Raw genomic sequence first — 72,089 nt, 5'->3', positions numbered from 1 at the left:
ACTTCATGTGCCGATTGAAGAACTGAAGATTGATGGTTTAGAGGTTATAGTAAACTCTCGTCGCAAGTATAGTTACTAAACCAATCATTCAACCTTTCTTACAAATGTTTTGGTTGTCACAAGTAACAAACCCCTTTGAAATTGATAACCGAGTATTCAAACCTCGGATCGTCTTCTCAAGGAATTGCAGGGAGGTATGTTCTTATTATTGGTTATGAGTTTGTAAACTGGGGTTTTGGAAGTAAGGAGGAAATATGTTATATGACAAGTAAAATAAAATAATAATAATAAAATCTCTTGGCAAGGTATAAGAATTGGAATTTCTATCCTAGTTATCCTTATCAGGTGTGAAGATAATTGGGTTTTAATCCCACTTGGTCAGCCTTTATTAAACAAAGGAAGGTTAAGTGGACTGATTAGCTTGATTCTCAAGTCCTAGTCAACTCCTGTGGAGAGACTAATGTTAGAGCAATCCTAGCTCAAGCAGAATCTGCCAATTTCAATCACTTGCTGAGTTTGATAACTCAAGTACTACCAATCACTTGACCAAAGCCAAAAGGGAGAAAAATATCTAAATTAAATTAAAAGCATTAATATAAATAAAGCAAAGCAATCTTAAATCTGAAAATACCTCGAATTGCATTAACAAAAGAAATTAAATCTGGCATAGATGTTCATAAATTAAATTGAGAAAATAAATAAAAAGAACATTGAACCTGGGATTGAGAGTCACTCCTAAAACTAAGAGAGGTCCTAAATCCTAAATCCTAAGAGAGAGGAGAGAACCTCTCTCTCTAAAAACTACATCTACTCCTAAAATTGTGAATGTGAAAGCTTGTTTATGAATGAATAGATTCTTCCACTTTATAGCCTCTAATATGTGTTTTCTGGGCCGCAAACTGGGTCGAAAACAGCCCAAAAATCGCTGGAGAAGAATTCAAACACGCTGATTTCCGCCACTGCGATGCGGCCGCATGGAGCACGCAGTCGCATTGCCTAGCATCAGGGAAACTATGGCATATTATATATCAAATCGAAGCCCCGGACGTTAGCTTTCCAACGCAACTAGAACCGCGTCATTTGGACCTCTGTAGCTAAAGTTATAGCCGTTTGAGTGCGAAGAGGTCAGGCTAGACAGCTTAGCAATTTCTCTAACTTCTTGTATTCCTTCCACTTTTGCATGCTTCCTTTCTATCCTCTGAGCCATTCCTGCCCTGTAATCTCTGAAATCACTTAACACACATATCAAGGCATCTAATGGTATTAAGAGAGGATTAAACATAGGGAACTTAAGGCCAAAGAAGCATGTTTTCAATCAAAGCACATAATTAGGAAGACAAATGTAAAACCATGCAAATAATATGAATAAGTGGGTAAAGAGTTGATAAAATCCACTCAATTGAGCACAAGATAAACCATAAAATAGTGGTTTATCACCGATCCAAACACAGTGTCATCCACTTAAACTTGAACAAGTATGAAATGATCATTAGATTCTTTAATGAAAAGAGTAGTATCTGTATTTTTTTAACAAAAAAGAGCTAAGTCTTTCATGCCAAACTCTTGGAACTTGTCTCAAACCATAAAAAGTTTTAGAAAGTTTAAAAATATGGTTTGAGAAATCTTTATTATCAAAACCGGGGGATTGAGCTACGTATACTTCTCTATCAATAAAGCCATTCAGAAAAGACACACATAACATCCATTTGGAAGAGTTTAAATCTTTTATGGGCAGTATAGGCAAGCAATAATTTTATTGCTTCCATTCTAGCTACCGGAATAAATGACTCATTAAAGTCAATTCTCTTCTCTTGATCATACCCTTGAGCTACTAATCGAGCTTTATTTCTAACAACACTACCATCCTAACCCAATTAATTTTTAAAGATCAATTTGGTACATGTTACCTTCTTACCATTCGAATAAGGCACTAGAGTCCAGACCTCATTTTTCTCAAATTGGACCAGCTCTTCCTCCATTGACTTTATCCAAAAGGGATTTTCAAGTATTTCCTTCACATTTTGGGATTTCACTTGTGATATAAGAGCGAAGTTATTGTGATCGGCTCTCTTTCTACTTGAGAATATTGTGGTAACTTCATGAGAGGAATCTCCAATGTTGAATTCATGTGGATAGTTCTTCAAGAACTTCCATTCTCTCGGCTTTGGTGAGGTGATCTCAGGTTAAGTATGAACAGGATCAGTTCCATTGAGATTTTCAGAAATCTCTATATCAAGAGGAGACAAAACAAAATCGCCTCCTAGATTCTGGTCTGCAGAATCGTGAGTAGCATCTTCCATTGTAAGTTCAGGTTTGTCTTTTTCTTGAATTCTATCTAAATTTTGTGCAATCTCAGTTCTTGCATCAATTTTCTCAACAACACTTGAAATAGAGTTAGAATCACAAAAAGTGACATATATGGACTCCTCAATTATTCTATGTTCCTTGATGTAAACTCTATAAACTTTACTAGAGGTTGAATATCCAACAAACACACCTTCAAAAGATTTTGGATCAAATTTTTTAAGATTATCTTTAGTGTTTAACACAAAATATTTGCATCCAAAAATATGAAAGTACTTAAGATTGGGTGGTACTCGTTTCCAAAGCTCATATAATGTTTTCTTTAAAACTTTTCTAATGATGGTTTAGTTCAAAATATAACAAGCTGTGTTCATAGTTTCATCCCAAAGGAATTTTTTCGGAATTTCATTTTCACAAAGCATAGCCCTAGCCATTTCTTGAAGGCTTATATTTCTCCTTTCAACAACCCCATTTTGTTGAGGTGTTGTAGGACATGAAAAATTATGTGAAATGCCAAATTCATCACAAAATAATTCAAAGTCTTGATTTTCAAACTCTTTTCCATGGTCACTTCTTATGGAAACAATTTTCAAATCTTTTTTTATTTTGGATCTTTTTGCATAGAGTTGAAAAAGCAATAAAGCATCATTTTATGAGCCAAGAAAATAACCCATCCAAATCTAGTATGGTCATCAACTACTACTAAACCATAATGTTTACCATCTAGGCTTTGAGTCCTAGTAGGACCAAAAAGATCAATATGTAGCATTTTCAATGGCCTTTTGGTTGAGATGTCATCCTTGGGTTTAAAAGAATTTTTAGTTTGTTTACCCAATTGACAAGTATCACAAGTGATGTCTTTGTCAAATTTTATCTTTGAAAGATCTCTAACCGAATTATTCTTCCTTACAATTTTAGAAATTTGAAACATACTTACATGTCCCAATTTCTTATGCCATAATCATTTTTCAGATTCCATAGAAAGTGAAACAAGCTACATTTTGTTCTTTTCGTTCCACTAAAGTGAGTATATACACATTATTATATTTTTTTAGCTTCAAACAAGATTTCACCGGATTTTTCATACACAACCAAGCATTCCGAATTCTTGAAAATAACCAAATAGCCTAAGTCACACAATTGGCTAATACTTAGAAGATTGTGTTTCAATCCATCAACTAAAAATACATCATTAATGAAAGTTGAGAAACTCTAACCATCCTTACCTACGACCACAATATTTTTTTACCATTGTCACCGAAAGTCACAACACCTCCATCGTATTTATCAAGCTTGATGAAGAATGTGGATTTTTCGGTCATGTGCCTAGAGCATCCACTATCCCAGTATCACATGTCATTCTTCTTCTTGGATGTTAGGCAAAACTGCACAAAATTTTTAAGTGACCTTAGGTATCCAAATCTTTTTGGATCCTTTAATATTAATTCATCTTGGTTGCCCAAGTGCATTAAAATTACAAACAACATCGTATGTTTTATTTTCTACTTCTTTTTTGTTAATAAAGCATTAGAAAAAAAGTGATCAGGTTTATTGCAATAAAATCAGTGATTTGTGTGTACATGTTGTTGAAAACGATTTAAGGTATGATGATGATGGTGATTAAAATATTTGAATTTTTTTGGTATTTGAAAATGGTGCATTTCTTTTGAAAGATCCATATCTAACATTAGTACCTCCTCTTGCAAAAGACCTTAAACCAGAATTTCTTGACACATATGAGTTTTTAGAATGTGAGGCTCTTTTGTGAAAGAAAGGTTTTCTAAAAACGGCCTCATTGTTAGAGGTGTAACCCAGACTAGAGTTATTTGAAGCAGGTTTAGATTTTGAATAAGATGCATTTTTATCAAAATATGACTTTTCAAAGTCAGCATCAATATTAGATGAATATCTAAGACCAGATTTATTAAATGATGATTTTATTTTTGAAGATGATGCTGTGAATTTTACAAGTAATTTTTAAAAAATTGCATAATTTTTTGTTACATACCTTAAACCTATTTTTTTTTTAAACAAAGTTCTTTGATTAGCAAGTAATTTGTCCAAGTTACTTGAACTATGTGTGAATTTTGCTAACTCATTAATCAAACTTTTGATCATTTCATTTAATCTTTTATTTTCAGCAACAAGTTCTTGAGAGGGATCAATAATGTGCTTTCCTTTGAAATTTTTAATTTTAGATTTTAAAAATCTGTTTTCTTCAATGAGATCAAAAGCACATTCGATCTCCTTCACCTTTTCTTTCAAAAACTCATTTTCTGCATTCAAAACTTCATTTTCAGATTTGTATTTGTTGTATTATTCAGCAATTTTTTTGAGTGGTGAGTGAGATCATCAATAGTAACATGCAATCATCAAGAGATAAGTCATAGTAATTTACCTCTTCTTGTTGATCTTCATCAGCTATGAAATAGATTCGTGCTTCATCTTCGGAGTCTTCTTCCTCATCTGAGTCAATCTTGAGATCCTCCCAAGAAGCCATAAGTCCCTTCTTCTTGTCCTTCCGAAACTTGTCTTCTTTTTCTAGTTTCAGACAGTCATATTTGTAGTGTTCAACTTCTCTACAGTTCTGACAAATGACCTTGCTTAAGTCCTTCTTTGGTTCCTTTGAGCTGCCACCTCTGCTTTTTTCTTTAAGTCTCATCATCCTTCTAAGATTTCTAGCAAAAGAATACAAACTTGTCATCTGATAAATAGTCACTATATTCATCATCCAATGATTCAGTGTAAGATTTATGAGCCACTCCTTTCTTTTTTGTATTATTTTTTATGTGAGTGATTTCATATGCTAGTAACTTTCCTCTCAACTCATCATAGGTCATTTGACTTAGGTCTTTCAGAGATGACAGTAGCCTTAGTTTTCCACTCTCTTGTCAAGCTTCTCAAGGCTTTTCTCACTAGCACCTGTTCAGAATGAGTAATTCCCATAGTATCCAAACTATTAATGATGATAAAGAATCTCTCAAACATGTCATCAATTGATTTTTCTTTCTTCATAGAGAACATCTCATATTCTTTGCTCACCATGTCAATCCTGGTTTCTTTACTTGTGTGGTGCCCTCATGTGTGACTTGGAGCTTATCCCAGATTTTCTTTGCTGTTTTGCATCTTGAAACCTTTCAGTATTCCTCTAAGTTGATTGCACAATTCAGCATGTTGACAGTCTTGGCATTTTGTTCCACCTTTTTCTTGTCGTCTTCATTCTATTCTGTTTTAGCTTTAGGAGTGACAACACCATCAGCGCCAGTTTTTGTAAGGATTTGAGGACCATTTATGATTATCTTCCACAGATTGTCATTCACTGACTGAACAAAGATCTTCATTCTTTCTTTTCAATAGTTGTAGTTTTTCCTATTGAAGAATGGAGATCTGTTGTTGGACAGTCCTTCTGTCAGAGTATAAGCCACTGTGTTGAAACCCATGTTGTTCGCCATCAGGATCTTTCCTCCAAGCTATGAAGCTTGATCTCTTTGAGACCAAGTTCTGATACCAATTGATGGTAATTAGTGGCTAAGAAAATGGGGGGTTGAATCTTGACCACCTTTTAACTTTTCTTGTAACTTTGTTTTCTGTTGAGAGAACACAGAAGAAATTTTGATTTTGTCTCCTGACACGGTAGGAGATACTTTAATTTTATCTTCTATATTGCAGAACCAGAAACAGAGAAGAGCGTAGAGAGTGACATACAAATCTATCCTGGTTCGGCTATCCAGTGCAATCTAGCCTACATCCAGTCTCCATCACAATAATGATAGAATTTCACTATCTTTTCAACAGATTACAATCACCAATTCTCCCTAGGATTTACCCAATCCTTTCTGGGACAAGTCCAGATTTCAACCCAACCTGAACTTGACTAAGACTCATCCTAGCATTCAACTGTAAAGTGCTAACCTAACTTGCAAGGGACTAGGACTCACTCCAGCTTTCAACTACAAAGTACTAACCTAACTTGTAAGAAAATTCTCTCAATATCATGACACAAAACAGAAACACCTACAAAGGATTTCTGAAATAACTTAGGCTTTTTCTCCAAGTCTAGCTCACTGCCTTTTTCCATTCATTGGCTTTTTCTTACAAACCTCACCATGTTTGCCTTTTTTCTAATGAAACTCAGACAGACTAAACTAAGAAAAATTACAAAATGAAAACTATGAAGGATAAGAACAAGAATAGCTCAGAGAGCTATGAGAACCTAAATGTGTTCTATTACTCCTTGCTTCAATCGTTGGCCGTTCATCCCTATTATAGAGGAGTGAAGCTTCCAAGGCTTGAAACCTTGCTTCAGAACATGTTGGTTTTCTTCTCCCAATACACAGATGCAGCAGCGACATTCACAGAGGAGAGAGATGGTAGAAGCAGTGACATGCAATCTTACCTTCAAACTTCTCTTTCAACCTTTTTCTTCAAGAATCTTGAATCTGAGCTGTGCGTCCTTGTTTTGGCCCCAAGTTTGATTTTTTATCGTTGATAAGTAGTAGAGTTTCATCATCTTCAACATCTAGAATTTTTTAGTTCGATAATAGCACAGAAAAGATTTCTTCAATAACCTTCAACGAAGCACAAAAGTAGAAACCTCCTTTTTTGTGATTTACTTTTTTATATAATCTTCCCTTTTGCCCTAGCCTCTTTGACCTTCTCTTCTTTTGCTTGGATTTAGAAATTTTCGTTTTGTTCTTCAATTGTGCCCTAGCATAGAGTTTCTTTTTTCTTTCTTTTGCTTCAGAGTTCATGTGGGTGATGTGAAAGAAAAGAGAAGAGAGAGAAGAGAGGATTTGGCTTTCAGTGGGTGAAGTGAATGGTTCAAATGAAATGGAATTAAGTCACTTAGTTAGAAACTAAGTTAGAGGAATGGATTTGAATATGGACCACCGGTTTAGGCTTTATGTTTGTTTTTGGGCCAATTTGTTTTCTTTCTTTCTCATGATTCAACCATTCAATCTTTGGATCAAGATTCTTGGAATGAATAGTTTGTTCAAGCTGAACTTGATATTGGGCCATATTTTTTTTTAAATTTCTTGTTCAGATTGCTTGCTTTCATAGCCATTTATCATATGATATGAGTGCTTTGAATCATATTGGGCCAGATGTAATATGGGCTTATTTTTCATATTTCTTGGACCAATGTCAATTAATTAATTTTCTGCACACAAATACAACAAAATTATACAAGCAAATAATCCAATAATATTTAGTCATCATCTTAATCATAGTTTAGTTCTCTAAACTCAACAGATTTCTTTCAAGTGCATTAAACTTATACTGCTTATTTTTGTGATGCTTGTTGTTAGTTTGATGAAATTAGAATTAGGTTTCAATTAATTGGAATAATGAGGTTTGCTTATTCTTTCACATTAATTTTTGAATTAGTTCCAACTTGTGAATTTAATACGTTGTCCTTTTTATTAGGACAATACTATTTTCTATGTTATCCTTTTTATTAGGACAACACTATTTTCTCTGAGATCAGTTTTAGTTTACTTTTTGAAAAAATTTTACTCTCCTCTTCTGAGAGATGCTAAAATGACACTCTTATCCTCTCTATTTATAAAATGTACATTTTGCTCCCTTATAACTTTTTAAAAACCTCCTATTTAATCCATTTTAATTTTTTTGCGTTAACTAATGTTAACTTTATCCATTTTTCAAGAAAAAATAAATTATTTTTCATAAAAATATTATTTATCAAAAACTTTTTTTTGTCATTAAATTTTGGTAAGATTATTTTTTTGTCATTAAATAAAAAAATCTTGGTAAGATTATTTTTCGATATCAATATATATTAATTGTTATACATATTAACTCTGGTAAAATTTTTTTATTTAATATTAAAATAATATATATTGATATCAAAAAATTAATAATAAAACATAAATATAATTGTTAACAAAAATTTTGATAAAATTATAATTTAATAATTAAAAAATTATTGAAGAGTATCTTAAAAAAATAATTTAATTATTAATTTTTTTAAAAATATTTTGATAAAAATACAATTCAATTAATAAAAAATAATTTATTAAAAGGTATTTTGGTAAGCAAAATTTAATGACAAAAAAATAAATTTTTTGTTAATGGGTACTTTTGTAAAAAATAATTTATTTTTTTCTTGAAAAATGGATAAAGTTAACATTAGTTAACACGAAAAATTTTAAATAAATTAATGAGGAGATTTTTTAAAAGTTATAAGGGAGGAGAATGTATATTTTACAAATAGAGGGGAGGGAAGTGTCATTTTAGCATTTCTTAGGAGAGGGGAGTGGAATTTTCTATTACTTTTTTTGTTATTTGTGCAGTAATATTCTAGGTTAGTTTTTATCTCTGAATATAATATTGTTTAAATTTTATATTGGACTCAGTTTTCCTAAGATAGAGTTTTAGGATAGAAGTAGGAGAAGGTCGCGTAGTGCCACTTTCTCATAACCCTTGTTTGTTGGAAAATTGTGGAGTTATAAGGAGCTGTGCACTAGAACGGTTAGGAGTTGATGTTTTATTGAATGTGTACATGTTATAATTTATGCATGCATGCAGTTGTTTTCTCTGTGAAAACTGTTATATTTATTTGATGGATGTCTCTAAATTAAGGAGAAGTTCTGTCAAATTATTGTTTAAATTGTCTAAAATGTTTTTGGTTTATCAGAAAATGATACTTATATTTGGCGGGAGATTCTAATTATAGAGTACATTCTGCTAATTTTTTTAAAAAAAAAATTAATAATTCGTGTTTTTAGTTGAAGTCTAGGGTGTATTTCAATATGATTTCAAGTCATCGTCTATGGATGTATGAGAGGGATAATGGTGGCCAGGGGGAATTCAAAACCTGAATTCTTTGAGGGGGTTGACGTATTTGTTGCGCATGTCTTCAGCATGAAACTTTTTAGGTCTGAAGGAGTATCTTGGTATCCGTGTCAAAAGTGTTGGTTGATTAAGTGGTTAAGACCTGCGGACATAACATTTCACCTCTACTATAACAGGTTTAAGCAGGCACGGACCCAATAAGGGCAATAAGGGGGCACTTGCCCCCACTGCTTTTTCATTTTTTTTTCAAAATAATATATCTCTACTTTAAATTTTAAATGATCCCACTACAAATAAATTACACTTAATTGGTTAAAGTTTCAAATTAACTTTTTTATTTTCTATTTTTTTACTATTATTTAACTTACTTAAATTTAATTTTGTACCGTTACTCTTTTATTCTCTTAATTTTTTTATTTTTATATTTTTAACATTTTTTCTTGTTTAGTAGTCATCTTCTGTTCATCAAAAAGTAAATTTCAAATTCTCTATTTTTTTTATATAATTTTCTATGATTATATGTATCTTCCAATTTCATTATTTTTCTTTTTGATATTTTCAATAACAAATTTTAATTCAAACAATTAAAGTTTAGGTATTAATCTAATATTTCTCTTCATGACTTTATATATTTTATTTTATTCTCAATTTATTCATCTTTATTACTTATTTTTTATCTTTTGTTCTATTATATGAACCTGTGTTGCATATAAAATTTTAAAATAAATTAATTAATTTATTAATTTAGAATATATTTTTTATTTTTGAAAATAGTAAAGATAAAATATTTTAATTATAATACATAATTAAACAGATGAATAAAATTTTTCATCTAACATTATATTAAAATTAAATTAAAAAATATATAACAAACTTAATTATTTTAAAATGAACGAAAGAAAAAAAATTGTAAATTAAGGTTATATTATTTTATATACAGATTTAATTTTTCTAGTATTTATATATAATTCTAGTTTTGAATTATAAATACTAATGTGTCATTAGTTGTTAATGTGGCAGTTGAGTTAGTCTTTTATTATTAAATGTGTATAAAAAATTAGTTAAGATAACAAGTTATCTATAATTTAATTAAAATATTTTAAGTTTAAGTTTTAGAAATAAAAAATATTTTTTATAAAAATAAAAGTGTTCATTAACTTTTTTTAATTTTTATATCTTTATATAATTAATAATATTCAATAAAATTTATTTTAGTGTACATATTTGCCCCCACTCCTAAAATTTTCTGGGTCCGTCACTGGGTTTAAGGATGGATATCAGATGTGGATAGAACACAGAAAAGTGGACGAGCATGGAATTAACTAATTTGCCTCTAATTTGAATAAATATGATTGTTGATCAACGGGGGTTCAGGTGGTGAGAGAACTAAACATGGAAGAAATGACTTGGGAGGGTAACCAAGAGAGATACAATGAGATGGTGTTTGATGCAACAGGTGTTACAAAATTGGAAAAGGCTGAACAAAAGCCCAATCCAGAGGCAAAGAGATTTTATCATCTATTAGAATTTGCTGTTAAACCTTTATACAAGGGGTGCATTCATTCGGAGTTGTCTGCATGTGTTAGAATGATGAGTATTAAGTCGGAGTCAAATCATACCCAAGATTCTTTTGATAAGTGGGCCACCCTTTGCAACGAACTGGTACTTATCGGGTCTACTTTCATCCCTTAAAACCACTACAAAGCTAAGAAGCTAGTTTCAAAATTGGGTCTAAATTCGGTAAATTTTTATTATTGTTTGAATGGTTGTACACTATATTATAAGAGGGATGGAGATCTAACTGAATACAGATTTTGTAGAACACCGAGGTTCCAAGTCGAAAGAGAACAGATTGGTAAACACTGGTTAAAGAGAACTCCAATGAAACAAGTGCACTACTTGCCCTTAATCTCTAGGCTAAAACGATAGTATGCATCGATGAGTTCGGCCCCTCACATGACTTGGCTTAGTAGCAACAAGAAAGGTGATGGAATCATGACGCATCTGTCACACGGAGAAGCTTGGAAGCATTTTGATCGGGTTCATCCTATATTTGAGAGCAAGCCCATAAATATTAGACTAACTTTGTGCTCTGACGGGTTCACACCAAATTTCAATTTTGGTAATGCGTACTCTTGTTGGCCTATAAACGTGACACCTTATAATCTGAGTCCCAAAATGTGCATGAAGGACCCATATATGTTCCTAACTTGTATCATATACCTGGTCCCAACAATCCAAAGGCCAAAATAGATATCTTCTTGCAGCTCTTGGTGGATGAGTTAAAGGAGTTGTAAATCCATGGTGTGAAAACATATGATATTTCGATGAAGACAAACTTCCAACTGCATGTTACATTGATATGGATCATTAACGACTTTTCTACATATGGAATGTTGTCAGGTTGGTCCACTCATGGCAAAATGGCATGTCCCATTTATATGGAGGATACAAAGGCATTTTGGTTGACGAATGATGGTAAGAATTCGTGGTTTGATTGTCATAAAAAATTTCTCAACATGGATCACCCTTTTTGGTGCAAAAAGGACTCGTTCAAAAAGAATAAAACTGAACAACAAGAGGCACCCATGAGGTTGGATGGTAGGCAAGTTTGGCATCGTATTAGTAGAATTTCAAGGATCGTCGATAACGGAATAGGTTTGAGACTTTCGGGATATGACAGGGAGCATAATTGGATTAAACAGAGTATATTTTGTGAGTTGCCATATTGAAAAGACAACTTGGTTCCACATTGTCTTAATATGATGCACATTAAATAAAAACGTGTTTGATAATATCATGCACACAGTAATGGACGATGAGTGAACAAAGAATAATAATAAGGCTAGGTTAGACTTACTGGACATTTGCAGGTGGCCAGATCTAAACTTAAAGAGACTTGAGAACGGGCAGTGGGCAAAGCCAAAGGCAGTGTTTGCTCTAACAAAGGACCAAAGATAAAATATTTGTAAAAGAATTTTAAAGGATTGAGATTTCTTGATGGTTACGCCTCTAAATTGAGCAGGTGTGCAAACGTATCACATGGTAGGATTGTTGAGTAGAAGAGTCATGATTGCCACGTATTCATGGAGTCTTTGCTTCCTGTTGCATTCAGAGAACTTCCAACCAACATATGGAAACTTCTCATAGAAATAAGTAAGCTCTTTAAGGAGTTATGTGCTATAAAATTTAGCGTTAATGATTTCACATTCATATACAAGAACATTCTCATCATACTTTCTAAGGTACAGAGGATATTTTCCTCATCCTTTTTTGACGTTATAGAACACTTAATAATCTACCTATCGTACGAAGTAATACTATGTAGGCCAGTCCAATTTCGGTGGATGTACTAATTTGAGAGGATTATTGGTTCATTGAAACGCACCGTAAAGAATAGAGCTCAGATTGAGGGCAGCATCTGCAAAGCGTTCCAAGCTAAGAAAACATCCGCATTTTGCTCATTCTATTTTTAGCTTCACGTTGAGTCACGTAGAACAAAGGTTGTAAGGAATGATGAGAGGGGAGAATCCTCGTCAAGGGGATCAACATACTTAATCTTTGCTCCAGAAGGAGCTGCAATGGGTGCGGGTAGTAAGTACTAGTTAGAGTAAAAGGAAATCAATATCGCACATATGCATTTGTTATTTAACTGTGACCAGATTTTATCTTACCTCATGTGAGTTTTTTAAGTCTTCGTAAATATTGCAATCAGTAAGATACTAACTTCTTAATCTAATCAAAACTTCTTTATCCTATTCTATCATATAGGTTATTCCAAGAGGCAAATCCATATACCTCATTGAATAATTTTCCACGTTGGTTCAGAGAATACATCAGCGTGCATCTAACTGACACAACATATTCGAAACTAGTTGCACTTAGTTGGGGCCCAATGAATAAGGGCACTAACTACCCGATATACAATGTTAATGGACATCGATTCTATTTTTTACAGTGGTTGATTGGAAAAAAAATAGATAATACCGGAGTTTGGGTTCGTGGGAATTCAGGCAATAGTCATTCTGATTGGTTTGATTGTTGTACAACAAAAATGAACTAGAGTATTTCTGTTGTACTAAATACAAGGTGTGCATGTTTAAATGTGAACGGTATGATCCAAGTTCGTGACAAGGAACACGAAAGCACAAGGACTACGATATTACTGAAGTTAATGTAATCAAGAAATATAGGCACTACAATCCTTTTATTCTACCTCAAAATGTACGACATGTATACTATTTGTTTTATCCAAGTTCATGCAAGTCTAGTTGGGTGGTTGTGGTTAAGATTAAGTCAAGAAGCTGCATCGAGTCTGATGATGGGACAGAGGGTCAGGAACCTTACCAGATTACTGACTCAACTCCTTTGAAAACAGTGGTTGATACCGGTGAGCTAATCACCATTAAGTCGGTTGTTATGGATGATGACATCATTGGCCTTGGAATAGATGCCGACGCACTACCACTAGAGGACAACGATCTTCAAGAAGAAGACGGGTCGATGGCGACGAAGAAAAGGAAGATGAGTTCGATGATCGGAAAACTATCTTGGAAAAAGAGAATGGTGAAACAGAGGAGGAAGAAGATGACGAATATGAATAGGGTTAATGTAAATATAGTTTTATGATATGTACTTCTTTACCAAACTTTGAGAAGAATGTAATATAATTAGCATTGTTTCAAATATTTCAATTACCATCATTCCGTATTTTTAATTTATATGTTTGATATTTCACATCAGGTGTAAAGTACTGTTTAAATTATTAATTATCAGGGTACATTATAAATGGACGAAAAAGATTATTAAAAAATAGGACTACCGTCGGAATATACCGACAATAACAACACAGTCAATTTTTAAACAAAAACATTTAAAAAAAAAATTTCGTCGGATTAATCCGCTGATATAATGGTGCGGAGACGTATGATATGGCGTCAACGTTATTGTCGCAAAATTTTTGAGAGTAATGTTCAACAGATTCTATTTTTTTATTATCTATATTTCATTGCTAAATCCGACGAAAATTATCATCGGACGTAAAAATTCGCCGATAATATGTTACTAGCGAAGTTTATTTTCTCGGATAGATACCGATGATAATTCTAATAGTATTCAATATTTTTTTTTGTAGTAATTGTTAATATATTATGAGAAGTTATTCCAGTATGCTATTGTATTGAACGAAACGTGATATTTTGTTTCTCTCTACTATATAATATAATTTATGTGAACGGTCAAGATTTTAGAAGCTTTCTCAGAGTGTATATAAAGAGCAATAGCTCATGGTGAACTTCAAACAGACTAAGTAATTGAGAGGTATTTAAGCCCATAAATTGTCTCCTTTTATCCATATGTAATGAAAGCTTGGTGCGTGAAGGGCTCAAAGCTTGCTCTTCAGGAAAGCCTTTTCTTGTTATTGAGATGAGGAGATTATCAATGTCCATCATCAACACTTGCTTGTAATATCATTTGGATTGGACTTAGACCCCAAATAATAATAACAACAATAATAATAATTAGTAGTGATTTCTTTTTCATAAGAAAAAAAATTTTGGATTCTTTTATTAGATTCCTATGTAAGAGACGGTAATAAATTTTACATATTATTTAAATATTTTGTAAAAATTATTTTTTTATATAACTAAATTCGTAAATATAAAATTTGTTACATATGGATGTACATTTTAGAAAAAATAATTTTTTTATTTACTTGTACAATTAAAAAATTGGATAAGTGTGTTTCTTTCTTAATAATTTTATTTTATCTCAAATTATTCTTATATTATTTTGGTTTTAAATTTGTATTTAACTATTTAATTATGTTTTAGATTTTTAGTTACATCTTTGAAAGTTGAGACTTGAGACCATTAATAGAGAGGTTAACTCTTTAATTATGATAATGTGTTAGAATATCTCTAATGTTAGATCTATTTTTAATTAGAAAATATTTGATAGCAAAAAAATTAGTTAAAAATAGTCTGAATTTGTCTAGTATTTATTAATTATTGTAATAATTAATAAATATTAAATAAGACAAGTTCTGACTATTTTTTTTTTTTTTGTATTTGTAGCATTATCATTTTTAATTTTATTTTAGATTTTACAAAATGACATGTAAATATTTATAGGACCATATGTCATAAATAATGATTTGAAATTAAAAGTAAAATTTGTCCTTTTAATACTTAGTCTTAGTTTAGTTATAATTTTATATTTTTTATTATTTTATCAACATAATTATTAGAATGACAAAATTTTATTAGTTTTCTATCAAAGTAATATATACACATTGATCCTAACTATTATTAGCTATATAAACATTTAGATATATTCCCTTTAACACATGTATTATCTACTTAATATACTAAAACTGGGTTTTCTCTCGGCTACTAAAGGTGACGTGTCGATCTCTCACGCTTCCGTTTTTCCTCCAAAATGAGTGAATTTTTTTTTATTCTAAATTATTTTATAAAAAATATCTTTATTGTAATTATATTATAATTAATGTTTAATGAATAATATATAATTATACTACTTTAGGAACATATCTTCATTATAATTATATCAAATCAATATTTAATGCACTATTAAATTACTTATTAATTATCAATTAAAAATACTTTTAATAATAATAATAATAATAATAATAATAATAATAATAATAATAATAATAATAATGTATGATAATGATATTAATAACGAACATTAATTTTAAATATTTTTAGATATTTTAATTATATTAATTTTAAAAATATTGATATAATTCTAATTCTTATTCATTATTCAATAATAATAATAATAATAATAACCCATTATAATTTTTGTTCATATTTTAAAATTATAATTTTTTTATTACTTTAACCCGTTATAATTCTATTTTCTTATGATATTTATTTCAAACATTTTAAGTTATTAAAATCGTGCATGATAATATATCTTTACCCCCTTTCTATTTCAATCTGTGTATATTAGGTATAATATTGTTATTCATTGTCCGAGATTTCTGTGATCATGATAGAAAATAATGATTCTATTCATGATATGGTAAAATTATATAATTTTAACAAAATTAATATATGATGCATAATTACTGTACATAATAAAAAATTACCTTAATAATAAGTAATTTACATATTTATTTTTGTTTTACTACCGTCTATATATATAGTGTTTTCTTATGGTACATGAATCTAAATTTGAGAGTCAACTCATAATTTTATCATTAGTATCTTTTTATACTACTTTATAGAATAAGAATGTATTCTTCGTTTTTTATTGAAGTTGATCCTTTTAAGGTATAATTTATAATTTTTTATAATATTTTCATATACTCATTTTTATTATATTGTGTATCCAAGTTTATAGAATAATTTTGCTGCTAATCTTTGAGCTTTCATGTATATTGTCTTTTTAGATAGTTTATGTTATAATGTGTTTAAAAAGTTGACTTAAAATTATAATATAAAATATAAATTTATAATATGATTTATAGTATGCTAAAATATTAGGACATTATCATATAAATATTTTTTTATTTGTCCGTTAGATTTAACTATATAGAATCTTGAAAATTATGCAATTATGTAATTAGTTATTTTTTTATATAATTATTATATTGATCATTTACATTAGTGAAACTATTTTTAATATTAAATTTATAAATATGCTATTATTTGTATAATTGATTGAATTATCTTATTCGTTTAAATTTAATTCTATTGAATTAATTATTCAAGGTGCCATCGCTATTTCTATTTTTAAAGATTTTTTTAATATTATTTAACAATTCTAATAATAACAATTAAAAAAAGTAAGACGGTACAAAATTGCAATGACGATAAGATTGAAATACCCGTGATAAAATTATGTTGATAATATATACTTGGGTATTACTAACAACTATGTTAGTAATTACTTAAAATAAATAACAAAATAAGTTATAGGGTATTATTTTATTTAAATTATTAATAATTAAAAGAATAAAAGATCAGTAATTATTTTTAAAATAGATATTAAATTTAATTTTATGGTACTAATTTATTTGAGTTGTTAATAAAATTTATAATTTTCATATTTATTTGAGTTGTTAATAAAATTTATATCTACTCAATTTATATATTTTATTTTATTTTACTTTAACAAAAAATTGAGACGTGTATTTTTAATTATTTATTTAGAAAGTATAGAGAAATAAGTTATATCAAATTATAATTAATTATCGATAATTGATATCAATAAATTGATTGTATTAATTTATAAGATGAATAACGTGTAATAAATGTTATGAAATTAATTATAATAAATTAATAATTAATAAATAAATAACTAAAAAGGACTTTTTTTATTGCTTTTTGATGGATATACATTTTTATAATTTTACTTTCTCTTTATCTCTTCCTTTCACATTTATTTCTTTTATTTATTGAACTAAATCAATTATATTAATTATTTGTATTAACTAATTAAGTACTTTTTAATGGATTATTATAAATGTGCCTTTAAATCATAGGTTAAAAATATTATAAAAAAAATTTTTATAAAAATTTTTGCAAAATAAATATTTTTAAAATGTGTCCTTAAGACATAAATTAACTAAATTATTTTTCAATTTAATGTATTTGATTCATTCAATTGTATTAATTATAACTAATAAATTATGTAATTTTATTTGATTAGGATAAATATTTCATCATTTAATATTTTATTTGATTCATTAAATTACATTAATCATAACTTCAAATATTTAATTTAATTAGAGTAAATATCAAATTATTTTAAATTTTGTTTGATTCATTAAATCAAATTAATTATAACTAATTTATTATTTAATATGATCGAGATAAATATTAAATTATTTAATAAATAATATATAAAGCAATGAAATAAATGAACTCAATTAATTCAAATTATTATCTTATTATTTTATATATCCCTTTTTTCTCTCTCTATTTTGTACTTCAGGTAAAATATTTGTAATTTTTTATTTTTTTTATCTTAATTTTGCTAACATTTTTCTATGACTTTGTTTTATATTAATTTTTTTTATTCATTTTGATTAATAATTATTAAGGATATTATTATTTTATTTAAAGATAATTTAAATTTTTTGTAATATTTTTATAAAAGTTGATTAATAAGTTCTTTTTTAAAATATTTTTTTTGAAATTTTTTTAATAAGATCGTATTTTGATTTTTCTCTTTCATCCTTTGTATTAATTAATTATATTAATCTTCTATTGCAATATATTTTTTATCTACTCCACACATTATCTTTTCTATCTTCTTTTACTTTTTTAATTGCTCTTTTTACTTTATTTTTAATTGTTTATTTTACTTTTACTTCTCATATATAGATTTATTATAATTCATCACATGTTTTTTTGAATTTAAGTGATCTTTTAGGTTATATTTTACCATTGATGCTTTTATTTTGTTTAGTGTATTTTTTTAGTCTGTGTTTAATATAATAATTTGTAAATATCTATTCTATTATGTAAAAATTAAATTTCTACACTTAACGATAAAATTGTCGTAACATGTTTCTGATGGTGTTTTTCGATTTATTTCTTTTAACTCATTAAATTCATTTTATTATAATAAATTAATTATATCAACTAATTTATTATAATTCATTTTATTGATTTGGTTAATTTTTTAAATATCATACAATTTATTATAATTTTTATCAATCAATTAATTATAATTTTAATGGAATGATTATTATGTTACGAAATTATTATTTCCTAATTTATGGGTAATACATATATTAAGTATAATCGTAAATTAAGCTATTTTACATTAAATAACTTATATAATGGTCATCTCATTTATTATCATAAATGATGAATTAAATAAGTCATTATTACTTTTGATTTAGAATTAAATGAGAATAAAATCAGAGATATTATTTTATTTGGTCTTTCAGGTTTAATGGGTGTAACACTCAAATATAAATAGTGACTTCCGGATTTTGGTCTCCAACACATCAAAGTCATCTCCGTAACTCTTTTTCCATAAAAAGAATTTCGATTCAACTCTATCAGGGATACAGAAAGTTTCAAAGAACAAAAGAATGGTCTGAATTTGCACGAATTCTAAATGTTCGAACTTACAACGTTGTTTTAGTTCGTTGTCAGTACGAGAATGACTCTAATCTATACGTGTCTAAGGACTAGAATAGATTAAATATTATTTAAGTAATTTATTTCTAATATTGATATTTGATTAAATTAGTTTTAGAGAAATTTAAATTGTTGACTCAATTTATATATTACGACTATTCTTTTTGAATATATTATTTTTATATTTTTTAATATAAAATTTCTTTTTTTTTCTGATTTTTAAGTTTATTTTTTTCTCATTTTATATTTCAGATTAGTAATGTAATTATTAAAAAAATTTTATTTAAAAAAAAAGAAAAAATATTAAAACATCACTATTTAAAAAAAAGATACGTGAAAAAAAAGAAAAACGAAAAATTAAAACATCATTATTAGGAAAAAACTGTTAATATGCGTATGAATAGAATCAGAATTGAAGAATATATATAGATATAAAAAATAAAAAATTATTCCACGATTGTAGAATAAAAAAATCATATATATAAAATGAAATAGTTATAACAAAAAAATAATTAATATATGTAATTTAGATGTTTTTAATAACCGGTAACATAGAGTTTACAAAATATAATTCACATATTTTTTTATTTATGTATATGTTTATATATTAAGAAAAATTACCGTAATATAATTCACATATTTTTTTATTTATGTATATGTATATATATTAAGAAAAACTACCGTAATATATATATAGAATTATGTAACAAAATTAGTATATAAGGTTATAGAAAGTTCTATCCAAATTTGACAAGAACAAGACAACTTACTTAGAAATGGTTCTCATGGATAGTAAGGTAAGTTGATTATTTTCCATGATTCTTTTAAGTGATGTTAGGTCCATTTTATAAATATTTTTGGTTCATATATTTTAATATTTTTAATAACCGGTAACATAGAGTTTAAAAAAAATATAATTCATATATTTTTTTTATTCATGTATATGTATAGAATTATTTATATATATGTATATATATTAAAAAAAACTATCGTGTGTGTATATATATATATATATATATATATATAGAGAGAGAGAGAGAGAGAAAGAAAGAGAGAGAGAGAAAGAGAGAGTTATTTAACAAAATTAATATATAAGATTATGGAAAGTCTCATTCAAATTTGACAAGAACAAGACGACTTACATAGAAATGGTTCTCATGGATGATAAGGTAAGTTGATTATTTTCCATTATTCTTCTTTCAAGTGATGCTAGGTCCAATTTATAAATATTTTTTGTTCATATTTTAAGTTTATCTGATAAGTAAACCCTTGCACGCGAACAAAGACAGTGCGATTTTATAGATTTATAAGTGCTAATAGTCTTTATATTTAATTTGTTTTATAGTGTGATAATAACTAATATATTTATTGGTGAATTTAACTATTACTATATTATTTATGATCACATTCAGTATATATGTCTAATTTATTGAAAAAAGTAGATTATTAAAACTGATTAATAACTATTTTAGAGTTAATCCAATTAATACTAAATTAAAAAAATACATAATATGTTACTTTTTATTAATCAAATTATTATAATTCAAATTAATTTTAAAAAATAATTTAAAATTATAATTTCAATCTTATTACGTGCATGGCACTGGTAATTAAACTTGGAAAAGTCAAGACGTAGCTCCAATCCTATATTTTCTTTATGTTGTATGGAAGGAAAGGTTGAATTGCCTTTCTTGAAGCATCCACCTCAAATGTTGCAAGAGTTACATAGTGGAACAGACGAAAAAAGCATATACTTTCTTAAAAACATAAGGGCTTTCAACGGAATGTTTGCATTCACTTCTATGGTAGGAAGAGTTGACCATTCGATAAATAAAGGTGGTGCACCTCCTATCTTTCACATTGGAGGTCAAAATTATCACCGTATTGGCAGTTTACTACCACCGGAAAGTGAGAAACCAAAATTTGCTCAGCTATACATTTATGATACTGAGAATGAGATTACAAACCGCATGGAATCATTTAGGTAATTGTTCGACTCACGCGTGTAATTCTTCTATTTCCTAACTTTATCTAAAACGCTAATTATAGTAATATATTATGAGGAGTTAAATTCTAATGCGATCTTCTCGAAGCTTAACAAATGAATTGAAGTTCTCATATATTGTTTATTTATTAATAGGTCAAACATTAGTGCATAATTGATGGAAACTGAAATTGTTTCGTCCTTGAAAGTCATGATGGATGAAAATAATGTCCTAGCAAAGGCATTTCGTTCAGCACGGGATAGATACCAAATTGATGGCTCTGCTGATGTTAAGTTATGGTTAATAACCAAAAGAAATACTGATGCAAGGACATATAATTTGCCAACGGTATCTGAAGTTGCTGCACTGATAGTTGGAGATATTGACGAGAGCGGAGTTAATAGGGATATAATAATTGAGACAAAATCAAGAATCTTGCAGAGGATGGAAGTAGTACATCCAATGTACCTTGCTCTTCAATATCCTTTATTGTTTCCATACGGTGAGGATGGTTACAGATTACATATAGCTACTTCTTCTCAACCAAATGTCAGAAGAACTGAGAAAAGATCAACAATAATCATGAGAGACTTCTTTGCATACAAACTTCAGAGAAGGACTAACGAGTCTCAGATCCTTTTGCGGTCAAGAAGATTACTGTAACAATTCATAGTAGATGCCTACACTATGGTTGAGTCAGAACGGCTTTTATACTTACGATTGAAACAACCAAACTTGAGGCTAGGCAAGTTCAAGCAATTGCATGAGTGTATGGTTCGTGGTGAAACTAATACCGTTAACACTGGACAAAGAATTATTCTCCCAAAGAGCTTTACTGGTGGTCCAAGGTACATGTTCAACAATTGCAAAGATGCTTTTGCAATATGTAAATATGCTGGATATCCAAGTTACTTTATCACTATGACATGTAATCCAGAATCGTATGAGATAAAAAGAAAGGTAACACCCCAAGGACTCCATGCAAAGGATAGACCAGACATCTTATGTAGAATATTCAAGTTGAAGGTTGATAAATTAATTAAGGAATTGAAGAAAGGAACATTCTTTGGAAAGATTATTGGATGTAAGTATAACTAATCTTCTTACGAGTTTTTGTTTACTCTATCTATATTATCTATAGTACACTCATTGTATAGTACACTATCATTATTAAGAAACAATTATGTATATAGCATATACATGGTACGATCATTCGATAGTGTACTATCTTGAGTGTATTACAGTGCATTTATATAGTTTGTATTCCCTCAGGCTCATTGTATGGTACACTTATATAGTTTTATATGATTTTATTTTAGCATATTTTTTTCCTATTTACTTTATCGTACTTATTCGCACTACACGCTTAGGTTTATATAGTTTAGTTTAGAATCAACTATTTTTTAAATCACACTATCTAACTTATTTGCAATGTACTTAGTCTTATATGCTTTAGAATTTCGCATAAATATTTATATACTTTGTCCAAATTATTAGTAATATCATATTTTTAAATTTGCAGATTCTCTAACCATAGAGTTTCAGAAGAGAGGTCTACCTCATGCCCATCTTCTTTTATTCATGCATCCGGAATCAAAACCACGAACTGTTGATGACATAGACAAGGTTATTAAGACAGAGATTCCAGATAAGAGGGAAAATCCAAAATTGTATGCTGCTATTGAAAAATATATGGTTCATGGTCCATGCGGTCATTTAAATAGTAAGAGCCAATGCATGATCAATGGTAAATGCTCAAAGTTTTTCCCCAAAACATTCCGAGATAGGACAATTATTGACAAAACAGGCTTTCCAAGATATCAAAGAAGAGATGATGGGCGAACTGTATCAAAGAAAAATATAGAGGTTGAAAATTCCTTCATAGTTCCGTACAATCCCGGTCTTCTTCTAAAATTTGGATGTCACATCAATGTTGAGTATACTTGCCAAACTTCAGCAATCAAATATCTGTTCAAGTATCTTCACAAGGGTAATGACAGGGTGACAGCTGCATTTTATCAAAACAATGAATCTCAGGTAGATGAAATACGTAATTATTATGATTGTAGATATATATCAGCATGTGAAGCTGCATGGAGATTGTTTGGTTATCCTATTCAAATGAAGGAACCAGCAGTAATAAGATTGCCATTCCATCTTCCTGATGATATGCCAATTGTCTACAAAGATACCGATACAATTCAGTCAGTTGTTGAGACTTCTTTTTTCAAGCAATCTATGTTGATTGGATGGTTCAAAGCAAATGAAGCCCATAATGATGCAAAAAATCTGGCTTATTCTGAGTTTCCAACAAAATTTGTTTGGAATGGAGAGCATCATATGTGGACTCATAGAAAGCAAGGCTATGCCATAGGAAGGATATCTCATATACCACCAATGAATAAGGAAGATTACTATCTAAGGCTACTTTTGAACATTCAAAAGGGATGCACGAGTTTCAGTGATCTAAGAACAGTTGATGGTGTCGTTTATGACTCCTTCAAAGATGCATGCTATGCTCTAAGACTGTTGCAAGATGACAGAGAATTCATTGATGCAATCTCTGAAGCAGGAACATGGCACTCTGCAACTTTTTTAAGGAGACTTTTTGTTGTTTTATTAACATCAAATAACACGAGTAGGCCAGATTTTGTTTGGCAAAAGACTTGAAACTTTCTCTCTGATGACGTACTATATGAACAAAGAAGATTACTATAAATGGAAGGTAACTATAGTCTATTATATTTTTTTTCCATAGTAGAATTCAATTTATCATATAATTATAACAAAAATATTGGATAAGAAATTTTAAGAGTTATTTTCTTTAACAAAATGCCTTTTTTGGGAGTAAAATTATCATACATATGGCAAATTGTTTATTGGTGTTTACTTTAACTTTTTCTCTTTCTCTCTGATAATATTTAGGAAATATAACAAAACATTACTTAAAAATTGGATTATATATATATTAATTTCGTACTTGCTTTACTTTCTCCTCTTAATACAAATTTTGATTCATTGTTGTAAACCATATCTATTTAATCTAAGAAACTGTAACTAAATCCATATACTTCCAATACTTGCATTTGCATCGGTTGTTTTTGTGCCTTTTTTTTTATGTTATAATGATTTTGATATTCATGTTAATCACAATAATATTTTTTAAAAGGACATGTTACTAATGAAGCATTTTTTAAACTAAAAACAAGGAGTGTTATTTATCATTCAACAATGCATTTCAAACATTTTTTACCAGAGACTAATTTAATAATTTTTCAAGTAATTGTGTCATTTTAAATTGAAAAAATACAGATTTGATTATGTCAGAAGTCCAAATAAAAGATATTGCACTTGCAAAAAATTGAGGATTTGTTCCAGTCAAATGGCAAGTCATTGAAAGAATATTGTGGAATGCCATATCCTTCAAAAAATTTGGTGTCCAGCTTAGAAAACAGAATTATAATGGAAGAGTTGAACTTTGACATTAATGCTCTTGCGAATGAACTAGGTGGGTATTTAGAAAGGCTAATTAATGAGCAGAAATTTGCATACGATCAAATAATTGGTGCTGTTAGTGGTAATATGGGTGGACTTTTCTTCTTATACGGTCAAGGTGGTTGTGGAAAAACATTCTTATGGTCAACTATATCATGCTCAATTAGGTCTAAAGGAGGTATAGTTTTAAATGTTGCTTCGAGTGGGATTGCTGCACTTTTATTGCCTAATGGAAGAACTACACATTCAAGGTTTAAAATTCCTTTGACCATAAATGAAGATTCTTTGTGTAGCATTAAACAGTGAAGTCCTCTTGCAAGGTTAATATCCAAGGCCAAATTAATCATATGGGATGAAGCTCCAATGATAAGTAAGTATTGTTACGAAACTTTGGACAAATGCCTCAGAGACATCTTAAGGTGCTCAGATTCGTATAATGCTCATTTGCCATTTGGAGGTAAAGTTGTTCTCGGAGGAGATTTTAGACAAATTTTACCTGTGATTCCCAAAGGCTCAAGGCAAGATATAATTCAGTCTTCTATTAATTCTTCATATTTGTGGCATAACTGTAAGGTTTTGAAGCTTACAAAAAATATGAGATTGTCACTAGGTGAAAACAACAAGATACAAGAACTTAGAAATTTTGCAGAATGGTTACTCCAAATTGGTGATTGTTTAGCTGGTGATACAACAGATGGTGAATCGATCGTTCATATACCATCTGACATTTTGGTTAAGAACTCTGAGACAGCTTTGGATGACCTCATTGATTTCGTGTATCCAGATATGTTATCCAATTTATCCATTGAAAATTATTTCAAGGATAGAGCAATTCTTGCATCAACTTTGGATTGTGTCACTGATGTCAACAACAAGATGACTACAGGGTTACCTGGACAAGAAAGAGTCTACTTAAGTTCAGAATCTGTGTGTGCTGGGGAGGAAAATATGGAATTTGAGTTCGATGCTTTCTCGCCGGAGATTCTAAATGGAATAAATTGTTCAGGTCTACCACCACACAAGTTGGTTCTGAAAGTTGGCACTCCTGTTATGTTGCTGCGGAATATAGACCAAACTAATGGTTTGTGCAATGGAACGAGGATGCAAGTTAGAAGAATGGGAAATCATGTGATAGAATGCAAGACTTTAACTGGTAACAAAGCTGGAAGTATTGTTCTTATCCCAAGACTGAATCTAATTCCAAATAATGAAACATTGCCGGTCAGGTTTCAAAGAAGACAATTCACAATTATCATGTCATTTGCAATGACAATAAATAAGTCTCAGGGACAAACTCTATCAAAAGTTGGAATTTACCTTCCAATGCCAGTTTTCACCCATGGTTAATTGTATGTTGCGTTATCAAGGGTAACGAGTAAAGATGGTTTGCGAGTGCTGTTGCAAGATCATGGACAATTGGAAGATAACTGCACGATGAATGTGATATATAGAGAAGTTTTTGAGAGCCTATAATGAAAAGGTAATAACAAAATGTCTTACTAAATCTATTTATTTATTAAAATTTATTACTATCACTTCAAAAAATTTAGAAATTCTAGGAACTAATAGATGAATTCTTATTGTACATTAATAGTTTGAGAATATTAAAATTATCATAAAAATTCGTATTATTTTATTCTCTTGATAAACAATTTTATAATTACGTTAACCATATAATTTTATATACAAATATTGATACCGTGTTGTTTCATGTATATATTTTGCAGGTATCAAGAGATAGCATTGAATTGTTATTCAGTAAGTTTAAATTATTTATTGTTTATTACATAACTTTCTGCATTAGGATTCTCTATTAATTTGTTCTTCATTTTGAGTTGATTTTGATATGTTCTTACTTCACAGTAAACCAACATGTAAAACTTTGTTGGTGAATTTAAGTATTACTAGATTATTTATGGTCATATTGAGTATATATATCTGATTTATTGAAAAAAGTAGATCAAATAACTATTTTATAGTTAATGCAATTAACACTATATTAAGAAAAGAAAAACAATGCATACAAGTTATTTTTTTATTAATTAAATTATTATAATTAAAATTAATTTTAACCCAACAACTTAAAATTATAATTTCAATCTTATCACGTGCATGACACGGGTAATTAAAATTATTCTTTCATATATGTGGAAGGTAAACTTTTGCCACCTAAATAATGGTGATTTGCATCGACAATAATGTCAAATAAAAGATATTTAAAATTAAACAATAAATTTTATAAATACTAAAATAAATTACAACAAGGACGAAGTCAAAGTTTGAATACATCTTAAAAATGGAATGAAGAGGGAAAAAGGAATCACCATCAGGAATATGCATGCTGTAATTATTAATTACGCATCACCACAAATTACATTACTATTTTCATGCATGGCTAATAACAGTATGAAAAGAACATCTTATTTAAACAAGTGCATTCTTCCTGAAAAAACATAATTGATTGAATTAATAATTTCTTTTATTTTATTTATCTGTCACTTTAGTTCTTTTTAATTAAAGTGACAGATAAAAAAAAATAAAGTAGCATAATTAGAAGAAAATGGCATTGCCAACAAAGAAATTCTTTGTTACAGTGATTTATTGTCTTGTTTTGTTGTTCTCAGTTTTCTCAGGGAATGCTGAGGCGGGTGGTCGTACTATTGGCTATGGTGTACTTCAACGTAACACAGCACTTGGATGCAGCAAAAAACATCCCGCAGCGTGCCAAGACACAGAGGCTAATCAATATACTAGAGGTTGCAATGGTGTACTTGGGTGCAGAAAAACTCCATCTGCATCATGATCCACAACTCTATCTCTATCTAAACAAAATTGAAACACCAAAATTCTTTTATATTATTCCACGTATTATAAATCATCATGTACATAAATGCATGTGTGATATATAGTACACAAAATTCTTTATCAATTTTGTTTGAGTTGATCCACAAAATGCATGTTTTGTTATCTATGTTGTATATGTGCATTAGTGCATATGCCTTTTGTATTCATTTTGCAGAACAATGAAATAAAAATGCCATTCTTTTATTTAATTTTTGTACTTTTTTTATACATTTTTTTAGTATAAGAAACAAATATTTTATTATCTTCTTTCACTTCTTATTAATCACTTCTAATATATAGTAAAAGTAAAAAATTACAAAAAAATATACACAAAAATTATACATATAACATTGTTAATATATTATGATCTCTTTATGGTACCAAAATAGTAGTTTTTAGCCATTGGAGTGCCTTATGCAATTACAATGAAGCGGTAATTGTGACAGAATCATATTCTATGTTGGCATACTACTAACATTAATCACAATTAAAATTATAAGCGATTTTGCGCGACTATTATTTAATATATGTTAAAATATAAAATATACATTGAAATTATATAAAATTAGACATATAATGATATAAATATACATTAATATATAATAATTGATTTTTGATATGTAAAAAATATTTTTTATATTTATAGAATGAAAATTAGAAAATAAAGCAAAATATTTTTTACAATTAAATCCAATCAAGTTAAAAAAAAAAAGTAGAGAATATGCTAAAATTGAAGTTAAACGCGTAAATATTGTAAATGAAAAAAATACACCTATCATTTTTGTTAGGTTTAATTACTCTGTTGATTTCTATAGTTTCGCAAAATTTTCAATTATGTCACTATACTTTTTTTCCTTTTAATTGGTCCCTATACCAATTTTTTTTTTAATTAGGTCCCTCTTGATAGTAATTGGCTTAATTGTATAGGGACTCAAACAACAACAACAACAACAACAACAACAACAACAAAGCCTTGTCCCACTAAGTGGGGTCGGCTACATGAATCAAATGACGCCATTGTGCTCTGTCATGTGTCATGTCTACAGAGAGACCACTTACATGTAGATCTCGTTTGACCACCTCATGGATGGTCTTCTTAGGTCTTCCTCTGCCTTTCGCCCCTTGTCCATCTTCCGTCTCATCCACCCTCCTGACTGGATGTTCTATCGGTCTTCTTCTCACATGTCCAAACCACCTAAGACGCGATTCAACCATCTTTTCCACGATGGGTGCTACTCCAACTCTCTCCCTTATATCTTCATTCCTTATTTTATCCAATCGCGTATGACCACTCATCCATCTCAACATCTTCATCTCTGCCACACTCAGCTTATGTTCGTGCTCCCCTTTAGCCGCCCAACACTCCGTACCATAAAGTATAGCCGGTCTTATAGCGGTGCGATAGAATTTACCTTTAAGTTTTAAATGCACTTTTTTGTCGCATATAAAACCAAATGCACTTCGCCATTTTGACCACCCTGCTTGGATCCTATGATTTACATCCTGTTCAATCTCTCCATTATCCTGTATGATGCACCCAAGATACCTCAAACTTTTAACTTTTTGTAGGGTATTTTCTCCAATCTTCACCTCTATATTAGGGTTATCCCTTCTCAGACTGAACTTACATTCCATATATTCCGTCTTGCTACGGCTTATGCGCAGACCATACACTTCTAAAGCTTCTCTCCATAACTCCAACTTCTTATTTAAGTCTTCCATTGACTCTCCCATAAGGACGATATCATCGGCAAAAAGCATGCACCATGGCACAGGCTCTTGGATGTGCTCTGTGAGTACTTCCAAGACTAATGTGAAAAGGTACGGACTTAAGGATGATCCCTGGTGTAATCATATACCAATAGGAAATTCCTCTGTCACACCACCTTGAGTCTTCACACTAGTTGTGGCCCCATCATACATATCTTTAATTGCACGAATATATGCGATCCTTACCCTCCTCTTTTCTAAAACCTTTCATAAGACCTCCCTTGGTACTCTATCGTACGCTTTTTCCAAATCAATAAACACCATATGTAGATCCCTTTTATTACTACGATACCTCTCCATCATCCTCCTTAAAAGGTATACCGCTTCAGTGGTAGATCTACCTGGCATAAATCCAAATTGGTTCTCTGTTACTTGTGTCTCTTTTCTCAACCTCCGTTCTATCACCCTTTCCTATAACTTCATGGTATGACTCATAAGCTTGATTCCTCTATAGTTTTCGCAACTTTGTATATCCCCCTTATTCTTGTAGATAGGTACCAATATGCTCTTTCTCCACTCATCAGGCATCTTCTTTGACCTTAAAATCTCATTAAAAAGCTTGGTTAACCAGTTGACGCCTTTTTCTCCAAGACCCTTCCAAACCTCAATCGGGATATTATCAAGTCCTACTACCCTGTCATTTTTCATCTGCTTTAGAGCCTCTTTTACCTCGAAGTCTCGAATTCTTCGATAGTAGTCAAAGTTTTGATCATCTTCCCTTGTGCATAATCGACCAAGGCTCGGAAGAGCCTTCTGTCCCTCATTAAATAATTTGTAGAAGTAGCTCTGCCACCTTTCCTTAATCTTCTCCTCTTGAGCCAATACCACTCCATCCTTATCCTTTATGCACTTAACCTGATCCAAATCTCTCGTTCTTCTTTCACGGTTCTTTGCGATTCTATATATACCTTTTTCTCCTTCTTTTGTGTCCAAAGACTGGTAAAGACCCTCATATGCTCTTGTTCTTGCTTCACTTACAGCCACTTTTGTCTCTTTCTTAGCCGCCTTATATTTTTCCCAGTTATCTGCGTTGCGACATAAAGACCACTCTTTAAAGCACTCCCTTTTTATCTTTAATTGTATAGGGACTCAACTAAAAAAAATTGGTGCAGGAATTCAAATAAAAGGAAAAAAAAAGTGTAGGGACCAATTTAAAAAAATTGGTGGAATGACTCAATTAAAAGTTATTCTATTTATAACAATTGATACATCATTATAATACAATTGATACACTATTATAATACATCATCGAAAATAAGATGTGTTTGAAAAAGAAGAGGGAGACGAGAGGAGAGGGAGGGAGAGAGCAAAGAAAAACTCAAAAAAAGAATACTGCTTCATGCCCCAACTTGTGCACTAACTTGAATTCTGTTTGTGCATCTATAGGGTCAGGAATCAAGAAAGTGCTGCTTGATTATTTTTGTTTAGCTAATGCAGTAGATAAGCAAGCACACCATTATTTTTCACCTAGTTTCAGCACCTCTTTTTCCCCACTAATCACTAATGCCTGCCGTGGTTCCATTTCCTCTGTTCTTGCCACCACTAGTGCCTGCGCTGTTTCCATTTCCTCAGTTCCTGCCACCACAGTAGCCGGTGGTTCCTTTTCCTCCGTTGGTGCCACCACCGTTGCCTGCTGTTGTTCCTCCTCAGCTACTTGTGCTTCTCCCTTTTCTAGATGTTGCACAACATGTTGCTTTAAATATCTAAATAATACCAGCAACATAAAAGCTGCAAGAAGAAATAACAAAGTCATAAAAAATAGGACTACCGTCGGAATATACCGACAGTAACAACACAGTCAATTTTGAAACAAAAACATTTTAAAAAAAATTTTCGTCGAATTAATCCGCCGATATAATGATGCGGAGACGTATGATATGGCGTCAACGTTATTGTCGTAAAATTTTTTACAGTAATGTTCAACAGATTCCATTTTCTTACTATCTATATTTCATTGCTAAATTCAACGAAAATTACCATCGGACATAAAAATTCGCCGATAATATATTATTCGCGAAATTTATTTCGTCGGATAGATACCGACGATAATTCTAATAGTATTCAACATTTTTTTGTAGTAATTGTTAATATATTATGAAAAGTGAGTCCGGTATGCTATTGTATTAAACGAAACGTGATATTCTATTTCTCTCTACTATTAAGATATAATATAATTTATATGAACGGTCAAGATTTTAGAAGCTTTCTTTGAGTGTATATAAAGAGCAATAGCTCATGGTGAACTTCAAACAGACTAAGTAATTGAGAGGTATTTAAGCCCATAAATTGTCTCCTTTTATCCATATGTAATGAATGCTTGGTGCGTGAAGAGCTCAAAGCTTGCTCTTCAGGAAAGCCTTTTCTTGTTAATGAGATGATGAGATTATCATGTCCATCATCAACACTTGCTTGTAATATCATTTGGATTGGACTTAGACTCCAAATAATAATAACAACAATAATAATAATTAGTAGTGATTTCTTTCTGATAAGAAAAAAAAAATTGGATTCTTTTATTAGATTCCTATGTAAGAGAAGATAATAAATTTTACATATTACTTAAATATTTTGTAAAAATTATTTTTTTATATAACTAAATTTGTAAATATAAAATTTGTTAAATATGGATGTACATTTTAGAAAAAATAATTTTCTTATTTACTTGTACAATTAAAAAATTGGATAAGTGTGTCTCTTTCTTAATATTTTTATTTGATCTCAAATTATTCTTATATTATTTTGGTTTTAAATTTGTATTTAACTATTTAATTATGTTTTAGATTTTTAGTTACATCTTTGAAAGTTGAGATTTGAGACCATTAATAGAGAGGTTAACTCTTTAATTATGATAATGTGTTAGAACATCTCTAATGTTAGATCTATTTTTAATTAGAAAATATTTGGTAACAAAAAAGAATTAGCTAAGAATAGTTAAAATTTGTGGTATTTAGTATTTATTAATTATTACAACAATTAATAAATACTAAATAAAGTAAATTCTGACTATTTTTTTTGTCTTTATAGCATTATTATTTTTAATTTTATTTTGGATCTTACAAAATGACATGTAAATATTTATGGAACTATATGTCATAAATAATGATTTTAAATTAAAAATAAAATTTGTCCTTTCAATACTTAATTTAGTTTAGTTATAATTTTATATTATTTCATATTATTTTATTAATATAATTATATAAATAGTAAAATTTTATTAGTTTTTCATCAAGGTGATATATACACATTCATCCTAACTACTATTAACTATATACAAATTTAGATATATTCCTTTAACACATGTATTCTTTCATATGTTTGGAAGGTAAACTTTTGCCACCTAAATAATGGTGATTTGCATCGACAATAATGTCAAATAAAAGATATTTAAAATTAAACAATAAATTTTATAAATACTAAAATAAATTAAACAACAAGGACGAAGTCAAAGTTTGAATACATCTTAAAAATGGAATGAAGAGGGAAAAAGGAATCACCATCAGGAATATGCATGCTGTAATTATTAATTACGCATCACCACAAATTACATTACTATTTTCATGCATGGCTAATAACAGTATGAAAAGAACATCTTATTTAAACAAGTGCATTCTTCCTGAAAAAACATAATTGATTGAATTAATAATTTCTTTTATTTTATTTATCTGTCACTTTAGTTCTTTTTAATTAAAGTGACAGATAAAAAAAATAAAGTAGCATAATTAGAAGAAAATGGCATTGCCAACAAAGAAATTCTTTGTTACAGTGATTTATTGTCTTGTTTTGTTGTTCTCAGTTTTCTCAGGGAATGCTGAGGCGGGTGGTCGTACTATTGGCTATGGTGTACTTCAACGTAACACAGCACTTGGATGCAGCAAAAAACATCCCGCAGCGTGCCAAGACACAGAGGCTAATCAATATACTAGAGGTTGCAATGGTGTACTTGGGTGCAGAAAAACTCCATCTGCATCATGATCCACAACTCTATCTCTATCTAAACAAAATTGAAACACCAAAATTCTTTTATATTATTCCACGTATTATAAATCATCATGTACATAAATGCATGTGTGATATATAGTACACAAAATTCTTTATCAATTTTGTTTGAGTTGATCCACAAAATGCATGTTTTGTTATCTATGTTGTATATGTGCATTAGTGCATATGCCTTTTGTATTCATTTTGCAGAACAATGAAATAAAAATGCCATTCTTTTATTTAATTTTTGTACTTTTTTTATACATTTTTTTAGTATAAGAAACAAATATTTTATTATCTTCTTTCACTTCTTATTAATCACTTCTAATATATAGTAAAAGTAAAAAATTACAAAAAAAATATACACAAAAATTATACATATAACATTGTTAATATATTATGATCTCTTTATGGTACCAAAATAGTAGTTTTTAGCCATTGGAGCGCCTTATGCAATTACAATGAAGCGGTAATTGTCACAGAATCATATTCTATGTTGGCATATTACTAACATTAATCACAATTAAAATTATAAGCGATTTTGCGCGACTATTATTTAATATATGTTAAAATATAAAATATACATTGAAATTATACAAAATTAGACATATAATGATATAAATATACATTAATATATAATAATTGATTTTTGATATGTAAAAAATATTTTTTATATTTATAGAATGAAAATTAGAAAATAAAGCAAAATATTTTTTACAACTTAATCCAATCAAGTTAAAAAAAAAAAGTAGAGAATATGCTAAAATTGAAGTTAAACGCGTAAATATCGTAAATGAAAAAATACACCTATCATTTTTGTTAAGTTTAATTACTCTGTTGATTCCTATAGTTTCGCGAAATTTTCAATTAGGTCTCTATACTTTTTTTCCTTTTAATTGGGTCTCTACACCAAATTTTTTTAATTAGGTCCCTCTTGATAGTAATTGGCTTAATTGTATAGGAACTCAACTAAAAAAAATTGGTGCAGGGATCCAAATAAAAAAAAAAAGTGTAGAGACCAATTAAAAAAAATTGGTGTAATGACACAATTAAAAAAAAAAAAAGTATAAAGACCTAATTAAAAATTTTGCAAAATTATAGGGACCAACAGAGTAATTAAACATTTTTGTTATAAAAGTTATTCTATTTATAACAATTAATACATCATTATAATACAATTGATACACTATTATAATACATCATCGAAAATAAGATGTGTTTGAAAAAGAAGAGGGAGACGAGAGGAGAGGGAGGGAGAGAGCAAAGAAAAAAGAATACTGCTTCATATGCCCCAACTTGTGCACTAACTTGAATTCTGTTTGTGCATCTATAGGGTCAGGAATCAAGAAAGTGCTGCTTGATTATTTTTGTTTAGCTAATGCAGTAGATAAGCAAGCACACCATTATTTTTCACCTAGTTTCAGCACCTCTTTTTCCCCACTAACCACTAATGCCTGCCGTGGTTCCATTTCCTCTGTTCTTGCCACCACTAGTGCCTGCGCTGTTTCCATTTCCTCAGTTCCTGCCACCACAGTAGCCGGTGGTTCCTTTTCCTCCGTTGGTGCCACCACCGTTGCCTGCTGTTGTTCCTCCTCAGCTACTTGTTCTTCTCCCTTTTCTAGTTGTTGCACAACATGTTGCTTTAAATATCTAAATAATACCAGCAACATAAAAGCTGCAAGAAGAAATAACAAAGTCATAAAAACAGGTATCACAACTCAAACTTGCCATATCCATATACTAATAAAGCTGGCCGGTGCACAAAAGGAAGTCCTTCGGATACTCTCAATTCACTTTGTCACTTGATAACAAGGTCAAGGGTGATTTCTTATAATATGGCCTCTTATAAGTTATAAGTTATATCACTTGTCCTCCCTTTTAAGTGAAAAATAAAATTGAATGTACCTATTCTCATCTCATGTTAAAATTTCTTAAACAAGAGCTATTATTTGCAGCAAAGTGTTGTTCTTGAAACAAATAGCAATCTGATCACTTAGGTCCTGGTAGGGGACTTACCCGTGTAGATTCGAGTTTTTATCGAAGAAAGATTCCAGAAAGCCATAAGTGCTGATACTACTAGTTTCTTCTTGTGAGTACAAGTACACCATATGTCCAACAACCATAAGGTAAAGCGATCAGCTGCATGACAAAACCATTCTACTATTAAGCATAAAAATGTATACAAGCCTACATAATTTCATATAAGGGGTCGGTGGAATTGGACCTCTTTGGTTTATCTTTTCAGTGTAGCAAGAATAAAGCTTTGGAGCAGTGAAGCTGATTAAAAACCCTGTTTGAATATATAACAGCAAGACATGTAAACAAGACTAAATTATAATGAAAAAGAAAAAACAAAGCAGACTCTATGGGGTTTGTTGGTGTCCTCACCAATGGCACACAGCCTCCAGATTGTAATAAAGTGTCCATATTCCGCACCTAGTAAAAGGAAAGGAGCTACCTACAACCACAGAGAAGATTAAGCCATTGTCAACATTAACACATGATAATAAAAAAGTGAAAACTAGAAAGAAAGGGAAAGAAATATTTTAGCTTCTAAGATTGATTGAATTACTTTGAGGGTCATGGATGGTTCTCCTGAAAACAGCTGTCTTGTAACTGAAATTGTGAGATTCAAAGTAGGCAGAATCAATTTTGCAAGGTGCAAAATGTCATCTTCTTTCAGCTTGAACTCGCGCTTTTTCTCAACCTGGTTCCTGAAACACAACATCAAGTCATAGGAAGTTTCTCGGAGAGAGTTCATAGAATAATAATGGCACCATCTAGTAGAAAGAACAACTGTACCTTTGGCAAATTGTGTTTAGGACAAAGGAGACACCAAGAAAAACAATAGCCAATTGTGACATTGCCGAGAAAATGCTGAACAAAAGCATGTAGGAAAATCACTCAGATCTTTCTCCATGATCGTTATATAAAGAGCAAAACAAAACATCAAACACAGATATTGTAGATTGAAGAGAAGTTTCAGACCTAAAGTTGAGTCCTTTGGAAAAGCAAGAAGATAAGAGGCAGAGAGACCCAATACCAAACCAAAGGGTTGATTTTGCCACATCTTTCCACATGATCAAATCACTGACCACCTGCTGAACACGCTGCAAATCACCTCCATTCTCTTCTTCTTCCTCTTCTTCTTCTTCTTCTCCTTCTTCAGCTTTTATATATAAAAAAAGGGGGAAAAAGTGATTTTTCCATTAGCTTTTCGGAAGAAGCACTTCCAAGATAATAATATGATCTGATTTTCCAAAGATTAACATAATTTTTGTCTAGAAAAATGAAGAAAAACAACCAGAAACGCAAAACCAGCCACAAAATAGAATCACAAGAATCATCAAACGTTTCAAACATCAAAAACCGAAACGTTAGGGCATACTTGGAGGAAATGGGATTGAAGGTGGTGGGAGCACCGGGTTTGATTTTTCCTTCTTGGACCGCACTGTGTTCCTTCGCTTTCTAGGTTTTCCAACCTCTTCCGCCATAGCGTCCTTCTCGTCCCGAACGTCAGGCTCGGAGCGCCTCCTCGGCTTCCGAGACTTTCTGGGAGATGGCAGTGCCGCCGCGACGGTCGCCTGTGCCCCTCTTCCCGCCTTGGCCCTCCTCCGCGGCACGGCGGGTTCCGGCGAATCCTCCGGTTCGAGAAGACGGTCGGCAAGGCGTGTCCTGGACCTGCGGAGGGGCGAAGTGGTGGTGGTGGAGTCGATTGACATGGGAAGAGGGTCTTGTTGTTTCTGTGGTGTAGAAGAAGAATCATCCATGATTTTATTTGAATTGAATTGAAATATTGAATGTCGTAACGCTTCTAATGATGAAGTGGGTGAGGAGCTTCTTCAGTCTTGAGAATTTGAATAGTGAGGGTGTTTTCTGCACTAGTAGCCGTTGGAGAGAGAGAGAGAGAGAGAGACAGCGCGCGCTCCAAAATGGACCATTTTCTGACAAAAAAAAAAATACATGATGTGAAATATGTTTGAAGTGGTGGTTTTTGGTAACTAAACGGGCATAGGCCCGAAATAGATTATAAAATCACTGATATTCGGATAAAAATACTATTTGTACATTAAAAATAAATATTAAAATTAGTCACAAATATATTTATGTATAATAAATATATGTATAGTTTAATTTATTTTTAATATATATTTATATTTTAATATATATTTTATATTGGTGATTAATTTTAATATACATGTAATATTGTTGTATTTAGGATATTAAATAGTAGGAAAAACTACCAAAAGTACCCATGAAGTTTACGAACGCTGACAAAAGTACCCATACACTAAGGAAATTAACGTTGTACCCATGAAAGATGAGTTCCGTATGACAAAAGTATCCAAATCTTAATTTTTTGTTGATTTTTTAATAAAATTCCTAAACTACCCTACGCTCAACCTCCACTCACTTTTTCAACCTTTCATAACTCAATTCGCACCAACTGTTGCCATGGAGTCCAAAACTACTCCTACAACAAACCAGACCGAAATCAATGGTAGTGGTGGTGGTAGAGGATCGGACCTCAACCGATTCACTCATAAGTTTATAATCCATACCCAAACCAAATTAATCAAACACCAAAAAATACTCAAAACATAAAAATTTTCAAATCTATTCATCCAATTTCAATTCACTTTAGCAAAACTAGAAATAGAAAAAGTCATCAACCATAAAAAATCAACAAATCCATTCATCCAATTTGAAATTTATTTCAGCAAAAATCAAAAGTAGAAGTAGCCATCAACTGGATCTTCTGTAAATCAATCTCAGCCTTCATAAAAAATAGAAGCAGATTTAAAAAAAATAGAACAGTATCATTTTAGTAGTAACTAAATCAATTTCTGAAAAGAAGAAAAATAAAATAAAATGTTTTAAAAAAAAGAAATACATTTTTCTTCGCCGGCCGACTGTAATATCGTCAATGGCAGAACCTCCATCCACAGTGCCACCTCCCTTTCTTCTCTGATTTCTCTTTACCGAACCCGCTTTCTGCATGCAAAAGTACCACGACTCCTCTCTCTTCTCAGGTGTGCAACGACAGTGTTCTCCTCGGCTGCAACAGACGCGCCACGACAGCATTCTCCTCAGGTTGGGTCACAGGTGTGCGATGAAGGTGTTGTAGTCACCTTAATAGTGAGAGTGAGAAGCAGTGAGAGGGGAAGAGATTGGCGGTAATGGAGTAGGTGGGTGGTGGCCGACAATGAGGAGGTAGGAGGAGAGTTTTTGTGACTCTGTGAGGGTTTTTGAGGGATAAGTGAGGAGAGAGGAAGAAGAGAAAAGAGGGAGTCACGGTAGAATGGGGTTAAGGTGGGGTAGTTTAGGAATTTTATTAAAAAATCAACAAAAAATTAGGATTTGGATACTTTTGTCATACAGAACCCATCTTTCATGGGTACATCGTTAATTTCCTTAGTTTATGGGTACTTTTGTCAGCGTTCGTAAACTTCATGGATACTTTTGGTAGTTTTTCCTAAATAGTAAGTCATCCAAATCCAAAAAATTCCTAATTCATCCAAGTCCAAAAACAATAGTAAGTCATAGGAGGTTATTTCGTTAGGAGAGATGTCTAGAAATTCAAAAGAGTAAGTAGTCAAATTGATCCTTGAAAAATCACTAATTAAAATCATCCTAAAAAATTTTAAAATTAATTATGTTAATCATTTCGTCCATTCCGTCACTAACGACGTTAAATTTTACTGACGTGTCACGTTAGTTTTTTTTGTCAGGATTCAGACTCACAAACAGGCCCAAACCATAAGAAAACTAGAGTCTAATCCAACAACCCGACCCGAACGTAACATACTCTCCTTCTCTGCTCGTCTCAGCCTCCATGCCGTTTCCAACAGCTGTTGCCTCTTCGTTGATGTTGTTCTTCCCGCTGTCACCTACATTTGCGCCTTTGCATCGGCTCCTATCAGTATCTATCTCCATATCCCAACCCGCCTAAACCCAAAGCCATACACCAACCCACGCACCTTGTTTACTTGCAAGAGAAGAGCATCTCAGCAATACGGTTCCTTCTCAGCCTGAACTCCTTGGAACAATCAGAAGCCACCACCATGATCGCATGGTCAATTATCTCAAATATGTCAAAAGAAGATGAACAAGACCTGAAATAACTCCTCCAGTGATCCAATGACTTCATGATGCTCATTCCCAATCAAACCATTTGGGAGACTTTAATCCAAATCCCAACAATAGGAATAGCTAAAAAATAGAATCACCCACCGATCAAAATTTAATTTTGACTAAACACCCAATTTGGTTCTTATCCATTTTCACAAAGGATAAAGCGATCCCTGTCAAAAAAATGGACACTTCGATCCTCAATCTTTTTATTTTGGGACAATACGATCCCTCTGTTAAAAAATCTGTTAAATAATAACAAAAGTTAATTTTGTGGGAAGTTTTATTTGTATTTTGTGGAGGTTTTAAACCTCCATAAACTATTAAAAAGTTTGTTTTTGAAAAATTTCTTCAACAATGGTAGTTAAGTGAAGAAAAATCATTGATGAAAATGATGCCGCAAAAAAAAGTAATTGTAGTATAAATACCTTTTAAAGAAAAAAATAACATCGAATAAGAAATGAAAGAAGAGAATTTTAATATTGATAATATTGGTATTGGTGATGATGACGATAGAGGAGATAATGATGATGATAAAGCAATAAAAATAATGGAGGTAGGAGTGATAATAATGAGGATGAAGAAGGTAGTGGACTAGTAGTAGTAATTGGTTATATTGTTGAAAAGAATTTTGCGGAGGTTTAAAACCCCCACAAAATACAAATAAAACTCCCACAAAACTATTTTTTGTTATTTTTTAACAGAGGGATCGTATTATCCCAAAATAAAAAGGTTGAGGGTCGAAGTGTCCCCCTTTTTTTTTACTGTGAAAATGAACAAGGACCGGATTGAGTGTTTACTCTTTAATTTTTTCTCATGGAGTAGGTAGATAGCACCAATGTCGACAATAATATACAGTTCTTTTCAATGTTTTCTAAAAACCACAAGAAAGCTTTCTGTTGTTCTTGTTGTTGCTGTTCTTGATCCTTGAGTACAGAGGAAGAGTACAGAGAAAGACTGACACAAGCAGAAAAGATTGGTACAAGTTGTAGCAGAGAAAGAGACCATGTTCCACCAGAAGCCAGTGACGGTGACTGAGGACGAGGACGGAGAGGAGTTGGACGGTGCAGCGACCGCGATCTCTGCAACATTAGGTGAAGGGTGTTCAGCGAAGTAACAGCTACCTATTTACGCCAGAGAGGAACTGCGGGCAAGGACCTGCGGCGTCGTGGTAGAGGAACGTACATGGACTGACGGCGACGTGGAATACCTTGCAGGACGGTGGCATGGTGGAGCTTCAAGTAGAAGACGAAGAAGTTGCTGAATGTGGGAAGAAGGAAATCCTATTCCTTGCTGGGTTTGAGTCTGGTTTGATGCGGGTAGGATCCGGGTTTGAGTTCGGGTTGTCAAGCTAACGTGTCACGTCAGTAAAATTTAACGTTGTTAGTGACAAAATAGACTGAGAGACTAGCGTGATTAATTTTAAATCTTTCGAAGACGATTTTGATTAATTTAATCTTTCGTGGACCAATTTGACTATTTACCCGAATTCAAAACGTTGTTGGTGCATGAGGCATGAGATTATTTTCAGTCATTCCTCTCTCTTTTTTCTCATTTTTTGTCTTGAGTTATCACTCTTCTCATTTTTCGACTATATACCTTAGCCCAATGGAGATGTATCAGCTGGCCCGATAGGTTAACTTTTTCTCAATTTTTTCTTCACCTGACCCTTATCCAAAAAAAAAAATTTTTTCGGCCTCCCAAAAAATTAAAGGGTGGATTAGTTTGTGAAAATATTTTTTATTTTTATTTTTTGTTTTTATTTTTTGAAAATAATTTTTATTTTTAACTTTTAACATTTTCTAAAATGCGATTGGTTTTGTGAAAAGAAAATTTATTTCTAAACGTTGAAAATAATAAAATTATGTTTGGTTAGTATATTTTCAAAATGTAATTTTAATATTTATAATTTAAAATTATATTTTTATTTAATTATAATTTTAGTTATTTAAGTTCTTTTTAAGTTAACATTAATTTTTATACAGTATCAAAGATAAAATAAATTACTATCTTAAAAAAGTTAATTGCATTATAGTAAAAATATATTATTTAACAAAAATAATAATAATAAATCTAGATGACATTATTTTTTATTATATGGATAAAGTAAATTCACCACTAAAACTAAAAATAAAAATAAAAAAATCTATCACTATTCAACACTTTAAGAAAGTAATAACTAATTCATATATGATAATTGTTCTACATTTAATTTGTAATTGTCTTTTTTATTTGGACCATTTCAACAACTTCAGGAGTATCGTCATCAATTTTATTTGTGTAGTTCATCTACAATCATAGTGATTAAAGGTTAGGTTCAATTCTAATTTTTTAGTCACAAAAATTCTAATTATTCAGATATAAAAAGATTATATGTCATGTATTTCATTAAGTTCAAATAATTAGCAGTTTAAAAAGAATTTACTTTTAAACTAGTATTCAAGTGAGATAACTTTTTCAAGAATCACAAGAATGCATGTAGAACAAGGGTTGTTCTTTCATATACCCAAATTCATAAGATGAAGAACGAAAATAATCCTTAAAACTGAATCAATATATAAATTAAAATAGAATAGCAATAGTCTTAATCCATAGAAATAAATAGAGCTCATAACCTTAACCAATGAGGTTTAGAGACTCATGACTCAGAGAGAAAACTAGGGTTCAAAAAATTGTGAAAGTGCGTAAGAGAGAAGATTTCTCGAAGGGCTGAATCTTTTTTCTTTTATATCTAACCTAATTTGATTTGAAATTAAAATAAAATAATAAATTTTAAAGCTAAAAGATTTTGTTTGTAATTAAAAATAATTAAAATAAAATAAAATAGAACAATTAAAATCTAAATCCAACTAAAGATGCTCTTTTAGTGAAAGTAGATCCGCATTGCTGGCGTTAAACGCCAAATTCAGCGTTTAGCGCCCTAGGGGACAGAGACGCTTCTTCCAATTCTGGCTTGCTGGCACTAAACACCAGACTTGGCGTTTAGTGACCTAGTGGGCAGAGAGCTCCCTTGTGTTTCTGAGTTGCTGGCGCTAAACGTCCAGGTCCGCGTTTAACGCTAGCTTGGCAACTTCTAAACTCTTTTCTTTTCTTGTACACGAACTCTGTCAAACCGATTCGAACTTCACCTGAAATAATTAAAATACTAAAGCAACTCAAAGTAGCACTCAAAGAAGTTTCAAACACTAAAATTTAATTAAAACTCAATAAATTTGTATCTAAAATAAATAGAAAATAGAGAGAAGATGCTCACGCATCATTCACCCCATCCAATTCTCACCCAGTGTCCCGTAAAAAATACAAGACAGGAAAATAGGCTAGTCGATGAGGTAAAAAAGCATCAAAGAAGTGACAAAAGAGAAAGAAGATTGGCATAGAAAAAAAAATGCAAAAATTACGGTGATTTCACCACAAGGAAAATAACCTATCCTCTTCAAGGAGAATATCATGGCTCTGATACCATGTTAGAAACAAGAGACTAAACTGGAGAAAGGATGGTATATTATTGAGTGTATTCAAGTTATCTATTCAAGTTGTATAGAATGATACAATATAAAAGGGTATTTATAGATACTAAGAGAATCGTAATAATAAAGACGTAATCTCCTATAATAAATATTCAGATATATTAAATAATACTAATTGATCCTAATTATAACAATTTATGTTCCCAATTTATATACTGCTCTTTAAACCAGGTACTTACAGTATGACATGAATATTGAAAGCTTACTGTAACAACTCTATGACACAAATTGTGGCACACAATTATCAAAAATATTGCAACTCCCTCCTCTAAACTCACCTTTTTTCCATCACATAAATCTGTAAATTCTCTCAAGGTTTTGCAAAAGTTTAAGAGCACTTCTTTTTTCATTAAAAAATTTTCATAACATCTAGTTGGATGGCTAACTAAAAATTCAACTGTATACATTCTTTCTATCAAAGCAAAAGTTCTACAAGGTACTTTGTCAATTTTTTTTCAATTCATAGTTAACCATTATTCTAAACATAATAATGTCTCCTATTTCTCGTTGAAATTCATTTGCATCTTATTTACTCTCAATACTTGAGTTATGATATGGTTCGCACAGAGACATAATTTTCTGCTCATATACATAATCCATTTATTTAAATTTACTCCAATAATCATTGAATAAAAGCATGCAAACAAAATTTGTTTGAATTAATAAAAGAATCAAACATAAATAGGAAAATTATAGAATAGCAGTAAACAAAAATAAAGTACTAACTCAATCAAAGAAAATATCGAGTCTAAAAACATAGAAAACTATTAACTAATTCAACTTAATTATTTAAAGTACTACTCAACATCATGAAGCCATTCTATCCTTCCAGCAGCAGGGATTGTCATAAAAATACATCTTCATTCTACAGTAACAAATTTAGCCACCGCTCTATTGTATATAATTTTTGAAACATCTTAAAATTCAAGGTTCACAAAGGATCAAAAGATCGAACTCTTACTTTTCGGATCTAGCGCTCTAATATCATGTCATGATACAATTTATCCCAAAAGCTTCAGCTAATGAAAAAAGATAATACTAATGGTTATATATCTAATACTCCATAAACTTCCATTGTACACATACCTGCAACCTCTTACTTGAGTATAGGGAGCTTATGCCATTTGAGCTATAACTCATTAGCAAAAATTTGGAAAGATAGGAGACTTGAACCCGCAACTTCTTAATTGAATATAGGGAGTCTATGCCATTTGAGCAATTACTCATTGGTAGTTGATAATTTTTTTCATAAAAAAAAAGTTATTTTTATTTAATTAAATAATAAAAAATATATGCATATATAAAATAGAATATAATAAAATAAATTCATTAAGAGTACGTAAAAATATATTACAAGTTAAGAACATATAAATATAATATTAAAATTTTTTATTTAAACATTTTTTAACAACAAATAAATTATTCAAAAAATAATAAATAAATTGTTAAAATAAGAAAAAGTTAAAAACAAAAAAACTAACTTTTTACCGGTATTTTTTTAAGTTTTTTTTTTTATTTTTTTAATTTTTAGTTCACTTGTACTCTATTATTTAATTATTGATTAAACAAATTATTTCATAAATTATTTTTTTATTTTGTTAAAGGAGAGATGGTAATGACATTTGAAAACGTGTAAAGAATCTTTTAAAATAAATATATTTAAAATTAATATTTTTAAATATAAAAATAAATTATATTAATATTAAAAAATAAATATAAAATACAAATACAAAATAAATAAAACATATAAAATAGAAGTACAGATAAATTTGACTTTAAGAATAAGAGTACAAAAGAGAATATTATATTGAATAAAAACACAAATGAGTATTTATAATTTTATATTAAAATTTTTATGCCTTGTGTTTATTATCGTTGAATTCACTCATTTTTCGAATATTCTTTTTTTTATCCTCTGGGGCTTTAAATAAGAACCAATAAAAAATACAGCAGCAAAAAAAAAATAAAAAATATATTAAAAATAAATTATTATATTTCTATGAAATTGAAAAAATACTGTTTATACCCTAGTCCAACGCTAGGGCCCAGGATCCAAGTAAGAAGGCCCAACCCAAAGGGTTGAGCCTCACCCTGTACCAAATCAACCGCTACAAAGTCGGTTTGCACCACGACTTGCTCTAAGGAAGTCGGGAACGAGGATTAGCTGGCAGATAAGCACTCATTTGAATGGGTAATCGCCCCTAGAATCTCTCTAACCACTTCCTCGAGCCATATCTTAACTTTACTAAGATAAAGGGACGGTTAACACCCTAGAAAAGTGGCACTACTCTAATGGTGGTTATTGGTTCACCACTATAAAAACACTGACACTCCTCAGGTATCTCTAAGACCCAATACACTCTAAACCTGCTCACGCCCCTTGCTAACTTAGGCATCGGAGTGTCTTTGTAGGTACCACCCCCCATTCCTCCACGCACGCACAAGTCGGAGGGCACCGAGTTGCGGATCCACCGGGAATCCTCCTCATTCATACGTTTGGGCCAACCAGCACCGTCCAGCCCATTAATCTCCGGTTACCCATCGTAACATTGGCGCCGTTGCCGGGGACCCGAGAGATCAACCAGTGATGGCGGACAGATCCCCTGAGGAGGGTCATGTGGAAACAGATTCTGAACAAGAGAATCTGGATACAGGAAATAATGACGCGGACCTAACCCTCCATCAGGAAACCAATGATCAACACAAAGAAGGAACCTCCGGAGTCAAAACCCCGAAGGTGAATTCCTCTGAAGGCCGTGAGTCAGAGAAAGACGGATAGTCCCACGCAACTGAGCTTATGGGATTAGTCCATGTCCACCAAAGTCGTTTGGAACAACTAGAACAGGAACGGGAGCGACAAAGGGAGATAGAAAAACACCTAAGAGAGGAGATGGATCGACAAAAAGAGTTAGAGGAAAAACTCTTAAAGTTAGAATCCTCCCTCAAAGGTCGGAACTCCCGTGACGGTAGGGAAGATTCGCCCCTAGGGGGGAAGATCCTTTTAGTGAGGACATAATGAGGGCAAAAGTCCCGAGAAACTTTAGAAGCCCCGATATGGACCTCTACGACGGAACCACTGATCCAAAGCATCATCTGAGCAACTTTAAAAGTCGGATGTATCTGGATGACGCTTCTGATGCTACGCGATGCAAAGCTTTTCCGACAACCTTGTCAAAAGCAGCGATGAAGTGGTTCGACAGCCTCCCCCCGAGGTCGGTTACCAGTTTTGAAGACCTCTCAAGAAAATTCTTGATGAGGTTCTCTATCCAGAAAGACAAAGTTAAACATGCACCAAGCCTCCTGGGAATAAAACAGGAGGTCGGAGAATCCTTACGAGCCTATATGGAAAGGTTCAACAAAGCATGTTTAGAGATTCAAGACCTGCCCACCGAGGCAGTCATAATGGGGTTAGTCAATGGGCTCAGAGAAGGTCCCTTCTCACAGTCCATATCCAAAAGACATCCCATCTCTCTAAGTGATGTACAGGAAAGAGCTGAAAAGTACATCAACATGGAGGAAAATGCTAAGTTAAGAGACCTGAGTTGGCGACCTGGGCACCCTCCCTCAACAAAAGAGAGAGAGAGGGAAACCAAAAAGAAGGAAGAACTCGGTCTCGATAGACCAAGGAAATATCACTCTTATACTCCTCTAAAGGTCTCCATAGTGGATGTATACAGAGAGATTTGTAATACTGAAAGGCTGCCACCCCCTAGACCCATTAAAAATAAAAAAGGGGGGAGCCGCAGCGACTACTGCGAGTACCATAAAATATATGGTCACTCCACAAACGACTGCTATGACCTTAAAAATGTGATAGAAAAGCTGGTTAGGGAAGGTCGGCTCGACAGATATCTCATAGAAAGGTCGGACAGTCATGGGAAGAGAAAGCGAGATGATATGGATAGAAGAGACCCACCACCGCAGACTCCGGAGAGACATATTCACATGATCTCAGGAGGGTTCGCGGGAGGGGGACTCACCAAATCCTCTCGCAAAAGACATCTCAAGAGAGTCTACCAGGTCGGAGGAGATTCATCCGACCTCCCTACCATTTCATTCACAAAAGAAGATGGGCAAGGAATAATCCCTGGACACGATGATCCAGTGGTAATAACTATGATCCTAGCAAATGCTCATCTCCACAGAACCCTAGTAGACCAAGGAAGCTCAGCGGACATCCTTTTTAAGCCCACTTTCGACAAACTAGGGTTGGATGAGAAAGAATTAAGAGCCTACCCCGACACCTTATATGGACTAGGTGACACGCCAATAAAGCCACTAGAATTTTTGCCCCTCCACACCACTTTTGGAAAAGGGGAAAAATCAAAAACTCTGAGCATAGACTTCATAGTCATCGATGTAGGGTCAGCATATAATGCTTTAATTGGCAGAGCTACCCTTAATCGACTCGGAGCGGTGGTATCCACTCCTCACCTTTGTATGAAATTCTCGACTTCAGCGGGGATAGCAACGATAAGGGGAGATCAGAAATTGGCAAGGAAATGCTACAATGAAAGCCTAAACCTGAGAGGAAAAAGCCGAGAAGTTCACACAGTAGAGCTCGGAGGCGCAAGGGCTAGAGAGGAGCTGCATCCACAATCGGGAGGAAAAACCGAGGAGATACAGGTCGGCGAAGAGGAGGGAAAAAATACTCACATAGGGGCCAACCTAGGGGAAACCCTAAAACAAGGGTTGATTAAGCTCCTAAGAGATAACTCCGATCTCTTCGCCTGGAAAGCCTCCGACATGCCTGGGATAGACCCCGAGCTCATGTCCCATAAGCTCTCGGTTTACCCGGGTCCCGACCTGTACAACAAAGAAGACGCAAGCTCGGCCCCGAGCGAGCTCTAATAGTAGAGGAGCAAGTACAAGCGCTCCTAGAAGTTGGCTTCATTAGAGAAGTCAAGTACCCAACATGGCTAGCCAATGTAGTGCTAGTCAAAAAACAAAATGGCAAATGGAGAATGTGTGTCGACTACACCGACTTAAACAAGGCATGTCCCAAGGACCCTTATCCACTGCCAAGTATTGACACCCTAGTGGACTCCAGCTCGGGGTATCAATACTTGTCGTTCATGGACGCTTACTCGGGGTATAACCAAATCCCGATGTATGAACCAGACCAGGAGAAAACATCATTCATCATGCCCAGAGCTAATTTTTGCTACGTGGTCATGCCATTCGGATTGAAAAATGCAGGGGCCACATACCAGAGGCTGATGAATAAGGTGTTTGCCTCTCACCTTGGAAGCTTAATGGAAGTGTACGTCGACGACATGCTGGTAAAGACCAAGAAAGAAGTCAATCTCTTGGCAGACCTCTCACAAGTCTTCAACACCATAAGGCTACACGGGATGAGACTAAATCCCTCAAAGTGTGCCTTCGCAGTAGAGGCAGGAAAATTCATAGGGTTTATGCTAACACAAAGAGGGATTGAAGCTAATCCCGACAAGTGTAGAGCTATCCTGGAGATGAAAAGCCCGACTTGTTTAAGAGAGGTCTAGCAGCTGAATGGCCGACTTGCAGCCCTTTCCAGATTTTTGGCAGGATCGGCACTAAAATCCCTCCCACTGTTCTCCTTATTGAGAAAGGGATGTCAGTTTGAATGGACTCCTGAATGCGAGGAGGCGTTCCAGGAGTTCAAAAGATTCTTAAGCCAACCTCCTATTTTGACCCGACCAATAGCTGGGGAAGACCTCGTCCTATACTTATCTGTAGCAGACAAGGCCGTCTCGTCGGCCCTGATAAGAGAAGACGAGGTCGGACAGCACCCAGTATATTTCATCAGTAAAGTCCTACAAGGCCCTGAGCTAAGGTACCACAAACTAGAGAAGTTTGCCTACTCCTTAGTAGTAGCCTCACGAAGACTACGGCCTTACTTTCAAGCTCACACAATAAGAATCCGCACGAACCAACCCATGAAGCAAATCCTCCAAAAGACGGATGTTGCAGGGAGAATGGTTCAATGGGCAATAGAGCTCTCCGAATTCGACTTGAAGTATGAAACTCGGACGGCGATCAAAGCCCATTGCCTCACCGACTTCATTGCGAAATACGCGGGAGACCAAGAGGAAAAACCAACTACATGGGAACTTTATGTAGATGGATCCTCAAACAAAACAGGAAGCGGTGCAGGCATAATATTGGTGGATGAAAGAGGGACCCAAATAGAGGTTTCCCTCAAATTTGAATTCTCAGCTTCAAATAATCAGGCAGAGTATGAAGGCTTGATTGCTGGATTGAAGCTGGCGGAAGAAGTCGGTGCTACAAAAGTGATGATATACAGCGATTCGCAAGTAGTAACCTCCCAGATAAGTGGAGAGTATCAGGCAAAGGACCCAAATATGAAAAGGTACTTGGAAAAAACTCTGGAACATCTTGGGCGCTTTGCAGAAACCGAGGTCAAACACATAACTCGGGATCTAAACAGCAGAGCAGACGCCCTATCCAAGTTGGCAAGTACCAAGCCAGGAGGGAATAACAGAAGCCTGATCCAAGAAACTCTCCAGAAACCCTCCGTAGTAAAAGAAAAAGACAAACAAGAGGAGGTCCTTGAGGTAGTCGGATTAAACCTCGGTTGGATGAGCCCCTTGGTCGAATACATAAAATTCGACATCCTCCCCAAGGAGGAGAAAGAGGCTAAGAAGATTCGAAGGGAAGCGCATCATTACACTTTGGTGAGAAATATCCTCTACAGAAGGGGGATATCAACACCATTGTTAAAGTGTGTACCGACTTCAAAAACCACCGAAGTGTTGGAAGAAGTCCACAGTGGGATCTGCAGAAATCATCTCGGAGCAAAGTCACTAGCCAGGAAAGTAATCCCAGCTGGATTCTACTGGCCGACCTTGCAGAAAGATGCCACGAAATTTGTGAAAAAGTGCCAACCATGCCAGATGCATGCAAATTTCCATGTGGCTCCCCCGGAGGAGCTAATCAGTATCACTTCTCCATGGCCTTTTGCAAAATGGGGAATGGATTTGTTAGGTCCTTTTCCCCAAGCGCCAGGACAAGTCAGATACCTGATTGTGGGAATAGATTATTTCACAAAGTGGATAGAAGCAGAACCATTGGCCACCATCACCGCACAAAGGAGTCGGAGGTTCCTCTACAAAAATATCATCACAAGGTATGGGATACCTTATTCCATCACTACAGATAATGGAACTCAGTTCACCGACTCTACCTTTAGAAGCCTAGTAGCCAGTATAAAAATCAAACACCAGTTCACCTCGGTGGAGCACCCGCAAGCCAATGGGCAAGCCGAGGTGGCCAACAAAGTCATACTGGCAGGGCTAAAGAAAAGATTACAAGATGCAAAAGGAGCCTGGGCCGAAGAGCTCCCACAAGTGCTATGGGCTTACAGAACAACCCCCCAATCCGCCACTGGAGAAACACCCTTCCGACTAGTCTATGGCGTAGAAGCCATGATCCCAATAGAAGTCAACGAACAAAGCCCAAGAGTGATTCTCCATGACGAGATCAGAAACATACAGGGGCATAAAGAGGAGCTCGACTTGCTCCCAGAGGTCCGAGAAGAAGCCCAGATAAGAGAAGCAGCGTTGAAACAAAGGATGACTACAAGATACAACAAGAAAGTCATTCGAAGAGCATTCACCCCAAGTGACTTAGTCTTGATCAGAAACGACATTGGAGTCAACAAATCAGGAGAAGGAAAGCTCGCTGCAAACTGGAAAGGACCATACAAAATCAATGAGGTCTTAGGAAAAGGCTATTATAAGGTGACCGACTTGGACGGCACCGAGTTACCAAGGTCGTGGCATGCTTGTAATATGAAAAGGTACTACAGCTAAAAGCGAACTCTACTCCCTGATGTACTCTTTTCCCAACTTCACGATTTTTTCCCCAAAACCAAAGGGTTTTTTCTGGAGAAGGGTTTTTAACGAGGCATCATAGTAGAGACTAAGGGAAACAGATTGTCAAAAACCCTTAGTAGCAATAAGGTACCTCCCCAATTAATAAAAGATCTTTTTCATATATATCTCTTGCAAATTCCTTTTTTGTTTTTTCTTTCGACGAAACGCGCCGACTTAAGCTCGACAAAAAGTGAAAATCCCATGAACCGACCTAGATGGTCGTCAGGATAAAACGACGAGGTACAAGTCGGTGTAAAGAGGTTATAGAAGTTGATCATGATAAACTCGGAAACATCCCGACTCATAAGTCGGAATGGGAAACCAAGTAAAACAAAAATGAATCACGAAAGTAGCCTAAGTCATAAAAACTCAATGAAACGAAATTGAGTACTATGAATAACCAAAAAGAGATAGGAAAAAATCTAAGAAAAGATTAAAAGGTTGTCCTAAAGATCCTTAAAATAAAAAGGTTCAGAAAGGCAGACAAAGCCAAAGAAAAGGTTTTTCCAGAAAAGATCAAAGGGAAGTTCGAAATCAGAGAAACATGCACGCATAAGGTAACTTAAACCCTTATCCAAAAAAGGGTATTTATTTTTTAACTTAAACCCTTATTAAAAAAGGGTATTAAAAAGTGTTTTGTTTACGGCCTTAAAAGGCCAAAAAATTGTTCACGCACTACCAAAATTAAATAAAGAGTTTAAAAAGAGGGGACCCACAGGCCGGGCCCCCATATAGCCAACAAAATTATATTTTAGGAAGGAGAGTAGACGGATCACCATCACCAGAGCCAGGAGGAACACCACCAGGACCGGGAAGAGAGGCATCCATAGGAGATGAAGAGGAAGTCGGAGGAACTGTGGAGGAACTCGGGGCGTCCTTAGGGCGAGGAGGAGACTCTATAATCCTTTGCCCCCGAGTCTTCAAATCTGACTCGGAAATAATCTCGGGGACAGGGGGATCCACAATGGCACCATCGATGACAACCTTATCAGGATCTAAAGGAGAGAGGTCCAAGTCAGGAGCAATGACTCCGACCTGCTCCTTAAAGATCCTCCAAGCCTCCTCAGCGCCATCAGCAATAGAGTCCTCCAACTCGGTGTATGCCTTCCGAGAATTCAGTAGATCATTTTTCACAGACACAAGATCATTAAACAAACTTTGATAGCTATCCTGTGCTGTCTTCCTCAAACTGACCTCCATGTTGCATTGGGCTTGCAACTTCCTCTCCCTCTCCCGGAGGTTATCTCTCTCCTCCCTCAGCTTGGCGACTTCCTCCTTCAACTTTCCCTCATGCTCCTGATATATGAGAAGCCTTCCTTCCAGCTCTTTGACCCTCGAGGTCATCCCTAACGAGCTGAGAGGAGCCTTCTCAAAAATATCTAAGAGTTTGCCACAAACCCCCGCTGCCTTGAGGCTCTCCTCAACCAGAGTGGTAAGGTGGCGCCGAACAGAAGCATCATCCATGCTTATACGAGCATGGGGATAGATGTTCTTTCGGACGAATGCAAGAGCATCCGCCTTCACCTCACCAGAAGAGCCAGACTCTAAGGTCTTGCGCTTCTTATTCTCTGGCTCAGGAGAAGGTCGAGCAGAGGGGGGCGGCTGAGAGAAAGTTGAAGAAGAAATCACAATGGGCTGAGAGGGAGTCCCAACGTTCCGAGGAGGAGGAGGAGGAGAGATAACCGCCCTGGCACCACTAGTCCTGGCGCGAGACCTTGCTTTAGCCTCCTGGACCCTTTGGTAAGACTCCTGAGCGTTTGCCTTTGCCATCTCTGAAAGGACAATAACAGATAGATCAGACAAGTCGGAAAAGTCAGTCAGACAAGTCGAAAATCTAACAAACAAATAAAAGCTACCTAGCTGTGCCTGGACAAAGGTCAGAGACCCCTGGAGAAACTTTTTTGTGTCCAAGTATGGGGTCCTCCCCTACACTTCTCGGAGGAACCCCACAATGGCTGCTTCTACCTCATCCAGGTCATCCAGACCATATTTCTCGCAGGGGGAGGCCTCCAGCCAGTATAAAGGAAATCGGGGAGAAGAATTATCATCCAGAAAAAAGGGATGGTGACCCTCTACGGCTTGAACTTTGAAAAAATAATTTTTAAAGTCATGGAAGGATTCGTCAAAAAGGGTAAAAACTCTCCGACCCTGTATGGCTCGGAAAGACACCCATTGTTGCTTATTGTTTAGCCCACTGAAGGGTTTGGTCATATGGAAGAGATAGAAAAAAATCTTCAAAGAAGTCGGGAACTCCAAAGCCTGGCTAATAAATTGATAAATTTTCAAAAAACCCCAAGAGTTGGGGTGAAGCTGGGTAGGGGCAACTCGGCAGTGATGCAAAACAGATATCTCAAAGTTTGAAAAAGGAAGAAAAACACCCAAACGGGTGATCATGCACTCATACATAAAGAAAAAATGAGGGGCCGCCTCATTGACCCTCCCAAAGCAAACCCGGTCTTCAGGACCCGGGACTACCAATTCATACTTCGGCTCGTCATCCTCAGAAGTACAAATTCTGTGGTAAGTGCGAAGGTTGGTGATAAACTCAGTATTGACCGAGGGTTCCGCCCCTAGGACCGTGACATCAACCCATTGAGAAAGGATATCTACGGAAGCCATTTCTTTTTCTTAAAAAGGTAGCAAAAAACCTACAAGGGAAAAGAAAAGGAACATAAAAAACACGGTCTCTAAAGGAGGAAGTACGGAACTGAAGTCTACAAACCAACCTATCTACAAAATGAAGGCATGCAAATAGAAAAGCATGTTACAAAAAGAACTAACCTTTATCCGAAAATGAGGGTTGAAGGAAACGAAAAGCCTTCGAAGATACAAGAACACAGCACGAACGAATGAAGGGGAAAATTTGAAAAATCGCAGAAACGAAACAATGAAAGAGAGGGAAAGTATTTATAAGTACGTTAGGGGCACGATGGTAAAAGCGGAGCAGTCATTAATGAGAGTGCACCGTTACCAAGGCCATCAATCCCTACGCACATCCCTAACGGACGCGACGCTTGATTAGACGTAACTGTCAGAACCAAAAGGTCACGAAAAGTCACGTCGGTTTTAAACCATCACGTCGGTCCTCCAATAAGTCGACCACAATCCCGAGTAGAATACTCGAACCCAAATCTTAAAGAGAAATTGGGCTCGAGTAGGGGCACTGTTCATACCCTGGCCCAACGCTAGGGCCCAGGATCCAAGAAAGAAGGCCCAACCCAAAGGGTTGAGCCTCACCCTGCACCAAATCAACCGCTACAAAGTCGGTTTGCACCACGACTTGGTCTAAGGAAGTCGGGAACGAGGATTAGCTGGCAGATAAGCACTCATTTGAATGGGTAACCGCCCCTAGAATCTCTCTAACCACTTCCTCGAGCCATATCTTAACTTCCCTAAGATAAAGGGACGGTTAACACCCTAGAAAAGCGGCACTACTCCAACGGTGGTTATTGGTTCACCACTATAAATATACTGACACTCCTCAGGTATCTCTAAGACCCAATACACTCTAAACCTGCTCACGCCCTTGCTAACTTAGGCATCGGAGTGTCTTTGCAGGTACCATCCCCCATTTCTCCACGCACGCACAAGTCGGAGGGCACCGAGTTGCGGATCCACCGGGAATCCTCCTCATTCATACGTTTGGGCCAACCAGCACCGTCCAGCCCATTAATCTCCAGTTACCCATCGTAACATATACCATTACAAATATTTCAGACAAACACCAAAAATAAAATTTAAAAGAATGTGAGAGTTTGAAATTAAAAAAAAAAACAAAAATTGTCAAATATAACAAAAAAAATTACAACTCAAATTTCACGCTATTTAACATTGTAATTTAATTTACAAAAATAAAATAGTAAGAATTTTCAAGCAGCCAATGGTTTTAAAGAGCTGAGACAATAAAAAATACCAAAATGCTTCCTTTTATAACTCAAATTTGAAATTTGATATTATATTAAAAAATTCAATTTAAAAAATATACTAAAAATTGTTAACTAAACAACAAAAGCATTTTATCTTTGAATGAACAGGACATTCTAAAAAAGTAAATGGAAGAGAGCTACGATTTCCGCAAGAGTAGAAAGAGAGTTGACGGTTCTTAATTTGTTTTTTTCACGATACTTGATTGATTGAGGATTTAACCCTAATGGATGGGATATAAAAGGAGTCCAAAATCCTCAACTCAAAATATCATATTTTAGATTAGAAATATTTTTATCGTTTTGAAAAAAATATCGTTTTCAATGTTGTACTCCTTTTTAAAAATATTTTTACTAAAAATAATATTAAATTACTCAACCAAAAATATTTTTATATTTTATTTTTATTTTCATTAAAAATAAAAATAAAAATGACCAATCCAATCCGTCTCTAATATATTTAATTAACTAATTATTAGAACTTATAGCTAATAATTAATAAATTATAGTAATTTTTAACTTGGATCAAAACTTCAGATAAAAATAAAAAATAAAATAAAAATTCGCATAAATTTGAGTTAATATTTAAAAACTATCAAATTATTTGAGGCATTTAAATATATTATTAATTAATAATGGTCAATTATACATCAAAGGTTCCTTGCACCACACCTCAATTTCTGACAATGACATTGCTCCACAGTGCACAATTAGAACATCCACATCATGAATATGATATGTACGATGTAGGTATAAAGTGATAACATAAAAAGTGTAAAGTTTATTAATGAAATGAAAACATAATACAGAAGAACCATAGAAACTGAAGCAACCAAATCCAGCTTCTTCATTATTGTTGATAGCAATATAGGATTAAACACCGTTGCAACAAAGCAATGGTGGGGAATAGATATCCATAATTCACGTTGAAATCCAAAGCATCAAATCACGCACTAATTTGCTGAGACATCTTGGCATGTCTAAGGCAGAATGCTTTTAACCTGCTAAGGCCTTCTTCAATTGCAGAACGCTCCAAACCGAAACTAACCCGAAGCCAGTTCTTCAGTCCAACAATAACACCTATAATTATTATTTTTCAACACACAGATTCTCAGAGATACTTCATTATTTTCTTCCTCTCGTGTTTTTTTCTGGTCTAAACAATCACTTACCCGGAAGAATAAGTAGTGATTCCTCTTTGGCCAGCTTGACACAGAAGTCCACATCATCAGCAATGCCCTCAATTTGTGACAAGTTTATCTGCACCTGCTCCATATAGTAATCCCTTGTTCACGTTAAATTCTTATGAAAACGTTGTTTTAGTAACTCTTAACATATTTTATAAGTAGTTGGTCGAATTAGTCCATGAAAGATCACTCATTTCTCAAATTGGTCTTTTAAATATTTTTTAATTAAATTCTGTCTTTTAAAAATTTTAAAGTCATGTTTGTCCTTTCGTCATTTCTGACAATAATAGTATCAAAATTTACTAATATGATACATTAATTGATACCACAATATGCCAATGAGTTATAACTCAAATGGCATAATCTCTCCATACTCATTTAAGAGGTTACGGGTTCGAGTCCAGAAAATAACAAATAAACTAAGGTAATTAACTTAAAATTTTGAAAAAACAAATCTTTCGTGAACGAATTTGACCATTTACTCTATATTTTATTATGTACCATTACAGCCATGGCTCCATCGGGTTTATGAGGACATATCAAGGAAGGGATCTCCTTAAATCTTTCATAGAGTGCGTTTGCAGCCTCCCTCGTTATATCAAGATTTTTTGAATAAAATTCATCGTTTATTCTCTCAAGTATTTCAGGAATTGCTGCCTGTGAGCATACATTACTAGTGATCACTTCTTTTGATATAAAAAAGACCGCTAAAGAAAAATAAATAAAAGCTAGTTTCCATTTGTTACCTGCATGAAAGTTGGAGGGTCACTAGTAATCTCCATATAGCTCTCGATATTTGCCGCAATCTGATAAAAAGAAGAAAAAAAAGTCATTTAATATTAAATGCTATAATAATCCCAGATAAACGAGATTAAGAGTTTTTAGAGTGGTGATTAGAAGAAGAAAGAGATAAAGATTAAGATGAAAAGCATAAAATGAAACTAACCCCCGTTTTTTGGAAAATTCCATGGGGATCACAAGTGGCTATCCAACCAAATCTCCAACCAGGAAGAATCCATCTTTTAGATATAGAGCCAAGTGTAATCACGGGAGCTATTGACGAAAATACTCCCATAGGCACAAATGGATTGCTCCCAAAAGCTATGTGGGCATAAACTTCATCAGATATTACAAAGATCCCCAGTTTCCTTGCAGTCTCTGCAACCTACAATAATCACATGTTGGTTCTTAGCAAAGGCCATATATCTAGAAGCTAAATGAATAGTCCATATATCATATGTACCCTCTTTAAATGTTGGTAGGTGAAGACATTCCCACAAGGATTGCTAGGACTAATGAGAACCATGGCCACAGTTTTGTCATCTGCTAGAGCTTCAAGGGAATCAATGTCTACCTCCCAAGAACTGTTAGGCAAGAGATCAAAGTGGCGGACTTCAAGGCCGCACAAAGCGGCACGAGTTTCATATTGAGGATAGCCTGGTCTTGGAAGGAGAATGTTAGCCCCTGGAGTTGCAAACACTGGTAAGATTATATCTATGGCTTGTGTGGCACCATCTGTAACATATATATCTTCTGCTGATAGCTTGTTTGGAAGATCTCTGGACAGATATTCTGCAATTGCCCTGTTTCGAAAGTTCCCATCTCATACAACAGATTAGATTTAGACCACATATTATTCCATCTTATCAACACCAACGGCATGTGACTTTCCTCTATTACCAAATAGGCAAATACCAAACATTAATGAGCATATTTTGACGAGTAGTTATTTACATATAAAGATAATTGATATTCGTTAGACGATAATGTAGTCAAATCTATCAAATCATTTAATGGTACTTAATTATCAACTTTATATGAAGACAATTGCAGATAAGTTTTTATCACTCTCAATTACAGTTTAACATTATAATGATAGAGTCACGCACCAAAATGGAATCCATTGATGACTAAAAGTTCACAAACCAACCAGTTCCTACAATCTAGAAGGTGAGCACTATACACTTAATTAAACGAATCATCAACATCATCATAATGTACAATTTTTTAAATAGTAGCAATTCACGTGAAGATATTTTCTTCGTATGAAAATGAAGATTAATAATAATAATTGCCACTAAGTCAACATGTGACAATTAATGATCAAGAAATTAGAAACCTTCTAGCTTGAGGTAGGCCAAAGGTGGGAGGGTAACAGTTGAAGTTGCCAGAGTGCGCGGCGGTAGAGACAGCATGAGCAGCCACAGGATCTGCACTAAACAAAGGGTTATCCGTAGGGTCAACACGACAAAGACGAACCACCTCTTTCTCCTTACTGATGCTCTGCATGAGCACGTTGAACACGCCTCTCACTGAAACCGCCGAACTCTTCAGCCCTTGGTTCCCTTGGAACTTCCACTTCTCCATTACTCTGATAATATCTTATGTTATCCCTCTCAGCTTTTTCAGATACATACAGACACTAGGGAGAGGTAGTGTGCTACCTTGTGACTTGTGAGTGTGACTCGCTGCTCTCCTCCATTCACATGGTGGGGTATGTACTAAAATTAAAATAAATTTTAGTATTATGTTTGGTGTAAAGTGAGAGATAAAAATTGAATAAAAATAAAATTTTAATTTAATTTGTACAAAAAATAAATTTAAAATTAATTAATTAATATGAATATATTTTAAATATAAAATATTATTAAAACTTTTATCTTTATTTTTAAAAATATTAATTATTAATTATTTATTTTTTTTAAATATTAAAATATTAAAATTTTAAAAAATAAAATTTAAAATTTTAATATTAATTTTTAAATTAATAAATAAGATATTAAATTTCAATCTCAAACTCACAATTATATAAAAAGACTATATGATTTGTACTATCGTTGACTATTAGTCTTGTCTTAATAGGCGATATAGAAAGACTATATGATTTGGACATTTGATGCTACCTGCCCCGCACTGTGGCACTGTGGCACTGTGTTTGAAAAAAGAGGGCTGGAGCCCAATCATTCCTTCTATGTCTTTGTTTCTCATTCTCAACTCGGCCCGATTTGTAGCCTAGCAAGCTAGCAACTCATTACAATAACCCAAAACATGCCTTGTTCTAGCACAAAAAATTCAGGATCAAGATGATAGAATATATCTTCCAATAAATCTTATCAAAGAAAGAAGGGAATTCAGATAAAGCCATAAAGGCAATGAATGAAAGAGAAAAAAAATTAATTTTTCTAATATATTAATTTTTTAATAAAAAAGTTAAAAGTTTAATAGTTAATTTTATTTTTCTTATCAAATTATTTGTTTGTAATAACTTTTAAAAAGTACCATAGGGTTACAAAAATTGTATATTTTATTAAATAAAAAATTTAAAATATTAAGATTGTAGAAAAAAATTTTTAAAAAATAGAATTATTTTTTAACTAATTAATTTTAATTGACTAATGACTACACACCTAATTAATTTTTAACAGAATTCTTTATTTATGTTGAAGATCCCAATAATATCATCAAAACTTTGGGTTGCTTGTGCTTACAACTTATTCGCCAAGGCAGTTTATATTAATTAGTACTGAAGTAAAAGCACCCAGAAGAAATAGAAGCCAGTGAGCACTATATCTAAAATACTTCTTAATGTTTTGGAAAGTGTTCCTGTGTAATGAGTATGGGGAGAGGTATAATTCGTTGGGTTTAAGATTGAGTTTGTCTTTACGTAAAACAAAACAGATAAGGTATATATTAACTTCAAGAGGAATGATAGCAGACATTTACAAAAATATTTTGACGCTCAAATTAGTGAAAATACAAAATGATTATAAAGTAATTCAGAATGAATAGTAATTTATTTTTTTAGGATTTTTTCTTTTTATAAAATTATTTTGATAAAGGATAGTTATTTTGTGGACCTAATATTACGAAATTGTTGGAGATGTTAACTTGATTTTGTGATAACCGCTTCTGAATGTATATCTCATACCAAAAAGCCTGTTTAACACATATCTTTGATTTAATAAGTTTTATTTATATAATTCTAATTTATAGGTAGTGCAGGCTGAGTTATTAGTAACATATCATAACCTCATGCTTGACTTGTGATATTTTGCAATAAGACCGATCGGATAATTTTTCAACCTATAAATCGGCATTACAATAATAAGTAGTAACCCCAAACTCAACTTATTGTACTTGAAAAATAACAGTCATGTCAGATAGAGGAGTCAAAATAAAATAAAATAGAAGTGAGAGTTATTATGGATATATATTGATAATATGGTACACCCCCAAGTTTGACCTGTTCATTTTAGGTTAATGAACGTTTATAAAAGTCGAGTTATAACTCGGTAGGATATGAAAGAGATGTGGGTTTCTGTTATAATTTTGAAATATGAAGATTACCTCCCAAGATCAATTTGATAATCTTAAAAATAAAGTTAGTCAAACTTGTCATTGAAAAAAGTGATACTTATATCAGTGTTGGCTTTCTTTATTTGATTTCGACTTATAAATGTCGATTTGTTTGGAGTGATTTTAACTTATAGGTGTCGGCTTCTGTAGATTGATTCCGACTTATAGTCGCCGGTTTATTGGAAGTGACTCCCACTTATAGTTGCTGATTTGTTAGAAGTGATTCCGACTTATTAGTGCCGATTCGTTGGAAGTGATGTCAACTTATAGGTGTCGATTTGTTGAAAATGACTCATACTTATAATTGCCTATTTATTGGAGGTGATTCTGACTTATAGGTGTCAGTTTGTATGAATGGGTTTGTTTGAGTGTTCTGTTCGTATTGAATAATCGGTTGATTCCTTGCAAAATAAATTTTGAAAATGAGATTTGAAGTTTCAACTTTTGATATGTGTTAGAATAAATCGGTTGCAGATATCTTGGAATCACAATTGTTTGTATTTGACGTATAGATCAGTTAGATAGGGACTTGATTTAGTGTATTATTTGATGTGTGATAATAGATAAACTAAGTCAGCATGAGTTTTGTTTTATTGTGAGAGAGAGAAATACTAATAATTGTTCTTGCTGTTAAGGAATCTGTCTAAGGTATAGTTTGTCATGGAAGGGGGATGTTGTCCTGTCTTCTCCATGGATAGTTGTACACCGGACTCCAAAAAATATCAGACAGTGTCGGTACCTGCAAAAGGTACTCTGTAACGATCTAGTTTTTGGCAAAATAGAATTTTTCGAAAGTTCAGTGAAGCAAGTACCTCTATTGCATCATCATGAAGCACACACCTCTACTGAGATAAGCTCGACGACACATTCGCGAAGAACCTAGTTTTTGAGCCGCACCAGTTAGAAGTTTTAGATTCTAGTTTCCGTAATTAGTCTCAATTTGACGAGCCGGACTTGATACGTGAGAGAAGAAAAATAATAATATAATATTATTATTATATTAATATTACAGCTACTTGAATAATATTATAATATTATTTGATCTGCTTTAGTTAAAAATAGAAGATAAGTTTAAGGGTTAAGTACTAATTTCGTCCCTAAGGTTTAGGGTAAAAATCAAATTCGTCTCGGACCTTTTTTTGTTATTAAAATCATCCCCAACGCTCAGAAATGCTTTAAAATTATCCTCCCCTCCATAAAATAAAATTTTTGGATACTTTTGCACTTTTAGTCGTTACTGTCAGTTGAACTTTTAATGAATAAAGTTTATTTATTTATTTATTTATTTTTATAAATGGTTGGTTGGGGAGGGTTGGAATTAAATCAAAATCTTATCCCTAACCAATGTAACAGAGGAGCTACTAGGGTTCGCGAAGGTGGGTGAAGCCATGGCTGCCGAGAGCTCACAGTCGTCTCGGAGTCGGTCGTCTGTGCAGAAGAGGGAGCTTCTTTGTGGACAAGGTGAGAGACCCGTGCTAAGAATTTTGGGAACGAAGAACAACCCTGGACGATGATTTTGGGGCTGTGTCTACTATGAGGTTCATTTTTTAAATTTTTGTTGGTGGTTGATGGCAATCTTTTGTTTGTTCTGGGTATTGACTCTGGTGAGATGCTGCAGATCAAAGAAGAGTGTGAGCTCTTCCAATGGGCAGACCCAGAAGCAGAGAGTGAGGATCTGCAAGTTGCAAGGATGAAGAGGAAAGTTGCAGCCCTAAAAGCAAAAGTGAGGGACATTGAGTGGAAGTTCAAGGTTGCTGCAGTATTGGGGACGGTTGGATGGTGATGAGCGGATAATTTATACGCTTTTTGGCACTGTTTTTAGTATGTTTTTAGTATGATTTAGTTATTTTTTACTATATTTTTATTAGTTTTTAATTAAAAATCATATTTCTGGACTTTACTATGAGTTTGTGTGTTTTTCTGTGATTTCAAGAAATTTCTGGCTGAAATTGAGGGACCTGAACAAAAATCTGATTCAGAGGCTGACAAAGGACTGCTGATGCTATTGGATTCTGACCTCCCTGCACTCGAAATAGATTTTCAGGAGCTACAGAAGTCCAAATGGTGCGCTCTCAATTGCGTTGGAAAGTAGACATCCAGAGCTTTCCAGCAATATATAATAGTTTATACTTTGCTCGAAGATAGACGACACAAACTGGCGTTCAACACCAGTTCCATGCTGCATTCTGGAGTAAAACGCCAGAAACACGTCACAAACCGGAGTTAAACGCCAGAAACAGGTTACAACCTGACGTTTAACCCCAGAAACAGCCCAGGCATGTGAGAAGCTTAAGTCTCAGCCCCAGCACACACCAAGTGGGCCCCAGAAGTGGATTTCTGCACTATCCATCTTAGTTTACTCATCTTCTGTAAACCTAGGTTACTAGTTTAGTATTTAAACAACTTTTAGAGACCTATTTTGTACCTCATGACATTTTTAGATTTAAACTTTGTATCTTTGACGGCATGAGTCTCTAAACTCCATTGTTGGGGGTGAGGAGCTCTGCTGTGTCTCGATGAATTAACGCAATTATTTCTGTTTTCTATTCAAATATGCTTGTTCCTATCTAAGATGTTCATTCGCGCTTCATTATGACAAAGGTGATGATCCGTGACACTCATCACCATTCTCAACCTATGAATGTGTGCCTGACAACCACCTCTGTTCTACATTAGATTGAATGAGTATCTCTTAGATTCCTTAATCAGAATCTTCATGGTATAAGCTAGAATCCATTGGCAGCATCCTTGAGAATCCGGAAAGTCTAAACCTTGTCTGTGGTATTCCGAGTAGGATTCAAGGATTGGATGACTGTGACGAGCTTCAAACTCGCAAGTGTTGGGCGTAGTGACAGACGCAAAAGGATCAATGGATCCTATTCCGACATGATCGAGAACCGACAGATGATTAGACGTGCTGTGACAGAGCACCTGGACCATTTTCACTGAGAGGATGGGAAGTAGCCATTGACAACGGTGACGCCCTACATACATCTTGCCATGGAAGGAGCCTTGCATGTTTGAAAGTAAGGAAGCAGTATGTCGCAGAGATTCAGAAGGCAAAGCATCTCCAGAACTACAACATATTCTCCATTACTGCACAATAAGTATTTATTTTATGCTCTTTTATTTTTCGCAATTCAAACTGATAATTATAATTGATATCCTGACTAAGAGTTACAAGATAACCATAGATTGCTTCAAGCCAACAATCTCCGTGGGATTCGACCCTTACTCACGTAAGGTATTACTTGGACGACCCAGTGCACTTGCTGGTTAGTGGTACAAGTTGTGAAAAGTGTGATTTACGATTCGTGCACCAAGTTTTTGGCACCGTTGCTGGGGATTGTTCGAGTTTGAACAACTGACGGTGAATCTTGTTGCTTAGATTAGGAAAATTTTGTCTTTTGGGTCAGAGTCTTTTATTTTCTTTTCAAAAATATTATTTTTCTTTATTAATTTAGTTTTTCTGAGTTTAGTGTCATGTTTTAAGTTTGGTGTCAATTGCATGCTTTTCTTTGTCTTTCAATTTTCGAATTGCATGTTCTTTGTTCTTCCTTGATCTTCAAGTTGTTCTTGTCAATTTTTCTTGTTTGATCTTTAGTTTTTCTTGTTCTGTGTCTTTTCTTGTTTTTCTTGTGCTTTTTCAAAATATCAGTTTTAAAAAAAAAATTTATTTATTAAATACCTTATTAAAATACGTTAAATTTATAGCTCAATTGGCTAGAGCGTTGTGCTTATGTTCTTGGTAATTGGCTATCTCCATTTTAAAATCTCTTTTTCAAAAATAATTTTTCTTTGATTAAATCTTGTGCCAAACTTTAAGTTTGGTGTTTTCTTGTTAGTTTTTATTTAATTTTCGAAAATTTATTTTTGGTTTTCTAAAAATTTTAAGTTTGGTGTTCTTTTTTTTTATGTTCTTGAGTCCTTTGAGTCTTTGAATTTTTGTTCTTCGTGTTCTTGTGAATCTTCAAGGTGTTCTTGAGTCTTCTTTGTATTTTGATCTTAAAATTTTTAAGTTTGGTGTTCCTTGGTGTTTTTCCTCCAAAATTTTCAAAAAACAAGGAGCATTAGATCTAAAAATTTTAAGTATTGTGTCATTTTATTGTTTTTCTCTTTCCTCATTAAATTCAAAAATATCTTTTCTCTTTATTTTAAATTGAATTTTCGAAAATTGCTTTTAAAAATTTAGATTTTTATTTTAAAAATTTTTATTTTATCTTATCTTAGTTTTAAAATTTCAAAATTCAAATCTTTTTAAAAAAATTCATATCTTTTTCAAAATCTTATCTTATCTTATTTCAAATTCAAATTTCAATTTTCAACTTCCAAAATTCAAAATTCAAATTTAAATTTTCAAATTTCAAAATTTAAATTTTCAAAATTTAATTTTCAAACTTAAAAATAATTTTTTTTCAAAATTTAAATCTCTTTCAAATCCTTATCTTATATTGTTTACTTTTTCAAAATTCAAAATTTCAAATTTCAAAATTCGAATTTTAAATTTCAAAACTTCCTAACCACTTTCTCTCTCTTCATTTTTCGAAAATCCTTACCCCTTATTTTTCAAATCTTTTTAATTAATTAATTATTTTAGTTTTCAATTTCCTTTTAATTTTTGAAATTATATTCGAATTTTCACTTATTTTATTTTATTTTATTTCATTTTATTTTCGGTTTCCAAAAAAAAAAAAATTTTCACATCATCTTCCTTTCTCCATCATGGACCTAAGTGGAAATGAACAGTCCAGAAGGACTCTGGGGTCATATGCTAACCTCACTACTGCTTCATATGGGAGTAGTATCTGTATACCCTCCATCGGAGTCAGTAGTTTTGAGTTGAATCCTCAACTCATTATCATGATGCAGTAAAGTTGCCAGTATTCCGGTCTTCCACAGGAAGAACCTACAGAGTTTCTGGCACAGTTTTTACAAATTGCTGACACAGTACATGATAAGGAAGTAGATCAGGATGTCTACAGATTATTACTATTTCCATTTGCTGTAAAAGACCAAGCTAAGAGGTGGTTAAATAACCAACATAAGGCTAGCATAAGGACATGGAAATAGCTGTCAGAAAAATTCCTGAATCAATATTTCCCTCCAAAACGGATGACACAGCTAAGGCTGAACATTCAAGGCTTTAAACAAGGAGATAATGAATCCCTTTATGATGCCTGGGAGAGGTACAGAGAGATGCTAAGGAAATGCCCCTCTGAAATATTTTCAGAGTGGGTGCAGTTAGACATCTTTTACTATGGGCTTACAGAAAGAGCTCAGATTTCTCTAGATCACTCAGCTGGTGGATCTATACATATGAGAAAGACAATTGAAGAGGCTCAAGAGCTCATTGATATAGTTGCCAGAAATCAGCATCTGTACTTAAGAAGTGAGTCTTCCATGAAAGAAGAAGCTAAAACAGTAACTGCTGAACCCAGTCCTGCAGAACAAGTTACTGAATTCAATCAGCAATTGGATTTTCTAACAAAACAGCTAGCCGAATTCAAGGAGATGCTGCAAGACACAAGAATGGCCAATATGAATATAGAAGTACAATTGAAGCAAACAAAATAGCAGTTATCAAAACAGATAACAGAAGAGTACCAAGCAGTCCAATTAAGAAGTGGAAAAATATTAAATACCTCACTTCAAAGCAGCAGGAAGCCAAGAAAAGAACAACTGATAGAAGATGAACAAACTGCCACCCAAAATCCCTCTGAGGACAGTAAGAGCCCAGAGAGGAATAATTCTGGCGTTCAAACGCTAGAAAAGTGTGAAAAGCTGGCGTTAAACGCCCAACCCATTCTCAGTTCTGGCGTCCAAACGCCAGAAACAGGCAAGGAGTTGGCGTCAAACGCCCAAAGGGAGCTCAGTTCTGGCGTTCAAACGCCAGAAACAGTTAGGAATTGGGCGTTAAACGCCAATTCAGCTTCCGATCCTGGCGTCCACACGCCAGTGAGGGATCAGACACATACAAGTGCTGATAGCAACCCCTCTAAAAAGGCTTCTTCAACCACATCTGTAGGGAATAAACCTGCAGCAACTAAAGTTGAGGAATACAAAGCCAAGATACCTTATCCTCAAAAACTCCGCAAAGAGGAGCAGGATAAGCAATTTGCCCGCTTTGCAGACTATCTCAGGACTCTTGAAATAAAGATTCCGTTTGCAGAGGCACTTGAGCAAATACCCTCTTATGCCAAGTTCATAAAGGAGATCTTGAGTCATAAGAAGGATTTGAGAGAAACTGAAAGAGTTCTCCTAATTGAAGAATGCAGTGCAGTCATTCTGAAAAGCTTCCCAGAAAAGCTTAAAGATCCCGGGAGCTTTGTGATACCATGCATATTAGAGGGTAATTGCACCAAGACAGCTTTATGTGATCTTAGGGCAAGTATCAACCTAATACCTGCATCGACTATCAGAAAGCTTGGTTTAACTGAAGAAGTCAAACCAACCCGGATATGTCTCCAACTTGCTGATGGCTCCATTAAATACCCATCAGGCGTGATTGAAGACATGATTGTCAGGGTTGGGCCATTCGCCTTTCCCACTGACTTTGTGGTGCTGGAAATGGAGGAGCACAAGAGTGCTACTCTCATTCTAGGAAGACCTTTCCTAGCAACTGGACGAACTCTCATTGATGTCCAAAAAGGGGAAGTAACCCTGAGAGTCAATGAGGATGAGTTTAAGTTAAATGCTGTCAAAGCCATGCAGCATCCAGACACACCAAAAGACTGCATGAGGGTTGATCTTATTGACTCTTTAGTAGAGGAGGTCAATATGGCTAAGAGTCTCAAATCAGAGCTGGAAGATATCTTTAAAGATGTTCAGCCTGATCTGGAGGATTCAGAGGAATTAAAAGAACCTCTAAAACTTCTTCAGGAAGAGGAGAAACCTTCTAATCCCGAGCTCAAACCACTACCACCATCCCTGAAATATGCATTTCTAGGAGAAGGTGACACTTTTCCAGTGATCATAAGCTCTGCTTTAAATCCACAGGAAGAGGAAGCACTACTTCAAGTGCTAAGGACACACAAGATAGCTCTTGGGTGGTCCATAAGTGACCTTAAGGGCATAAGCCCAGCTAGATGCATGCACAAGATCCTATTGGAGGATGATGCTAGGCCAGTGGTTCAACCACAGAGGCGGCTAAATCCAGCCATGAAGGAGGTGGTGCAGAAAGAGGTCACTAAGTTACTGGAGGCTGGAATTATTTATCCCATTTCTGACAGCCCCTGGGTGAGCCCTGTCCAAGTTGTCCCCAAAAAGGGAGGAATGACAGTGGTTCATAATGAGAAAAATGAACTGGTTCCTACAAGAACAGTTACAGGGTAGCGCATGTGTATTGACTACAGAAGGCTCAATACTACCACCAGAAAGGATCATTTTCCTTTACCATTCATAGAGCAGATGCTAGAAAGACTAGCAGGTCATGATTATTATTGCTTCTTGGATGGCTATTCAGGCTACAACCAAATTGCAGTAGATCCCCAGGATCAAGAGAAAACAGCATTCACGTGTCCATCTGGGGTGTTTGCTTACAGAAGGATGCCATTTGGGCTGTGTAATGCACCGGCAACCTTTCAGAGATGCATGCTCTCTATTTTCTCTGATATGGTGAAAAAATTTCTGGAAGTCTTCATGGATGACTTCTCAGTATATGGAGACTCATTCAGCTCCTGTCTTGATCATCTGAAACTTGTTCTGAAAAGATGCCAAGAGACCAACCTAGTTTTAAACTGGGAAAAATGCCACTTTATGGTGACTGAAGGGATTGTCCTTGGGCATAAAATTTCAAACAAGGGAATAGAGGTGGATCAAGCCAAAGTGGAAGTAATTGAAAAATTACCACCACCTGCCAATGTTAAGGCAATCATAAGCTTTCTGGGGCATGCAGGATTCTATAGGAGGTTTATAAAGGATTTTTCAAAAATTGCAAAACCTCTAAGCAACCTGCTAGCTGCTGACACGCCATTTATGTTTGATACGGAGTGCCTGCAGGCGTTTGAAACCCTGAAAGCTAAGCTGGTCACAGCACCAGTTATTTCTGCACCAGACTGGACATTACCATTCGAATTAATGTGCAATGCCAGTGACCATGCCATTGGTGCAGTATTGGGGCAGAGGCATGACAAGCTTCTGCATGTCATTTATTATGCTAGCCGTGTTTTAAATGATACCCAGAAAAATTACACATCCACAGAAAAAGAATTACTTGCAGTGGTCTATCCCATTGACAAGTTTAGATCTTACTTAGTTGGATCCAAGGTGATTGTGTACACTAACCATGCTGCTCTTAAATATCTACTTACAAAGCAGGATTCAAAACCCAGGCTCATAAGATGGGTGTTGCTTCTGCAAGAGTTTGATATAGAAATAAGAGACAGAAAAGGGACAGAAAATCAAGTAGCTGATCATCTGTCCCGAATAGAACCAGTAGAAGGAGTGTCCTCTCCCTCTATTGAGATCTCTGAAACCTTTCCGGATGAGCATTTATTCGCCATTCAGGAAATACCATGGTTTGCAGACATTGCAAACTATAAAGCTGCAAGGTTCATACCCAAAGAGTACAGCAGGCAACAAAAGAAAAAATTAATTACTGATGCAAAGTACTACTTGTGGGATGAACCCTATCTCTTTAAGAGATGTGCAGACGGAATAATCCGTAGGTGTGTGCCTAGAGAAGAAGCACAAAAGATCTTATGGCATTGCCATGGATCACAATATGGAGGCCACTTCGGAGGTGAGTGCACAACCACCAAGGTCCTCCAATGTGGATTCTATTGGCCTACCCTCTATAAAGATTCCTGAGAGTTTGTGCGTAACTGTGACAATTGCCAGAGAGCTGGTAATCTACCTCATGGTTACGCCATGCCTCAACAAGGGATCTTGGAGATTGAGTTGTTTGATGTATGGGGCATTGACTTCATGGGACCTTTCCCACCATCATACTCAAACACTTATATTCTGGTAGCAGTCGACTATGTATCCAAATGGGTAGAGGCCATTGCCACACCCACTAATGATACTAGGACAGTGCTGAAGTTCCTCCAAAAACATATCTTCAGCAGGTTTGGGGGCCCTAGAGCATTAATTAGTGATGTGGACACTCACTTCTGCAACAAACAGCTCTCCTCTGCTATGGCCTGGTATGGAATTAGCCACAAGGTGGCAACTCCATATCATCCCCAGACAAATGGACAAGCTGAAGTCTCTAATAGAGAACTGAAAAGAATCCTGGAACAGACTGTAAATACTCGTAGAAAGGATTGGGCGAGAAGCTTGGATGATGCTCTGTGGGCTTACAGAACAGCATTCAAGACTCCTATAGGAACCTCTCCATACCACCTTGTGTATGGTAAGGCCTATCACCTGCCCGTGGAACTAGAGCATAAGGCCTACTGGGCAACCAGATTCGTAAACTTTGATGCCAATTTAGCTGGAGAAAAAAGATTGCTCCAGCTGAATGAGCTAGAGGAATTCAGACTCACGGCTTTCGAAAATGCCAAGCTTTACAAAGAGAAAGCAAAAAGGTGGCATGACAGAAAGCTGTCATCTAGAATCTTTGAACCAGGACAGAAGGTTCTGCTATTTAACTCTAGGCTCAGGCTATTCCCCGGAAAACTGAAATTTCGGTGGAGGGGGCCATATGTGATTACAAGCGTGTCACCATATGGATATGTGGAGCTGCAAGACAGTGATTCTGATAATAAGTTCATTGTTAATGGATAGAGAATCAAGCACTATCTTGAAGGCAATGTTGAGCAAGAGTGCTCAAAGTTGAGGCTAGATTAAAATCTCAGCAAGGTCCAACTAATGATATTAAAGAAGCGCTTGTTGGGAGGCAACCCAATGTTATTTAACTATATCTATTTATTTTCCATTGCCATTTTATGTTTTCTGTAGGTTGATGATCATGTGAAGTCACAAAAACTACTGAAAAATCAAAAACAAAGTGAAAAACAGCATTAAAAATAGCACACCCTGGAGGAAGAGCATTCTGGCGTTTAAACGCCAGAAATAAGCATCTGTCTGGCATTTAATGCCAGAAACAAGCACCAAGCTGGCGTTTAACGCCAGAAACAAGGTTTTGCACGCCTAAATGGAGCAGGGATGCTAAGTCCTTGACCCCTCAGGATCTGTGGACCTCACAGGATTTCCACCTACCTCACCATTCAAATTCAAACCATTCCCCTCCCAAACCCACCCATTCACACACCTCCATCTCCTCCATCTTCTCTAATTCTTTCTTCTTTTGCTCGAGGACGAGCAAACTTTTTAAGTTTGGTGTGGAAAAAAGCGTTGCTTTTTGTTTTTCCATAACCATTTATGGCACCGAAGGCCAGAGAAACCTCTAGAAAGAGGAAAAAGAAGGCAGTTGCTTCCACCCCCGAGTCATGAGAGATGGAGAGGTTCATCTCAAGGGTCCATAATTCAGTGGTAGAGCAATTGACTGTAGATCAAAGAGCCATGAGGGAGGAACAATAAAGGCAAGGAAGAGATATAAAAGAGCTAAAGCACTCCACTAGATCTTCAAGAGGAAGAAGGCGCCACCCCCACTAAGGTGGACCCGTTCCTTAATCTCTTTGTCTATTTATTTTTCTGTTTTCATTCTCTATGCTTTATGTCTATGTTTGTGTCTTTACTATATGATCATCAGTGTTTAAGTGTCTATACCTTAAAGCTATGAATGTCCTATGAATCCATCACCTTTCTTAAATGAAAAATGTTTTAATTACAAAAGAACAAGAAGTACATAATTTCGAATTCATCCTTGAAATTAGTTTAATTATATTGATGTGGTGACAATACTTTTTGTTTTCTGAATGAATGCTTGAACAGTGCATATGTCTTTTGATATTGTTGTTTATGAATGTTAAATATGTTGGCTCTTGAAGAATGATGAAAAAGGAGAAATGTTATTGATAATCTGAAAAATCATAAAAATGATTCTTGAAGCAAGAAAAAGCAGTGAATAACGAAAAGCTTGTGAAAAAAAAAGCAAGCAGAAAAAGCCAATAGCCCTTAAAACCAAAAGGCAAGGGTAATAAAAAGGATCCAAGGCTTTGAGCATCAGTGGATAGGAGGGCCTAAAGAAATAAAATCCTGGCCTAAGCGGCTAAACCAAGCTGTCCCTAACCATGTGCTTGTGGCGTGAAGGTGTCAAGTGAAAAGCTTGAGACTGAGCGATTAAAGTCATGATCCAAAGCAAAAAGAGTGTGCTTAAGAACCCTGGACACCTCTAATTGGGGACTCTAGCAAAGCTGAGTCACAATCTAAAAAGGTTTACCCAGTTATGTGTCTGTGGCATGTATGTATCCAGTGGTAATACTGGAAAACATAGTGCTTTGGGCCACGACCAAGACTCATAAAGTAGCTGTGTTCAAGAATCAACATACTGAACTAGGAGAATCAATAACACTATCTAAATTCTAAGTTCCTATAGATTCCAATCATTCTGAACTTCAAAGGATAAAGTGAGATGCCAAAACTGTTCAGAGGCAAAAAGCTACTAGTCCCGCTCATCTGATTGGAGCTAAGTTTCATTGATAGTTTGGAATTTATAGTATATTCTCTTCTTTTTATCCTATTTGATTTTCAGTTTCTTGGAGACAAGCAATAATTTAAGTTTGGTATTGTGATGAGCAGATAATTTATACGCTTTTTGGCACTGTTTTTAGTATATTTTTAGTATGATTTAGTTAGTTTTTACTATATTTTTATTAGTTTTTAATTAAAAATCACATTTCTGGACTTTACTATGAGTTTGTATG

General features: G+C 33.8%; 3 protein-coding genes across 4 annotated transcripts; 1 reads left to right on the top strand and 2 right to left on the bottom strand.

The window, feature by feature from the left end:
* The first annotated feature begins 21,916 nt into the window (after positions 1–21,916).
* LOC112769573 (uncharacterized) lies at positions 21,917–23,899 on the top strand. The gene is made up of 2 exons (XM_025814078.1): positions 21,917–22,313; positions 22,752–23,899. Exons 1-2 carry the CDS (start codon positions 21,917–21,919, stop codon positions 23,897–23,899), a joined length of 1,545 nt encoding a protein of 514 aa, XP_025669863.1.
* Positions 23,900–34,489: 10,590 nt separating this feature from the next.
* LOC112772928 (reticulon-like protein B17) lies at positions 34,490–37,256 on the bottom strand. Its single transcript, XM_025817951.2, has 8 exons — positions 36,705–37,256; positions 36,305–36,485; positions 36,119–36,193; positions 35,889–36,030; positions 35,705–35,774; positions 35,541–35,606; positions 35,333–35,455; positions 34,490–34,991 (listed from the first exon to the last, which is right to left on the bottom strand). The coding sequence occupies exons 1-8, from the start codon at positions 37,084–37,086 to the stop codon at positions 34,720–34,722; spliced, it is 1,311 nt and encodes a 436-aa protein (XP_025673736.1). The 5' UTR covers positions 37,087–37,256; the 3' UTR covers positions 34,490–34,719.
* Positions 37,257–55,375: 18,119 nt separating this feature from the next.
* LOC112771508 (probable aminotransferase TAT2) lies at positions 55,376–58,443 on the bottom strand. Of its 2 annotated transcripts, XM_025816273.3 has the most exons (7): positions 58,082–58,440; positions 57,206–57,545; positions 56,909–57,127; positions 56,709–56,768; positions 56,464–56,619; positions 55,948–56,041; positions 55,376–55,855 (listed from the first exon to the last, which is right to left on the bottom strand). In XM_025816273.3, the coding sequence occupies exons 1-7, from the start codon at positions 58,327–58,329 to the stop codon at positions 55,722–55,724; spliced, it is 1,251 nt and encodes a 416-aa protein (XP_025672058.1). In that variant the 5' UTR covers positions 58,330–58,440; the 3' UTR covers positions 55,376–55,721. The 2 variants fall into 2 exon arrangements, with proteins under 2 accessions (XP_025672058.1, XP_025672059.1); XM_025816274.3 differs by lacking the exon at positions 56,464–56,619 and having other exon boundaries at positions 58,082–58,443.
* Positions 58,444–72,089: the final 13,646 nt, after the last annotated feature.

The sequence above is a fragment of the Arachis hypogaea genome, chromosome 18 (genome assembly GCF_003086295.3).
Source record: "Arachis hypogaea cultivar Tifrunner chromosome 18, arahy.Tifrunner.gnm2.J5K5, whole genome shotgun sequence".
In the NCBI taxonomy this organism is placed as follows: domain Eukaryota; kingdom Viridiplantae; phylum Streptophyta; class Magnoliopsida; order Fabales; family Fabaceae; genus Arachis; species Arachis hypogaea.
This window is presented reverse-complemented; position numbering and strand designations above follow the sequence as displayed.

Excerpts from the sequence above, each read along its gene's own strand:
- LOC112769573 (XM_025814078.1), top strand. The coding sequence starts at position 21,917 with ATGGTTGAGTCAGAACGGCTTTTATACTTACGATTGAAACAACCAAAC. Across the intron at positions 22,314-22,751 it reads CTTTGGAAAGATTATTGGAT|ATTCTCTAACCATAGAGTTT; the intron begins GTAAGTATAACT and ends TTAAATTTGCAG.
- LOC112772928 (XM_025817951.2), bottom strand. The coding sequence starts at position 37,086 with ATGGATGATTCTTCTTCTACACCACAGAAACAACAAGACCCTCTTCCC. Across the intron at positions 35,775-35,888 it reads AACCATCCATGACCCTCAAA|GTAGCTCCTTTCCTTTTACT; the intron begins GTAATTCAATCA and ends CTGTGGTTGTAG. Across the intron at positions 34,992-35,332 it reads AAAAACTCGAATCTACACGG|CTTTTATGTTGCTGGTATTA; the intron begins GTAAGTCCCCTA and ends TTCTTCTTGCAG.
- LOC112771508 (XM_025816273.3), bottom strand. The coding sequence starts at position 58,329 with ATGGAGAAGTGGAAGTTCCAAGGGAACCAAGGGCTGAAGAGTTCGGCG. Across the intron at positions 57,128-57,205 it reads CCTACCAACATTTAAAGAGG|GTTGCAGAGACTGCAAGGAA; the intron begins GTACATATGATA and ends TGATTATTGTAG. Across the intron at positions 56,620-56,708 it reads ACCCTCCAACTTTCATGCAG|GCAGCAATTCCTGAAATACT; the intron begins GTAACAAATGGA and ends GTATGCTCACAG.